Consider the following 71,008-nt stretch of genomic DNA (forward strand, 5'->3'; position numbering starts at 1 on the left):
AGGCCGCCGGGAGGAGGAGCGGGCACTGGAGAGGCTGACCTGAGGAAGTCTGGCAGCTGGAGAGGCCGAGGAGAGGCAGGAGCTGGGCCGGCGGAAGGCGACTGGGCGACGAGCACGGCCTGCAGGGGCCGCCGGGAGCAGGAGCGAGCCCTGGAGAGGCCGAGTCGAGGACAGCCTGGGTCTGCAGAGTCCGCCGGGAGGAGGAACTGGGCCTGGAGAGGCTGTCTGAAGGAAGTCTGGGGCATGGAGACGCCATTGGAGGGCAGGAGCCGGGCCCGGAGAGGCCACCGTGGGGCCCGGCTTCAGGACGTTTGGGGCCTACAAAGGCCGCGGAGAGGGAGCTGGGCCGGAGCCGAGTCCAAAGAGGTTGTCGTGAGGCCGGAGATCGGCCCGCGGCCGCAGCAGGAGCAGAACGAGCTGGGCCTGGACACGAGGCCGGGAGGCCGCAACTGGGCCTGGAGAGGCCGGACTGAGGAAGTTCGGGGCCTGGAGAGGCCGCCGAAAGGCAAAGGCTGGGCCTGGAGAGGCCGTTCCCCGTGACGAATGAGTTGGGCCTAATGAGGCCACGGGGAGTCGGGAGGAGAGCGTGGCGGAGCTGCCGAAAGGCAAGAGGAGCTCTGGCCTGGGGAGGCCGCAGTCAGGCGAGAGCTGGGCGTGGACAGTCCACTGTGAGGCAGAGGCTGGGCCCGTGCAGGCCTTCGCGAGGCAGGAGGCTGGGCCTGGCGAGGCCGACTGGAGGTCAAGTCCTGGGCCTGAGGAGGTCGCCCAGAGGCGTGATCGGGGCTGGGCCTCAAGAGGCCAGTGGCAGGCCGGAGGAGCTGGGCCTGGAGAGGCTGACCTGAGGAAGTCTGGCAGCTGGAGAGGGCGTGGAGAGGCAGGAGCTGGGCCGGCGGAGGCCGACTGGGCGACGAGTTGGGCCTGCAGGGGCCGCCGGGAGCGGGAGCGAGCCCTGGATAGGCCGAGTCGAGGCCAGCGTGGGCCTGCAGAGGCCGCCGGGAGGAGGAGCGGGCACTGGAGAGGCTGACCTGAGGAAGTCTGGCAGCTGGAGAGGCCGAGGAGAGGCAGGAGCTGGGCCGGCGGAAGGCGACTGGGCGACGAGCACGGCCTGCAGGGGCCGCCGGGAGCAGGAGCGAGCCCTGGAGAGGCCGAGTCGAGGACAGCCTGGGTCTGCAGAGTCCGCCGGGAGGAGGAGCTGGGCCTGGAGAGGCTGTCTGAAGGAAGTCTGGGGCATGGAGACGCCATTGGAGGGCAGGAGCCGGGCCCGGAGAGGCCACCGTGGGGCCCGGCTTCAGGACGTTTGGGGCCTACAAAGGCCGCGGAGAGGGAGCTGGGCCGGAGCCGAGTCCAAAGAGGTTGTCGTGAGGCCGGAGATCGGCCCGCGGCCGCAGCAGGAGCAGAACGAGCTGGGCCTGGACACGAGGTCGGGAGGCCGCAACTGGGCCTGGAGAGGCCGCCGAAAGGCAAAGGCTGGGCCTGGAGAGGCCGTTCCCCGTGACGAATGAGTTGGGCCTAATGAGGCCACGGGGAGTCGGGAGGAGAGCGTGGCGGAGCTGCCGAAAGGCAAGAGGAGCTCTGGCCTGGGGAGGCCGCAGTCAGGCGAGAGCTGGGCGTGGACAGTCCACTGTGAGGCAGAGGCTGGGCCCGTGCAGGCCTTCGCGAGGCAGGAGGCTGGGCCTGGCGAGGCCGACTGGAGGTCAAGTCCTGGGCCTGAGGAGGTCGCCCAGAGGCGTGATCGGGGCTGGGCCTCAAGAGGCCAGTGGCAGGCCGGAGGAGCTGGGCCTGGAGAGGCTGACCTGAGGAAGTCTGGCAGCTGGAGAGGGCGTGGAGAGGCAGGAGCTGGGCCGGCAGAGGCCGACTGGGCGACGAGTTGGGCCTGCAGGGGCCGCCGGGAGCAGGAGCGAGCCCTGGATAGGCCGAGTCGAGGCCAGCGTGGGCCTGCAGAGGCCGCCGGGAGGAGGATCTGGGCCTGGAGAGGCTGGCTGGAGGAAGTCTGGGGCATGGAGACGCCGGGGGAGGGCAGGAGCCGCGCCCGGAGAGGCCACCGTGGGGCCCGGCTTCAGGATGTTTGGGGCCTACAAAGGCCCCGGAGCGGGAGCTGGGCCGGAGGAACGTCCAAACAGGTTGTCGAGAGGCCGGAGCTGGGCCTGCGGCCGCAGCCGGGAAAATGAGGAACTGGGACGGGAGGGGAGGCCGGGAGGTCGCAACTGGGCCTGGAGAGGCCGGCCTGTAAAAATTCGGGGCCTGGAGAGGCCGCCAAAAGGCAAAGGCTGGGCCTGGAAAGGCCGTTCCCCGTGACGAATGAGCCGGGCCTAATGAGGCCACCGGGAGGCAGGAGCGGGGCCCGGCGGAGCTGCCGAAAGGCAGGAAGAGCTCTGGCCTCTGGAGGCCGCAGTCAGGCGAGAGCTGGACGTGGAGAGTCCACTGTGAGGGAGAGGCTGGGCCTGTGCAGGCCTTCGGAGGGCAGGAGGCAGGGCCTGGCGAGGCCGACTTTAGGTCAAGTCTTGGGCCTGAGGAGGCCGCCCAGAGGCGTGAGTGGGGCTGGGCCTCAAGAGGCCAGTGGCAGGCCGGAGGAGCTGGGCCTGGAGAGGCTGACCTGAGGAAGTCTGGCAGCTGGAGAGGCAGCGGAGAGGCAGGAGCTGGGCTGGCGGAGGCCAACTGATCGACGAGTTGGGCCTGCAGGGGACGTCGGGCGTAGGAGCGAGCCCTGGAGATGCCGACTCGAGGCCAGCGTGGGCCTGCAGAGGCCGACGGGAGGAGGAGCTGCGCTTGGAGAGGCTGGCTGGAGGAAGTCTGGGGCATGGAGACGCCATCAGAGAGCGGGAGCCGGGTCCGGAGAGGCCACCGTGGGGCCCGGCTTCAGGAAGTTTGGGACTACAAAGTCCGCGGAGCGGGAGCTGGGCCGGATCCGGGTGCAAAGAGGTTGTCGTGAGGCCGGAGCTGGGCGTGCGGCCGCAGCCAGGAACAGGAGGAGCTCGGCCTGGACGGGAGGCCGGGAGGCCCCAACTGGGCCTGGAGAGGCCGGCCTGAGGAATTTCGGGGCCTGGAGAGGCCGCCAAAAGGCAAAGGCTGGGCCTGGAAAGGCCGTTCGCCGTGACGAACGAGCCGGGCCTAATGAGGCCCCCGGGATGCAGGAGCGGGAGCCGGCGGAGCTGCCGAAAGGCAGGAGGAGCTCTGGCCTGGGGAGGCCGCAGTCAGGCGAGAGCTGGGCGTGGAGAGTCCGCTGTGATGCAGAGGCTGGGCCTGTGCAGGCCCTCGGGAGGCAGGAGGCTGGGCCTGGCGAGGCCGACTGGAGGTCAAGTCCAGGGCCGGAGGTGGCCTCCCAGAGGCGTGAGCCGGTTAGGTCTCAAGAGGCCAGTGGCAGGCAGGAGGAGCTGGGCCTGGAGAGGCTGACCTGATCAAGTCTGGCAGCTGGAGAGGCCGCGGAGAGGCAGGAGCTGGGCCGGAGGAGGCCGACTGGGCGACGAGTTGGGTCTGCAGGGGCCGCCGGGAGCAGGAGCAAGCCCTGGAGAGGCCGACTCGAGGCCAGCGTGGACCTGCAGAGGCCGACGGGAGGAGGAGCTGGGCCTGGAGAGGCTGGCTGGAGGAAGTCTGGGGCATGGAGACGCCGGGGGAGGGCAGGAGCCGGGCCCGGAGAGGCCACCGTGGGGCCCGGCTTCAGGACGTTTGGGGCCTACAAAGGCCCCGGAGCGGGAGCTGGGCCGGAGGAGAGTCCAAACAGGTTGTCGAGAGGCCGGAGCTGGGCCTGCGGCCGCAGCCGGGAAAAGGAGGAACTGGGCCGGGAGGGGAGGCCGGGAGGTCGCAACTGGGCCTGGAGAGGCCGGCCTGTAAAAATTCGGGGCCTGGGGAGGCCGCCAAAAGGCAAAGGCTGGGCCTGGAAAGGCCGTTCCCCGTGACGAATGAGCTGGGCCTAATGAGGCCACCGGGAGGCAGGAGCGGGGCCCGGCGGAGCTGCCGAAAGGCAGGAAGAGCTCTGGCCTCGGGAGGCCGCAGTCAGGCGAGAGCTGGGCGTGGAGAGTCTGCTGTGATGCAGAGGCTGGGCCTGTGCAGGCCCTCGGGAGGCAGGAGGCTGGGCCTGGCGAGGCCGACTGGAGATAAACTCCGGGGCCTGAGGAGGCCACCCAGAGGCGTGAGCAGGGCTGGGTCTCAAGAGGCCAGTGGCAGGCAGGAGGAACTGGGCCTGGAGAGGCTGACCTGAGAAAGTCTGGCAGCTGGAGAGGCCGCGGAGAGGCAGGAGCTGGGCCGGCGGAGGCGGACTGGGCGATGAGTTGGGCCTGCAGGGGCCGCCGGGAGCAGGAGCGATCCTTGGAGAGGCCGACTCGAGGCCAGCGTGCGCCTGCAGAGGCCGCTGGGAGGAGGAGCTGGGCCTGGAAAGGCCTACTGGAGCAAGTTCGGGGCCTGGAGAGGGTACAAAGCTGCAAAGGCCCACCCCGAAAGGCCGCCCTGGGCCATGGGCCTGGCGTCTTTTAGAGGCCACCAGGAGGTAGGAGCCGGGTTGGCAGAGGTCGCCGAAAGGCAGGGGCGTGGCCCGAGGGGGCCACGGCACGGCAAGAGGTGGTCCTGGAGGGCCCACTGTCAGGCAGAGACGGGGCCTTTAGAGGCCGCCTACAGGCAGGAGCTGGGCCTGGAGAGGCCGCGACAGGCACGAGCCGTGTGAGGGAGGACCTTGGCCTGGAGAAGCCAGTGGGAGGCAGGAGCTGACACCTGCGAGGCAAGCTGCCAGAAGCCTGACCTGGGCCTAAACAGGCCACCGCGGAGATAGGAGCTGAGCCTGTCAAGGCTGCTGGGAGCCAGGCAGGAATGTGACCCCGGGGAGGCTCCGTGAGGCGCGAGCTGGGCCTGGAGAAGCCCCGGGGAGGCAGGAACGGGGCCTGCAGAGGCTGTTTTCGGGCGACAGCTGGGTCCGTGCAGGCCAGCGGGAGGCAGGAGGTGGGCCCAAAGAGCTTCATGGGAGAAAGTTCTGGGCCTACAAAGGCTGACAACAGCTGGGCAGGAGCTGCGCCCAAAGAGGCTGTTGCTTTCAAGGCGGGAGTTGGGTCTGTGGAGGCCGCAGCAGGGAGGAGGAAGAGCTCGGCGTGGCAGCAACTCGGGAGGCCGAAACTGGGTCTGGAGCGGCCGGCCTGAGGAAGTTCTCGGCCTGAAGAGGCCGCCAGAAGGCAAAGAGTGGGCCTGTAAAGGCCGTTCCCGGAGAGGAATGAGCTGGGCCTAAAGTGGCCACTGGGAGGCAGGAGCGGCGCCTGTCGAAGCTGTCGAAAGGCAGGAGCAGCTCTGGACTGCGGAGGCCAAAAGAGCTTGATTGGAGACAGTATCTAGCCTACAGACGCTGGTAGAATATGTGCAAGAGCAGAGACAAAAGTTGTGTTTTGAGAGGCAGGAGTTGGGCCTGTATATGCAGCCGGGGGAAGACCTTGGCCTGTGGAGGTTGCCATGAGGCAGAGGCTGGGCCTGCAGAGGTCGTCGGGAGGCAGTAACTAGACCTGGACGGGCCAATTTCGGGATGGTTTCGGCCTGCAGAGGCCCCCATGTGGCTGGAGTTTGGCCTGGTGAGCTTGCGTTGAGGAAGTTTTGGGCCTATATAGGCCGTCAGGAGCTTGGCAAGAGGAACGTCCACAGAGGTTGTTGTCTGGTTGGAATTGAGCGTATAAACACAGCCGGGAAGATGACCTGGGCCAGGAGAGACCACCATGTGGCAGCAAATGGGTCTGGAGAGTCCGATTTGAGAACGTTCTGGGCTTCGGGAAGCCATCAACAGGGAAAAACTGGGCCTGTAAAATCCATTATGTAGAATGAACTGGTCTTAAAGAGGCCACTGGGAGGCAGGAGTTGGGCCTGGAGAGGCTGACTTGAGGCAGTTGTGCACCTGGAGAGTCTACTTAGAGGCAAGAGCCGGGCCTAGAGAGGCTGACGTGAGGTCAATTTTAGCCTGCAGAAGCCACCAGAAGACAGGAGTTGGTCCTGGAGAGGCCAAATTGAGGACAATTTGGCTGCTGGGAGGAAGAGCTGGGCCTGGAGAGACCGACTGGAGTAATTTGAGGGCATGGAGACGATGCACAAAAGCAAACACTTGGCCTGGAAAGTCTGCTGTGAGGCATTAGCTTGACCTACACAGCACTGGGAGGCAGGACCTGGGCCTGCAGAGGCTGACTTCAGGATGATTTGGGCCTGCAGAGGCCTTTGGGAGGAAGATCTTGGCCTGGACAGGCTGAATGGAGGAAGTTTTGGGCCTGGAGTATGCGTCAAAAAGCAAAAGTTAAGATAGAAAAGGCCACTGGGAGATGTGAGCTTGGCCTACAGAGGCCATTGTGAGGCAGGAGCTTCACCTGAGGAGGCCATGATCAGGTGGGCCTGGAAGGGCCACTGTGTGGTAGAGTTTGGGCCTGTGTAGGCTGATGTGAGGTAGGAGCTGGGTTGGGAGAGGGCAACTTTTAGAGAACTGGGGCCTGCAGAGGCTGCCAGGAGGCAAGAGCTATGCCTGGAGAGTCCACCTTTTGGCATGAGCTGGGCCTAAAGGGGCCATTGTGAGGCAGCAGCTGGACTTGTCAAGACTGCTGGGAGACAGGCAGATTTGTGGCCTTGGGAAGCTGCCGTGAGGCAAATGCTGTTTTTGGAGGATTCCGTGAGGCAGGGAGAAACTTGGCTTTTTATAGCTGCCATGAGGGAATAGTTTAATTGCTGAGGCTGCCGGGAGGCCGAAGGTGGGCCTGGAAAGCTTTACTTTAAGAAGTCTGTGGCCTACAGAGGCTGCCAGCAGCTCGGTAGGAGTTGGGCCAAAGGAAGTTGTTTTGAGGCAGGAAATGGGCCTGTAGATGCAGCCAGGAGAATGAACTCGTCCCAGAGATGCCGAGTTGAGGATATTCTGGGCCTGGACAGGCTGCAAAAGGCAAAAATCTGTGCCTGGAAAAGTCGCTATGGGGCATGAGCTTGGCCTAAAGAGGCCATTGCAAGGCAGGAGATGGCCCTGTAGAAGCTGCCGAAAGGCAGGATCTTCACCTGAGGATGCCACATTAAGACATGATCTGGGTCTGGAGGGTCCACTGTGAGGCAGAGGCTGGCCTGTAGAGTACAACAGTATACAGAAGGTGGGCCTAAAAAGACTGATTTGAGGAAGTTTTGGGCTTCAAGAGTCAGTCAGAAGGCAGGCACTGGGCCTGGATATGGCCTGACAGCCAGGAGTTGGGCCTAAACAGGCCAGTGTGAGGGAGCAGCTGTGCCTGTTGAGGCTGCTGGCAGGCAGTCAGAAACTTGGCCTGGGGCAGCTGCCATGAGGCAAGAGCTGGGCCTGGAGAGGCTGCCAAGATGCAGGAGCTAGGCCTGGAGAGGCCAGTGTGAGGCAAGAGACCAGCCTGTAGAGGCCGACCTGAGGAAGATTTTGGCCTGGAGAGACTGTCGGGGGCAGGAGCTGGGCCTTTCGAGCCTGCTGGGAGACAGGCAGGAACTTGGCCGAGGACGGACTCCGTTAAGCAAGAGCTGAGCCTGGAGAGGCCATGGTCACGCAGGAGCTGGACCTATTTAAGCTGCTGGGAGGAAGGTTGTGCTAGAGAACGTGATGTGAGAAAGCTTTGGGCCTATAAAGGCTGCCAGGAGCTGGGCAAGAGCTGAGCTGAAAGAGGTTGTTGTGACGTAGGAGATGGGCCTGGAGATGCAGCCGGGAGGAAGAGTTGAGCCTGGAGAGGCCCACTTGAGGAAGGCCTGGAGAGGCCCACTTGAGGAAGTTCTGGGCCTGGAGATGCTGCCAACAGGCAAAAGCTGAGCCAGAATGGCCGCTGTGAGGCATGACCTTGCTCTAGAGAGGTCATTGAGAGGCAGGAGCTGGGCCTGCAGAGGCTGCTGAAAGGCAGGAGCTTGGCCTAGGTGGCCAGGAAAGTCTCCTGTGAGGCAGAGGTTGAGCCTATAGAGGCTGACGGGAGGCAAGAATTGGGCCTGGGATGGCGGACCTGAGAAAGTTCTTGGTCTAGAGAAGCTGCCAGGATGCAGGAACTGGGCCTGGAGAGGCCTGGAGAGGCCACCAAGGCATGAGCCGTGCCTAAAGAGGCCAATGTTGGGCAAGAGCTGAGACTGGAGAGGCTGACTTGAGGAAGTTTCGGGCACGGACAGCCTGTTGGGGGGCAGGACCTGGGCCTCGACAGGCCACAGTGAGGCATGAGCTGGGCCTAACGAGGTTAGTGTGAGGCAGGATCTGGGCCTGTCGAGCTGGCCGGGAGGCAGGTAGGAGCTTGTTTGGGGAACATGTCCGTGAGGCAAAAGGTGGGCCTGGAGAGGCCATTGTTACGGAGGAGCTGGGCCTTTCCAGGCCATTGGGAGGCAGAGGGTGGGCCTGGAAAGCTTGACTTGAGGCACTTTTGGGCCTTCAAAGCCCACCAGGAACTGGGCAGGAGCTGAGCCAAAAGAGGTTGTTTTGAGGCAGGAGTTGGGCCTCCAGGCACAGCCAGAAGTAAAAGCGCAGCCTGTAGAGGTCACCTGGGGGCAGCAGTTGGGCCTGGAGAGGCCAACGAAACAGGAGCGGGGCCTTGAGAGGCCGACTTGTAGACATTTTGGGCCTGGATTTTGTGGCCTGGACTTGAGGACATTCGGGCCTCCTGCAAAGAGGCAGGAGCTGGGACTAAAGAGGCCATTGTAAGGCAGGAGCTGGGCCTGTACAGGCTGCCGGGAGTCAGAAGATGGGCCTCATGAGGCCACTGTAAAACAGGAGCTGGGTCTCGGAAGGTGGCCGTGAGGCAAAAGCTGGCCCTTGGGAGGGCAATGAGAGGCAGGAGCTGTGTCTGGTGAGGTCGACTTGAGAAAGTTCTGGACCTGGAGAGAAGACTGGGAGGCAGGAGCTGGCTCTAAAGAGGCCGTGGTAACGATGGAGCTGGGCCTGTGGAGGCTGTTGTGAGGCAGTAGCCTTATCTGTGGAGACTGCCGTGAGGTAGGGTACAGGCCTAAATAGACCATTGTGAGTCATGAGCTTGGTCTGTAGAGGCCGACTGGAGAAAGTTCGGGGCCTGGAGAGGCTGCAGAGGCTGCCAGGAGGCAAGACCTGGGCCAAAAGATCCAACCCTGTTACATTTATTAGGTACTTTATTTCCATTATTAAATTGTGATATATAGTAATTATAGAACTCACCATAATGTAGAATCAGTGGGCATGTTAAGCTTGTTTTCCTGCGACTAGATGGTCCCATCTGAGCGTGACGGGAGAAAGGGACGGATCATTAGGCATTAGATTCTCATAGGGACAGCAAAACCTAGATGCCTCACATGCACGGTTCACAACAGGGTGCGTGCTCCTATGAGAATCTAATGCTGCTGCTGACCTGAGAGAAGGTGGAGCTCAGGCTCCGGGAATGTGAGCAAAGGGGAGTGGCTGTAAATACAGATGAAGCTTCCCTCACTCGACACCACTCACCTCCTGTTGTGTGGCTCCTTACAGCTCCATGGCTCAGGGGTTGGGGACCCCTGCTCAAGTGCATCCACAAGGACCCTTCCCACACCAGTCTTCATAGCGGTCCTGTGCAGCAACCACTTAGCTCCCAAGGCATGTGCCTCAGTTGGCATTTCATCACAATCAACAGTAAGTGGTAGCTTGAGTCACTGTGAGGTCACTTAGCGGAAATCACCAGCATCCCATTTCCCATTGGCAAGGAGCTCAGCACTGTCCCTTGGAAAATCAAACCTATGCCCAAATCCCATCTGTGTGAGTTTATCTCCTGGGACCCTTCCGAGTATATTAGTCAGAGTCCAATCAGGAGACATAAACCACTCAAAAGTTTAAAGTGGTCAAATTTAATCCAGAGAATTATTCATTGTAACAGGGGAACAGCATAATGAGAGATTGGCTAGCACACAGTGAAGAGAACTCTAGAGAAATCAGGACTAGCCCAGGCCAGGCACGGTGGCTCATACCCAAAATTCCAGCAATTTGAGAAGCTAACACAGGAGGACTGCTTAAGGCCAGGAGCTAGAGACTGGTCTGGACAACACAGTGAGACCCTGTCTCTATTCAAAAAAAGAAAAAACTTAGCTGGGAGTGGTGGTGCACACTTGTAGTCTCAGCTACTCAGGAAGCTGAAGTTTGAGCCTGGGAGATCAAGGCTGCAGTGAGTCATGATTATGCCACTACAGTCAAGCCTGGGTGACAGAGCAAGACCCTGTCTCAAAGAACAAAACAACAACAACCGTTTACAGACAGAAAGGAAATAGAGCTAATAAGCTAAGGAAAGATGTAGAAATGTGACAAGTAAAGTAATATGAGGTCTTTTACCAATTTAAAATAAACAAAAAATGACATTAAATTATAAGACCCTGTGCTGGCAAAGATGCAGTGAAATGGGCACTTTCTTATACTATGAGGGGTGTTTAAATTGTATATAAGCCTTCCAGGGTAAAGCTTGACAATTTTTTAAAATAATAGAGACAGGGTCTCACCATACTGCCAAACTGCCTCCTCCAACTCTTGGCATCAAACAATCCTCCTGTCTTAGCCTCCCAAAGTGCTGAGATTATAGCTGGGAGACACCCAAAACCTTGTCAATTTACATCAAGGGTAATGAGAATGTCCATTCACCATGACTCACAGTAATCTTACTTCTGCAAATACCTTGGGGAGACAATTCAATCTAAACAAAGGTCATCTGCACAAACAGTGAAAATCTGGGAGTAACGGAAGACAGAGTGGTTAAGTGAAATAAGAAACAGTTATAAGAAATTAAACCATGGTATTAACAGGCAACTGGTAAAAGGTCAGTTGATGTTAGCTGCTACTTTTTTGTTGTTTTGAGACAGGGTCTCACTCTGTCACCCAGGCTGGAGTGCAGAGGCCTGATCATGACTCACTGCAGTCTCAGCCTCCCTGGGCTCAAGCAATCCTCCCACCTCAGCCTCCCAAGTAGCTGGGACTACAGGAACATGCCACCACACTAGGCTAATTCATGTATTTTTCTGTAGGGATGGTGACTCCCTTTGTTTCCAAGGCCTGTCTCAAACTCTTGGCCTCAAGCCATCCTCCTGCCTCAGCCTCCCAAAGTGTTGTGATTACTGGTGTAAGCCACCACACCTGGCCAGCTGCTACTTTTATCAATATTATTATTACTCCACTCAGTTAAAAATTCTTATTTTCAAGGCTATGTAACAGTATGTGTCCTACAGCATAACTGTAAAAACATATACAGTCGTCCCTCAGTATACAGACAGAATTAGTTCCAGCCCCCCATCTCTGCATATACCAAAATCCATGCTTACTCACGTTTCGCTGTCACCCCTCTGGAACCCACGTATAGGAAAATTCCAAATATTAGTTGGGCATAGTGGCAAGCACCTATAGTCTCAGCCACGTGGGAGGCTGAGACGGGAGGATTGCTTGAGCCTGGGAGGTTGAGGCTGCAGTCAACTGTGATAGTACTACTACACTCCAGACTGGACAACAGAACGAGACTCTGTCTCAGAAAAAAACAAAATAAAACAAAACAGGTTAGAAATTGTAATGAGGCCTGTTGGGCAAAATTCCATATAAGCAAAGTATAAATTAATAAAGCAAATGGCGATAAATTAGTATGACTGACTTTCTGGAGTTCCTGACAATAAAGGTAAGAAAAATGCAAAACACAGAGACAGAGGGTAAAAGAAATTAAGAAAGCATTCAACATGTTTAAGAGGAAGACACTGGCCATGTTTGTGCAGCAGCAGTATGTCACGATATGACATACCTTGGAGAGAAGTTAACAGATAAGGAAGTTCATAAAAATGATCAGAGAAGCAAAATACTGATAGTAATACTCCAGTAAACCACAAAATTTCCATAACTCATGTCAGCAAAGTGGGAATATTGTACAGTGTGTATTGACGTTCCTATACAACACTGTTTATTTGCCTTATGTTTGCAAGGAATGTATATACTAAAAGTTTTTGCTGTGAAAAGAATATGTGTAAGTCATTTGAACTTATTCTTCTGTTTTTCTATTTTTATCTTCCTGCCATCATCCTACAGCCTTACTTTAGAAATGTTTTATTTGTTTAGAAAATTGAAGAAGTGCTCATTGTGGCAGCTCATACTTCTAGGATGGGAGGCAGGGGTGAAAGGGTTACTTAAGGCCAGGAGTTTGACACCAGCCAGGCCAACAAAGTGAGACCCCATGTCCACAAAACAATTTAAAAATTAGCCAAGTGTCGTCATGTATACCTATAGTCCCAGCTACTCAGGAGGCTCAGACAGGAGGATCCTTAGCCCAGAAGTTCAAGACTGCAGTAAGTTGTGATAGTACTACTGTACTCCAGCCTGGGTGACAGGGTGAGACCTCATCTCCTAAAATAAAAAACAAAGAAAAAAAATAGTTCAAGTAGCAAGTTGTATGTGGCTTATTCTGAATATTTCTAAACTAGAAGTTCTCAATCTTTTGGGGTCTAGGATGTCTTTACATTTTTTAACTTTATTAAAGACCTCTAAGACTATTTCTTTATATAAACAATTATATTAAAACTAGAAAACACAAAATTTTAAAAATATTCATCACATATTAATAAAGTCATTACATGTTGATACAAGATTCTTAAAATATTTAACATTCTTTACATATTAATAATAAAACCATTACATGTTGATATAATACTCGCTCTTTCGCCCAGGCTGGAGTGAAGTGGCATAATCTCAGCTCACTGCAACCTCCGCCTCCCGGGCTCAAGCGATTCTCCTACCTCAGCCTCCCAAGTAGCCGGGATCACAGGCACCCACTACCATGCCCGGCTAATTATTGTATTTTGTCAGTAGAGACAGGGTTTAGCCATGTTGGCAAGGCTGGTCTTGAACTCTTGACCTCAGGTGATCCACCCGCCTGGGTCTCCTGAAGTGCTGGGATTACAGGCGTGAGCTACCGCGGCCACCCTGATTAACAAATGCTTAAAACACTGATTAGTCAGGCAACAACACAGGGCAGGGGTCTCCTCATTCCCAGCGACGCAAACCCTACTGCATGGCTCAGGGTTTGCAAGGGTTGTAGAGCTGAAAGGCTCTGACTTGAGATTTCATTATTGTATTTGTACTGTGATACAGGTTCTGCTCTGTCACCCAGACTAGAGTGCAGCTGTGCACTTACAGCTCACTGCAGCCTCAACCTCCTGGGTTCAAGCCATCTCCCTTCCTCAGCTCCCCAGCAGCTGGTACTACAGTTGAGTGCCACCATGCCTGGCTATTTTTTAAATTTTTTTGTAGAGTGAGGGTCTTGTTATGTTGCCCAAGCTGGCCTCAAACTCCTGACCTCAAGAGATCTGCCCACCTCAGCCTCCTGAGTAGCTGAAACTACAAGTACACATCACCATGCCTAGCTACATTTATTTAATTTTGAAAAATATTTTTGTAAAGAGCAGATCTTGCTGTGTTGCCCAGGCTGGTCTTGAACTCCTGCCCTTAAAAGATACTCCCATCTCTGCTTCCCAAACAGCTGGGACTACAGACATGAGCCACTGCAATGAACTTGAAGAGATTTCTTTAACCTAGCATCCTGTACTTGCTAGGATTGGGAAAGGCAGTAGTGTTTTTTTAAATTACTTAATAATTCAGTAAGAATCAAACTCAACCTTGACCTCTGCCTTCTCTCACATCCAGTCTGTTAGGAGATCCTGTTGACTGTCTTCAACACACACTACAGATCCCCACCCAGCAACTCCCTGGCCGCCTCCCCTACTTCTCCCCTCTGACCACCTCTCAACACCACCATGACCCTGGCCAGGACCAAAATCATCTCCTGCCTGGATGTTGCCATAACTTGGCCCCCATGCTTCTACCCAAATCTTCCCAGAGTCTTTCTGAACTCAGCAGCCAGAGAATGCTTTTAAACCGGAAGACAGATCATGTCGCCTCTCTGCTTAGAACCCTCCTGCAGTTCCCATCTGAGTCAGTGTCAAAGCCAAAGCCCCAGCAATAACCTCCCAGGGCTTACATGATCTGTACTGATCCCCACCCAGCAACTCCCTGGCCCCCTCCCGTAATTCTCTCCCTCTCTCCTTCTGCTCCACTGGCCTCCTTCCAGAGCCTCAGACACACCTCGGACACTTTATTCTGTTGTTTCTGCCTACAATCCTCTTCCCTCAGCACCTTGGCCAGCTCCTTCCCCTCCTTCAAGTCTTTGCTCAATTTTCACTTAGAAGGCTACCCCTGACCATAATATTTAACATTGCCATCTGTCCCCATGCCCACCATGCTCATTTCTTCTTTACTTTCTGCCTTCTTTTTTTCAAGATCTGTCAACAAGGTTGGAGTGCACTGACACAATCACAGCTCACTGCAACCTCAAATTTCCAGGCTCAAGCAATCTTCCCACCTCAGCCTCCCGAGTAGCTGGGACTACAGGTTCATGCCATCGTGCCTGGCTAATGTTTTTAGTATTTTATTTTATTTTATTTTGAGACAGTTTTACTCTTCTTGCCCAGGCTGGAGTGCAATGGTGGAATCCCGGCTCACTGCCACCTCCACCTCCCAGATTCATGTGATTCTCCTGCCTCAGCCTCCCAAGTAGCTGGGATTACAGGTGCGTGCCACCATGCCCAGCTAATTTGTGTATTTTTAGTAGAGACAGGGTTTCACAATGTGGCCAGGCTGCTCTCGAACTCCTGACCTCAGGTGATCTGCCCACTTCAGTCTCCCAAAGTGCTGGAATTACATGCGTGAGCCACCATGCCTAGCCAATGTTTTCATTTTTTGTAAAGACAGGGTCTTACTCTGTTGCCCAGGCTGGTCTTGAACTCCTGGCCTCAAGTAATCCTCCTGCCTAAATTCCTAAAGTGCTGGGATTACTGGCATAAGCCATCATGCCTGGCTTCATGTTCATTTCTTCTTGCTGCTGCAATGTAGTTTGCAGTTTTCTACATTCAGTGGCTTAAAACACCACAAATGTACCATCTTACAGTTCTGGGGGCCAGAAACACAAACTAGGTCTATTAAGGCTAAAGTCAAGGTGTCAGCAGGGCTGCATTCCTTCTGGAGACTCTAAAGTGTTCCCCTGGCTTTTTCAGCTTCTAGAAGCCACTGCCATTCCTTGGATCATGGCCCCTGACTTCATCTTCAAAGCCAGAAGTGAAGCATCTTCAAATCTCCCTCTCTTACCTCTGCTTCCATCACCACATCTACTGCTTCACTTCTGAATCTCCTACCCTCTTTCTTTTATAAAGACCCTGCGATTGCTGGGCATGGTGGCTACCACCCATAATCCCAACACTTTGGGAGGTCAAGGCAGGAGGAACACTTGAGGCCTGAAGTTTGAAACTAGCATGAACAACATAGTGAGACCCACCTCTAGAAAAAAATAAAAATAAATATTAGCCCGACATGGTGGTGTGTGCCTGTAGTCCCAGCTACTTGATAAGCTGAGGTGAGACAATCGATTTAGCCCAGGAGTTTGAGATCAGCCTGGGTGACATAAACTAAATCCCATCTCTACAAGGATGAGGTGGGAGCATCACTTGAGCCCAGGAATTTGTGGCCAGCCTGGGCAACACAACAAAACCCCATCTGGCCAACATGGCCAACCTGGCCAACATGGTGAAACTCTGACTACAAAAATGAGCTGGGCATGGGTGACATGCATGTGTAGTCCCAGCTACTTCGGAGGCTGAGGTGGGAGGATCGCTTGATCAGGAGGTCAAAGCTATAATAAACTATGATACATCATCGCACCCCAGCCTGGATGACACAGGGAGATTTTGTCTCAAAAAAAAAAAAGAAAAGAAATATAGCACACCAGCCTGGGCAACAAAATAAGACCGTTTCTCTCAGAAAAAAAGAAAATAAACTGTTTCTCTGAGTTCTGGAAACTGTTCTAGCAAATTATTAAACCCAAGAAGAGAGTTATGGGAACCCCTGATTTGTAACAGGTTGGTCAAAAGTACAGGTGACAACCTAGGACTTGCCACTGGCATCTGAAGTGAGGACAGTCTCGTGGGACTGAGCCCCTAACTTGTGGAGTCTGTGCTAAGTCCAGGTAGTATCAGAATAAAATCACGGGATACCCAGTTAATATGCAGAGCATTGGAGAATTTGGTGTAGAAACTCCATACATACATTCAGTCGGAAGTGTGTGAGTAGAGACAAACACGGGCTTTTCTGTCACCTGTATACCTGCTTAACTGCATAGGAGAGGCAATATGTGGTGCTCATGAACAAAGCAAGCATTAAAGTCAGACCAGACCCAACACTTGACTCAGCTTAATATCCAGGTGAGCTTGAGCAAATCACTCATTATTCCTATGTCGTCTTCACTTCATTCATAAAATGGGGATAACTGTGGCACCTACCTGTGATTCTGTGAGAATCACTGAAATACTCTGCTTGGTGTTATTGTGATCATTATCCCTATTCCAAACTATCTGACAAGGACAGTGATGGATGATAACATCAAAAAATTAGAAACTGTAGTCAGGTCTCTCAGGCAAAATTCCATACAAGCAGACTACTGTCTCTACAAAGCATTCCTGCCACACTTAATTCACCATTCCCTGAAAAAAAAGTGACATCTTCATTGTCCAGGTCTGTACAGTGCTGGTTTTCCTGACTGAGCAGCTCACTTCATCCCATCCCAGCCCATTCTTCATCCCTCCACCTCCCCACTTCCCTCCCCACTCTCATACAACTCTTCCTCATCTTTCAGGACTTGGCTTCAAGGGTCACCTTAATTGGAAGCTTCTCTCACTGTCCAAAAGAGCTTCCCACTGCACTTGATGCATGCACTATTATTTGATCATTTCTGAGTTACAGTCCAAGTCTTTTTGTACCTGAATAACATGTTGCTCAGTCAGTCTCTCTTCCTGGATTCAGAAGTCTTTCATGGTTGATCCAGCTGGAAGTGACAAAAAGACATTCTTTTGAAATAAAGGGATGACACAGATAGACGGAAGTTCTTAAACGTCTTAAATGGTATGTGTGTGAAAATTAAACAAAATTCAAAGACTTGTGGGGAACACTTAGGAGGGAAAGTTACTGGGAATGTCATAAAGGGTTAATTTGTATTTTATTTTACTTTTTGAGACATTATTTTTATTTTATTTTTTATTTTCTGTCACCTAGGCTGGAGTGCAGTGGTGCAATTAGGGCTTGCTGCAGCCTCGACCACCTGGGCTCAAGTAATCTCACTTAATTTTTATTTGGTTTAAGAAATAAGACTTGGTTGAGGGTGGTGGCTTATGCCTGTAAACTCAGCACTTTGGGAGGCTGAGAGGTATATTACTTGAGGCCAGGAATTTGAGATCAGCCTGAGCAATATATTAAGACTCTCTCTCTACCAAAAAACAGAGTGAATGTGTGGAAGACAATTTTTCCGCAGACTGGGAGTGGAGGGAATAATTTCAGGATGATTCAAATGCATTACATATACTGTGCCCTTTATTTCTATTATTACTACATTGTAATATATAATGAAATAATTCTACAACTCACTATAATGTAGACTCAGTGGGATCTCTGAGCTTAGTTTCCTGCAACGACACTGTCCATCTAGGGTGATGGGAGACAGCGTGATAGAACATCAGGCATTAGATTCTCATAAGGAGTGCACAACCTAGATTCCTCACATGCACGCTTCACAACAGGGTTCGTGCTTCTATGAGAATCGAATGCTGCTGCTCATCTGACAGGACATGGAGCTCAGGTGGTCATACAAGCGATAGGAGGGGCTAGAAATACAGATGAAGTTTCCCCTCACTTGCCTGCTGCTCACCTCCGGTTCTATGGCCCTGTGGTTGGAGACCACTGCTCAAGTGCATTCGAAAGGATCCATCCCATGCCATTCTTCAGAGTCATCTTTACTGCGGCAGTGGTCAACTGTAGCACCCCTAAGCTTGCAGGGCAAATGCTTCACCTGGCCTTTCACCACAATCAACAGTAAGTGGTAGCTTGAGTCATTGTGAGGTCACTTCCTGGAAATCACCAGCATCCTATATCCAATTAGGAAGCAGTTCAGCACTGCTCCTTGGATAACCAAGCCTATTCCCAAATCCTATCCATGTGGGTCTATCTCCTGGTACCCTTCCTAGCATCAATTCTGTATTTGTAGGAGTCCAATCAGGAGACTCAAACAACTCAAAAGTTTAAACTGGAATGAGCAAGGTGGATCACACCTGTAATCTCAGCACTTTCGGAGGCCAAGGTGGGTGGATTGCCTTGAGCTCAGGAGTTTGAGACCTGAGAAATATGGCGAAATCTGGGAAATATGGCGAAATCCCATCTCTACAAAATATGGCGAAATCCCATCTCTACAAAAAACACAAAAATTAGCTATGTGGTGGCACTTACCTGTAATCCCAGCAACGTGGGAGGCTGAGGCAGGAGAATTGCTTGAGCTTGGCAGGTGGAGGCTGCGATGAGCAGAGGTTGTTCCACTGCACTCCAGCCTGGGTGACAGCGTGAGACCTGGTATCAAAAAGAAAAAAATACATATATGTAAATTTAATATAAAAAGTATTAATTTTGGCCAGGTGAAATGGCTCATGCCTATAATCCCAGCACTTTGGGAGGCCAAGACAGGCGGATCACCTGAGGTCAGGAGTTCGAGACCAGCCTGACCAACGTGGAGAAACCCCCTCTCTACCAAAAGTACAAAATTAGCTGGGCATGGTGGCACATGGCTGTCATCCCAGTTACTCAGGAGGCTGAGGCAGGAGAATCACTTGAACCCGGCAGGCGGAGGTTGCGGTGAGTCGAGATAGCGCCATTGCACTCCAGCTTGGGCAACAAGAGTGAAACTCCATCTCAAAAGAAAAAAAGGTATTAATTTTAACAGAGGATCAGCATAATGAGGGACACACTAGCACAAAGTAAAGACATCTCTAGAGAATACAGAACTAGCAGAGGTCAGGCATTATGGCTCATGCCTGTAATCCCAACAATTTTGGAAGCCTAGGCAGCAGGATCGCTTGAGGCCAGGAGTTGGAGACCAGTCAGAGCAACATAGTGAGACGCTGTGTCTACCAAAAAAAAAGAACAATATTAGCCAGGTGTGGTGGTGGTGCACACCTGTAGTTCCAGCTACTTGGGAGTCTGGGGTAGGAGGATCCCTTGAGCCTAGGAAGTCTACACTACAGTGAGCCAAGATCATGCCACTGAACTCCAGCCTAGGTGACAGAGTAAGACCCTGTCTTAGAAAAAGAAAAGAAAGTGTTAATCCCCCTATGGGAATCTCCTCTTCTCCTGCCCTCTCAGGAAACTCACTTGTCAGTTCTTCCTCCCACTTTCCTGTATCTTTAACCTATCCCCCACTCTTAGCTCCTTCCCACCATCATTTAAATTACTCAAACTTCTGCTATTTTAAAAACCTCTTCCTAAACTCAGTAAGAGGTCTCCTGCACACCCACTGAGCCATCTGCTCCCCCTGGTGTCTTCGCTATAGCAGCCTGAGCCATGTCTCTAATCCATGAATCTCATCACGTTACTCCCCCATTTACATCACTTCTCCTTGCCTCTGGGATTAAGTCCAAACTCCTTAACAGCCCCTGCTCTGCCCTGCCTTGCAAGGCAGCCTCACTGCTTGCCCCTCTCCATTTCACCTGCTATGGAGTCCAACTGAGCCTCATCTTTCCCCTCTGGGAGTCTCTGAAGTGGGTGATACCCTCTGCTTATAATACGCTTCCCCTTAAACCTCTACTCTCTTCCTGGCTAGCTTCGGCTCCTCTGTCACTTGTCCACTTTGGCATCCCCTCCTCACAGAAGACTTCCTTGACTCCCCAGATTCTCAGAAGCATGGCAGGTGAGGTGCTCCTCCCATGAATGCATGGAGATTAGGGAGAGTGTGTTATTCATGCTTAATTCACCAGTGCTTAGCTCAGTACCTAGCATAAAACAGTTACTGTGGTAGCCAAAGTAATAACCCCCACCCCCACCAATTGTTCATGTCCTATGTTACACAGCACAATTACATAGGAAGGGGGAATTAAGAGTGCAGATAAAATTAATGTTGAAAATCAGCTGACCTTAAAACAAGATTATCCTGGAATATCTAGAAGAGCCCATGTAATTACAAGCATTCTTTAAAAGTGGAAGAGGGAGGCAGAAGGTTAAGAACCAGAGACAGTGGGCACAATGGCTCATGCCTGTAATACCAATACTTCGGGAGGCCAACGCAGGAAAATCCCGTGAGTGCAGGAGTTCAAGGTCAGCCCTGGCAACACAGTTGAGGCCCCATCTCTACAAAAAAATCAAAACAAAATTCACTGAGTGTCACGGTGCTCACCTGTGGTCCCAGCTACTGGGAAGGCTGATGTGGCAGGATTGCTTGAGTTTGAGGCTACAGTGAGCCGTGATTGGACCACTGAACTCCATCCTAAGTGACAAGGCAAGGTCCTGTTTCTAAAGAAAAAAACGACATTGGAATCAGGGTCCCCTCCATCGTAAAGTGCCTACAAGGCATCTCTCTCTGCAAACGAGTAAACATCATCTTCCAACTCCTCACAGAATGGAGGAGCAGGAAAACTCCCTCACCTCATTTCTGTGCCACTTGGAAGGTCTGGACAGCCCAATAACCAGCTCCTTGCTGATGATGCAATCAGGAAATGGCTCGAGTTGAGCTAAGGAGAATTTGGATCCTTCTTTTGGTTCTCAACAGGCAGGGTAGGTACCAGGCATGGTGGCTCATACCTGTAATCCTTGTACTGTGGGAGGCCAAGGTGAGATGATTGCTTGAGGCCAGGAGCTCAAGATCAGCCTGGGCAACATAGCAAGACCTCGGTGGCATGCACCTGTGGTCCCTATTACTTGGTAGGATGAGGTGGGAGGACGGATCACTTGATCCCAGGAGTTTCAGACAGAGCCAGACTATGTCTCAAAAAGTTAAAAAAAAAAAGAAAAAAAAGAAAGAGAGAGAGAGACTATAGGCAGGCACCTCCACATTTGGCTAATTTTTAAATATTCTGTAGAGACAAGGTCTTGCTAGGTTGCCCAGGCTGGTCTAAAACTCCTGGTGTCAGGCTGGGCATGGTGGCTGATGCTTGTAATCCCAGGACTTTGGGAGGCTGAGGCAGGCAAATCACCTGGTCTCCTTCAAGATCAGCCTGGCCAACATGGTGAAACTCCGACTCTACTAAAAATACGAAATTAGCCGGGCAGTAGTGGCGTGTACCTGTAGTCTCAGCTACTTGGGAGGCTGAGTCAGGAGAATCACTTGAACCTGGGAGGCGGAGGTTGCAGTGGGCCAAGATTGCACCACTGCACTCCACTCTTGCCACAGAGTGAGACTCTGTCTGAAAAAAAAAAAAGAAAACAAACTCCTGGCATCAACACATCTTCCTGTCTTAGCCTCCCAATGCCCTGGGATTATATTGTTTCCTATAATTGAAGACACTTGTTCTTATACTGCTTTAAGGTATAAAAGAAAAAACAAAACATAATGACAAATGTTGGTGAAGGCCAGGCATGGTGGCTCAGCCTGTAATTCCAGAACTTTGGGAGGCTGAGGTGGGTAGATCACTCAAGGCCAGGAGTATGAGACCAGCCTGGGCAACACGGTAAAATCCGATCACTCCAAAAAAATATAAAAATTAGCCAGGCATTGAGATCAGAGAATCACTTGTGCCTGGGAGGTCAAGGCTGCAGTGAACTGTGATGGTGGTGTCATTTGGCTGCAGCCTAAGAGACAGAGCAGCCCCTATCTAAAAAAAAAAAAAATGTCAGTGAAGATGTGGAGGAATTGGAACCCACATACATTACTGGTGGGAACATAAAATCGTGTAAACACTTTGGGTATTTCTTTTCCTGTCATTTCAATTGGATTTTTTTTTTTTTTTTAATCAAGACAGGGTTTCACTATCTTGCCCAGGCTGGTCTTGAATTCATGGGCACAATTCCTCCCATCGGCGCCTCCTGAGTAGCTGGGATTACAGGTGTGAGCCATCACACCCAACTGGTGTAGCCACTTAAGAAAACAGTCTGGCAGTTTCTCAAAATGTACAGTCAGCATATAATGCAACAACTTCACTCCTAGACATATATCCCAGAGAAATAAAAATATATATCCACACAAATATATATTGTACAACAATCTTCATAGCAGCATTATTCATAATGGCCAAAACATGAAGACAACCCAAATGTCCACCAACTGATGAACAGATAAACAAAATGCAGCGTATCTCTACCACGGAATATTACTCAGCAATAGGACGATGAAATATTGATACACACTATGACATAAAGGAACTTTGAAAACATTGTGCTAAGAGGGAAAAAAAGCCACAAAAGATCACACATTGTACAATTCTATTTGTCCAGATTAGGCAAATCTATAGCGACAAAAAAATGAATCAATGGTTGCCTAAGGCTGGGGGCCAAGGCAGGTGGGGGGAGTAGGAGGTAGTGGCTAAGGGGTATGGATTTCTCTATAGGGTAATAAAAGATTCTAAAAGTGACTGGTGATTGATGCACAGCTCTCTGAGTATTCTAAAACCTATTGAATTGCAGATTTCAATAAATAAAGTGAATGGCATGTGAATAATATTTTAATAAAGCTATTATTTAAAATAATAGCACAGGTAGTCATGCCTGCCTGTAATCACTTGAGGTCAGGAGTATTGAGCCTAGTCTGAGCAACCTGGCAAGATCTCATCTCTATGATAAAAAATGAAAAAATTAGCTGGGCATGGTGGCACACGCCTGTAGTCCCAGCTATTTAGGAGACTGAAGTGGGAGAACTGCTTGAGTCCAGGAGTTTGAGGCTACAGTGAACCATGACCATGTCATTGTACTGCAGCCTGAACAACAGAGCAAGACCTTTTCTCTAAAAAGGAAAGAAAACAAATGCAAGTTTGTATCACTTTGTGAGTGTAGCCAACTTGGAGGAGAAACAGACAAGAACAAAAGAGCACTGAATAAGGAGGGTGAGTGGCTGGTTAGGCTCGGTTGCTAGCTAAGTGGTTTCTAAAGAATTCATTAGTAAAGTTACAGCTCTGGGGACAGTTATGCAAAGAATGAATGCTAAATTCATTACAAATGCCCATGGTCTTTCTTTACATGCCTTCTAGTGAAAAATTCCTAAGTGCCTAAATAGCAAGTTTGCAACAATACCAGCTGTTTATTAAAGACTACGAAAAAGAAATGGAGGCCGGGCCTGGTGGCTCACGTCTGTAATCCCTGCACTTTGGGAGGCTGAGGCAGGCAGATCACCTGAGGTCAGGAGTCCAAGATGAGCCTGGCCAACATGGTGAAACTGTGTCTCTACTAAAAATACAAAAATTAGCTGGGTGTGGTGGCGGGCACCCAAAATCCCAGCTACTCAGGGGGCTGAGGCAGGAGAACTGCTTGAACCCAGAAGGCAAGGGTTACAGTGAGCTAAAATTGCACCACTGCACTCCAGCCTGGGCGACAAGAGCAAGACTCTATCTTAAACAAAAAAAAAGAAAAAAAGAAATGGCATCTTCTTCAAGAATGACATAGTTTTTCATGATAAAGCTCTAATTTTGCATTTGTTCAAGTATTGATTAGATTTACCCAATATGACACCAATCTTGGATAAAGTGCAAACAACACAATTTCATTTTCTCAATAATCAAAACTGACGAGGTAGTCTAATATCAATTCCAATCTTAGTAAACAATGATCAGATTTTAAAAATTATGGAATTATGGAATGATAGAGATGTTACAAGCTGTTCCAAGGAGAATTCCAAAACCCACACATATCTGAGACCATCAAGTATGATGAAATATATTTGATTACTATACTGAAAAATAAACTGATTATAAAGCCAACAACAATTGGGCAGGGGTCTCCTCATCTGCAGCCACACAAACCCGATCACGCAGCTATGTGGTTGCAAGGCCTACATAGCCTAGAAGGGACTGGTCTGACTTGGAATTTCATTTCATTTGTATTTGTATTTTGAGACAGGGTCCCACTGTGTCACCCAGGATGGAGTCCAGTGGTATAATCATAGCTCACTGCAGCCTTGACCAACTGGGCTCAAGAGATGCTCCTGCTTCAGCTGCCCCAATACCTGGAAACACAGGCAAGTACTACCATGTCAGACTTTTTAAAATTATTATTAATTTTTTGAGAGAGAGAAGTCTTAATATTTGGCCCAAGCTGGCCTCAAACTCCTAGCCTCAAGAGATCTGCCCACCTCAGCCTCCTGAGTAGGTATACACCACCATGCCCGGCTATATTTATTTTATTTTATTAAATTTCTTTCTTTTATTTTTGTAGAGAGGAGGTCTTACTATGTTGCCCAGGCTGCTCTCAAACTCATGGCCTTAAAACATACTCTCATCTCTGCCTCTCAAACTGTTGGAACTATACGTGTGAGCCACTGCCCCTGGCCTGACTTAGGATTTTTTTTATCTAGCATCCTTTACTTGGTAGGATTGGGAAAGGCAGTAGGGTTTTTTTTTTTTAATTACTTAATAATTCAATTAGAATCAAACTCAACCTTGACCCCTGCCTTCTCTCACAGCTCACATCCAGTCTGTCAGGAAATCCTATTGACTGACTTCAACATGCATCCAGGCTCTGACCATCTCTCACTACCACCGTGCACCAGGTCAGGACCACTATCATCTCTCACTGGGATGTTGCCACAGCTTGGCCCCCATGCTTCTACACAAATCTTCCCACAGTCTTTCTCAACTTGGCAGCCAGGGCGTGCTTTAAATCAGGAGACAGATCATGTCGCCTCTCTGCTCAGAACCCCTCGGTGGTTCCCATTTTAGTCAGAGTAAAAGCCAAAGCCCCAGGAATAGCGTCCCAGGGCTTACACGATCTGTACCGATCCCAGCCCAGCAACTCCCTGACCTCCTCGCCAACTTCGCTCCCTCTCTCTCTTTGCTCCACTGGCCTCCTTCCAGAGCCTCAGACACACCAGGAAGTTTCCTCCTAATGCCTTTATCCTGTTGATTCAGCCTACAGTGCTCTTCCCTCAGCACCTTGGCCAGCTCCATCATCTGCTTCAAACTTTTGCTCAATATTCACTTAGGAGGCCAACCCTGACCACTCTACTCAACATTGCCATTTGTCCCCATTCCCATCATGCTCATTTCTTTCTTTCTTTTTGAAACAAGGTCTTGCTCTATTGCCCAGGCTGGAGTACAGTGGTGCAATCATAGCTCACAGCAACCTCAACCTCCCAGGCTTAAACAATCCTCCTGCCTCAGCCTCCCTAGGAACTGAGACTACAGCTACATGCCACAATGCCTGGCTAATTTTTTTTTTTTTTTTTTTTGAGACAGAGTCTCAGTCGTCCAGGCTGAAGTGTAACAATGTGATCTCAGCTCGCTGCAAAGTCTGCCTTTCAGGTTCAAGTGATTCTCTGCCTCAGCTTCCCGAGTAGCTGGGATTACAGGTACCACACCTGGCTAATTTTTGTATTTTTAGTAGAGATGGGGTTTCACCATCTTGGCCAGGCTGGTCTTGAACTTCTGACCTCATGATCCAACCCCCTCAGACTCCTAAAAGTGCTGGGATCACAAATGTGAGCCACCGCGCCCAGCCTTTTTTAAAAAAAACTTTTTGAGACAGGAGGTCTCATTATGTTGTCCAGGCTGGTCTTAAACTCCTGGGCTCAAGCGATCCTCCTACCTCAGCCTCCCAAAGTGCTGGGATTACAGGCATGAGCAACTGTAACATAAAGCCCCAGCTTCATGTTCATTTTTTCTTGCTGCTACAACAAACTACCCTATATTTAGTGGCTTGAAACAGCACAAATCTACCACCTTACAGTTCTGGGGTACAGAAGCCCAACTAGGTCTATTAAGGCTGAAGTCAGGTGTCAGAGGGGCTGCATTCCTTCTGGAGGCTCGAGAGAATGTGCTCCCTTGCGTTTTCCAGCTTCTAGAAGCCACCCCCATTCCTTGACTCATCTTGAAGATGGCCCCTGACTCCATATTCAAGGCCAGAAGTGCAGCATCTTCAAATCTCCCTCTCTGACCTCTTCTTCCATCACCACATCTCCTTCTCTAATTCTGACTCTTCTACCTCCTCCCTTCTCTTATAAAGATCCTTGATTGGTGGGCATGGGGGCTCCCATCTGTAATCCCAACACTTTGGGAGGCCAAAGAGAAAGGAACGCTTGAGGCCAAGAGTTCGAGACCAGCCTGGGGAACACAGGAAGACTCCGCCTTTATAAAATTAAAATTAAAATCAGCTGGACATGGTGATGCATGCCTGTAGTTCCAGCTACTGGAGACGCTGAGGTGGAGGATTGCTTTAGCCTAGGAGGTCAAAGCTGCAGTGAGCTATGATCACATCACTGCACTCCAGCCTCAGTGGCAGAGCGAGACTCTGTCTCAAATATAAGAAAAGAAATATACATTTGGTCTCTGCCCCTGGTTCCTGGCGTAGAACTTCTAAAGCTCTTATAAAGTCCTTAGTGACGGAGGTAATAGGAGCATTTTCTGTTTTAATATTCAGTCTTAGTCCCAGTTTCCTGACACAAGAGCCTCTAAGGTCTTTCAGATCTGCAGCATGGTAAGCATGCATGTGGGATGCTGTTGAGCGGACAGAGTGGCTGTAAGCTCCCAGACTGCTTCAGGAGGAGGGCTGGCTGCCAGAGGAACCAACCACATTTTTTTTTTTTTTAAACGGAGTTTGGCTCTTGTAGTCCAGGCTGGAGTGCAATGGCACAATCTCAGCTCACTGCAACCTCCACCCCCCAGGTTCAAGCAATTCTCCTACCTCGGCCTCCTGAGTAGCTGGAATTATAGGGATGTGCCACAACGCCCAGCTAATTTTTGTATTTTTAGTAGAGATGGGGTTTCACCATGTTGGTCAGGCTGGTTTCAAAATCCTGACCTCAAGTGATCCGCACGCCTCGGCCTCCCAAAGTGCTAGGATTACAGGTATGAGCCACTGCGCCCAGCCCCAACCACATTTGTTGAGGCTTGGAACTTTCAGCCTCACCTGCCGAACTCCAGGAGGCAAAAGGGACTGGAGATTGACTTAGCTACCAATGGTCAATCAATCATGCCTCCATAAAAACCCAAACAACAGGGTTTGGAGAACTTCTGTGTCCACTGAACACAAGGAGGTGCTGGGAGGGTAGCGTGCCCAACAGAGGGCATGGAAGCTCTGTGCCTCTCCCCACTTACCTTGCCCTGTGTACCTCTTTCACTGGCTGTTCCTGAGATGGAGCCTTTACATTGAGCCAGTAACAGAAAATAAGCTGGCCAGATGAGGTGGCTCATGCCTGTAATCCTAGCACTTTGGGAGGCAGAGGTGGGGGGAAATCACTTGAGTCAAGGAATCTGAGACCAGCTTGGGCAACATAACAAGACCCCATCTATACAAAAAATAAAAGAAATCAGCCAGATGTGGTGGTGGGAACCCTGTAATTCCAGCTACTTGAGAGGCTGAGGCAGGAGAATCACTTGAGCCCTGGAGGTTGAGGCTTCAATGAGCTACGATTGCACCACTGCACGCCAGCCTGGACAACAGAGCGAGGCCCTGTCTTTTAAAAAAAGAAAAAAAGAAAGAAAGAAAAGGAAAAACCTGTTTTTCTAAGTTCTGTGAGTTGTTCTAGCAAATAACTAAACTGAAGAAGAGAGTCACGGGAAACTCTGATTTCTAACTGGTTGGTCGAAATACAGGTGACAATCTAGGACTTGCAATTGGCATCTGAAGTAAGGGTGGTCTTGTGGGACTGAGCCCCTAACCTGTGAGGTCTGCACTAATCCCAGGTAGTGTCAAAATGGAATTGTGGAATACGTAGTTGGCATCCAGAGAGTTGGAGAATTGCTGTAGAAACTCCACACATACATTTGGTTAGAAGTGTGTGAGTAGAGAAAAACATGAGTTCTCTCACCTGTCTACCTGCTTAACTGCATAGGAGAGACAATGCATGGTGCTCATGAACAAGGCAAGCACTAAAGTCAGACCAGACCTAACATTTGACTCAGTCTTAATATCCATGTGAGCTTGGGCAAATCGCTCATTAACCCTAAGCCTTCATCATTTCATGTATAAAATGGGGATAACTGTGGCACCGACCTGTTTTTGTGAGAATTAATGAAATACTATGCTTGATGTTATTGTGATCATCACACTGTTTGACAAGGACAGTGATGCATGATAACACAAAAACTTAGAAACTGTAATGAGGTCTCGGGCAAAATTCCATACAAGCAAATTACTGTCTCTACAAAGCATTCCTGCCACACTTAATTCACCATTCCCTGAACAAAATGTGCCATCTTCATTGTCCAGGTCTGTACAGTGCTGATTTCCCTGCCTGGGCTGCTCACTCCATCCCATCCCAGCCCATTCCTCATCCCTCCACGTCCCTCTTCCCTCCCCACTCTCATACAACTCTTCCTCATCTTTCAGGACCTGGCTTCAATGTCAACTTAACTGGAAGCTTCTCTCACCCTCCAGAAGAGCTTCCCATTGCACTTGATGCATGCACTATTATTTGATCATTTTTGAGTTATAGTCCAAGTCTTTTTGTACCTGAATAACATGTTGCCCAGTCAGCCTCTCTTCCTGGATTCAGAAGTCTTTCATGGTAGATCCAGCTGGAGTGACAAAAACACATTCTTAAAAAAAAAAAAAAAAAAAAGAAGAAAAGAAAAGAAAAAAGAGGGATGACACAGACAGACATCAGTACTTAAAAGTTTTAAATGGTATGTGAAAAACAAACAAAATGCAAGGGCTTCCAGCAGAAACATAGGAGGGAAAGTGTTACTGGGAAATAGAAGGTTACTTTTAATTTTATTTTTAGAAAAAGGGTCTTGCTCTATCGCCTAGGCTGGACTGCAGTGGTGCAATCACAGTTAACTGAAGCCTCAACCTCCAGGGCTCGAGCAATATTCCCATCTAATTTTTATTTTATTTAAGAAACAGTCTTGCTCTTACCAAAGCTAGAGTGCAGTGGTGTGATCATAGCTTACTGCAGCCTCAACCTTCTAGGCTCAAGTGATCCTCCAGTCTTAGCCTCCTCAGTAGCTGGGACTACAGGTGTACAGTGCAATGTGTAGCTCAATATTTTTTTAATTTTTAGTAGAGACAAAGTGTCCCTATGTTGACCAGGCTGGTGGTGATCTCCCACACTCAGGCAGTTCTCCCACCTCAACCTTCCAAAGTGTTGGGATTACAGGTGTGACCTGCCTGTAACACCACACAGGTGTGACCTCACACCTGGCTGAGGGGGTTAATTTTTAATTATATAAAGAACTCAAAGCAAATATTAGAAGGAGCCTAAATGCCTACAGCAGCTGATGAGTAAACTGTGATACATCTATATAACAAAATATTATGCAACCATGAAAAGGATTAAGATAGATCAATAGGTATTGGCACAAATGTCCACGAAATATGAAAATGTGAAGTGATGTTCAATCACCATGTATGTATCTTGAAGGATATGGCCCATTTTCTCAATAGCAATTATTTCCTGATATAAGATTATGGGTCTAAAGACTGTAGGAAATTTTTCACTTATTTATTTAAAAGTATTTACTATTTTTATAATTTAATAAAAGATTAAACAGATCATCGCATTAGTAAAAGACAAATTAATTCCATAAATAAATGGAAAAGACATGGACAGCCCAGGCATGGTGGCTCACACTTATAATACTAGTATTTTGGGAGGGGGTGGTGGGGGGATCGCTTGAGGCCAGGAGTCCCAGACCAGCCTAAGAAACAAAGCAAGACCTCGTCTCTACTAAAAATTTAAAAAAATTGGCCAGGCATAGTGGCATGTGCCCATAAACCCAAGTACTGAGGTGGAAGGATCACCTGAGACCAGGAGGTCAAGACTGCAGTGAGTTGAGACTGTGCCACTACACTCAAGCCTGCGAGGCAGAGCGAGACTTCATCTCAAAAAAAAAAAAAAAGAAAAAAAAAAAGGACAATAAAGAAATAAAGCTAAGAAGCTAACACAAGGAAAGATAAAATGTGTGACAAATAGGCCGGGTACATGGCTCACACCTGTAATCCAGCACTTTGGGAGGCCGAGGCGGGTAGATCACAAGGTCAGGAGTTTGAGACCAGCCTGATCAATATGGTGAAACCCCATCTCTACTAAAAATACAAAAATTAGCAAGGTGTGGTGGTGTGTGCCTGTAATCTCAGCTACTCAGGAGGCTGAGGCAGAATTGCTTGAACCTGGGAGGCAGAGGTTGCAGTGAACCAAGATCATACCACTGCACTAGAGCCTGGGCGACAGAGCGTGACTGTGTCTCAAAAAAAAAAAAAAAAAAAAAAAAGGTGACAAAGTAATATGAAGTCTTTTATTTATCACACAGAAAGTAACTTGTTAAATTATAATACCTGTGCCAGTGAAAGTGCACTGAAATGGCCATTTTCTTGTACTATCAGTGGTGTTTAAATTGTATATAAACCTTCCGGGATAAAGCTTGGAAATTTTTTTAAAATAATACAGACAGTGACTCATTATACTGCCTCCTCCAACTCCTGGCCTCAAGCAATCCTCCCACCTCAGCCTCCCAAAGTGCTGGAATTATAGGCTGACAGCTGCCATGCCTGAAAGCTTGGCAATTTACATCAAGGGTAATAAGAATGCTCATACCCTGTCACTCACAGTTATCTCACTTCCGGAAATATTATCTTTGGATAGAATTCAACCTAAACAAAAGGTGATATGCACAAACACAGTGAAAATCTGGGAGTAATTTTTTTCTCAATTTTTAAAAAATATGGAATGCTTCACAAATTTGCATGTCATTCTTTCACAGAGGCCATGCCAAACTCTCTATTGTTCCAACTTAAGTACATGTGCTACTGAAGCAAGCATGAGTAATTTAAGATAGAGTGGTTAAGTGAAATAAGGAAGAGATATGGGGAATTTAAAAAATCTATGGTACTTATAGGCACCTAGTAACAGCTCAGCAAATTATTATTTTTATGGTAATTTCACTCAATTAAAAATTGTCATTAAAAATTACCATTGTCATGGTACATAATGTATCCTACAGTGTAATTGTAAAAACAGATACAATTTGTCCCTTGGTATATGGGGGGATTAGTTCCAGCTACCCCATTTCTGTGTATACCAAAATCCATGCGTACTCAAGTTTTTTAAGTCAGTCCTGTGGAATCCAAATATTTAAAAAATGGAAAAATTAGTGAGGTGTGGTGACAAGCACCTGTAGTCCCAGCTACCTGTGAGGTTGAGGCAGGAGGACTGCTTGAACCCAGGAGGTTGAGGATGCAGTGAGCCATAATTGTACCACTGCAGTCCAGTCTGGGCAACAGAGTGAGACAGAAGGTTCACTTTTTAATAAGATTTTTCTATTCACTTGAAGATATGGTCAGGACTGTGGCATCGGAAAATTTTTCATAAAATAACTATCTAATCCAATTAATGCTGGAATTGGGGACAGAAAACGTTTTGGTGACTATTTATTCCTTCACTTGCTGTTATATAAACTATTGCCAGTAGGCATTTACCAACCAGAAGTGTCATCTCAGAGCTACTCACAATGAAAGGTGACGTCTGGGGCTCAGGTGTGTTGAGGTCCCCATGCCTTGGCTATGGGTGCTGAGTGGGACTTACTTGTCCATCCATTTTCTCTATTCCAGCACTGGGAAACTTGGGTTTATCCATCTTGATAAGATGTCATTGAAATTCCACTTGGCAAGAACCACAGATGGAAGAAAGGCCATGAAACCACAGGACAGTACTTGTTCTCAAAGGAATCTTTAGCTTAAGTGGCTCTGTAAAAAAGAAAGTATATTGTTGAAAAATCATTGCAGGTCAGGTGAGGTGGCTCATACCTATAATGCCAGCCACTGAGAGACAAAGGCAGGAGGATCCCGTGAGGCCAGGAGTTCAAGACCAGCCTGGGCAACACAGTGAAACCTCATCTCCACAAAAAATTAGGAAATGAGCTGGGTGTGGTAACACATTCCTATACTCCATGCTACTCTGGAGGCTGAAATAGGAGGATCGCTTGAGCCCAGGAAGTAGAAGCTGCAGTGAGCTCTGATCTCGCCACAGAACTCCAGCCTGGGTGACAGAGTGAGACCCTGTCTCAACACACACACACACCCCGTCATCTCGGTCTGCCCAGCCTTGACTAATCAAAAGGGTCTTCTGGTTACAGAAGAAGTATGCTCTTTTATAGGACAGGGAGAGACCAGCAAGCTTGTTCACAGCCTTTTCCTCATCCTCTGCTTAGTTTCCAAGAACCCTCACAGTGAAAACAGAGTCCCTGGGAAAACAACCTAAATCTTTAGGTTACCAGGGGAGAAATATGCCTCTTTTGTCAATTAATAAATGGAACACCTGCCTTAAAATCCAGGGAGTTCTGCTAGAATGAATCACTCCCTAAGACCTTGTCCTATGCAGGGAACACGAAAAACTGGAGTTTAACCAGGCGCAGTGGCTCACGCCTGTAATCTCAGCACTTTGGGAGGCCGAGGCGGATGGATCATCTGAGGTCAAACCTGGCCAACACGGTGAAACCCCGCCTCTACTAAAACTACAAAAATTAGCTTGGCGTGGTGGTGGACACATGTAATCCCAGCTACTCCAGAGGCTGAGGCAGGAAAATCGCTTGAACCCAGAAGGCGGAGGTTGCAATTACTTCTAGAAGAATTTCCATTAGCCCTTTGAAATCCTTCAACATTCATTAAGGTCAAAGAGTTATCACCTAATTTAATCTGATGGGTATGTGACCAGAGTCTTTCTAGGGAATAGAGACTCCCAAACTGTTCAGCTGGGAAGTGAGGAGATAATTTATTACTCAAAATCAAAGGGAAATGAAAAGAGGCCAACCTAGAGCGTCATTATTCTTTCTTGGCAGGGAATGGATTCCAGAGTCATTCCGTGACCTTTACGTTCTGTGACCTCCTTATTAGCATCTAGAAGCTTCCAGTGTAGGATGCAGCCAGCTAGGTTCTCTTCTAATGTAATAAAATCCGCTTCAGCAAAGCTTATGCAGAGCCATCTCCAGACTCCAGAAATAATAGGCTATAAATTACAGGATCTCCCATTTGATATAATGAAGTATAAGCACGCTCCTGAATGACTGCTCTACATATTACTCTGGGTGACTTGAAGTGAATTTGATACAAGTACCGGAGCGAGTGCAAAGCAGAGCTACATCTAGGATTAATGTGCTTGGGCCCAGCTCCTCACTACTCACCTATGAGTACAGTTCCAGAACCTAAGTAGAGGGTGGGGAAACAAGGCTCCTGGCTTTTTTCCCTAATGCCTGCCATCTCTTTGATTTCTTATTTCTTTGCAAAGAAACTAAACAAGCATGACTAAAAAAACTAAATGATTAAACCCTACACAGAGAATCTCCAAAGATTCACAAAATATCATTCAAGACTGTTAGAAAGACAACCTTGAGGATAACTTGATGTACCAGTGATCTACAATATTTGGGATCATTCCAAATTCCCGTCAAGGATCTGCCTATATCAACACAGGGACAAAGGACCAACCATTCAAATAGGCCCTGCTGCCAAAATGCCATCTCTTCATATTGTTCCATTTAACAAAACTGCAGCCTGTCATCTATCCTTAAGTCCCTTGGCCAATGGTGCAGAGCCAGAGTATGCTACTCCCTAGCAGGAAATCAACAGAATGACCTACTAAACACCATTCAGAAGATGCTAAGGCCCATGAATTGCAACAGGAAAGAAAAGACAGATAATTAGTCAGACAGGTACATGCTGGGCCAAAAATGCACTACAACCCCCACCCAATTCTGCCTAATCCTAGCTGGGCTGACACCAACCTGATGACTCAGGCCTGTAAGATCTCAAACTAAAACAGAAACTCCTGAACTGGGTTCTTGAGAACCCAGGAAGCAGCAGTAAACCATTAAAGAACAGATAAGGTCTGGAGGTGAGGGGGGAGTTTCAGATAAATGAAATGCTGGTAGAACACAGGGCCCAAAGGAGCAAAAGTTAACCTAAGCCCAGGTAGAACCTTGTTTACTAGAGTACTAGGTACGGGGTGTGGCAACTATTCTAACCAAAGAGGCTCCACTGGGGTTGGGTTAGCAATCCAAGGTATGGTATGCATAGGGCTGGTGGAATTCAGGGGGACTGAAACAAAAGCTTCAGAACCAGAAAGACTATATCTGGGGACAGAGCACAAAACTCTCAAGAGGTGAATCTTTGTAAGAGTGAGGCAGAACTATATAGCAGTTTCAGGAGACCTGCTGGTGCCCAGCGAGAGCTCCAAATGGGCTATATGCAGGGATGCAGGCTGTAGTCTCAGAAGAGGAGGTTCACAAAAGTCATTCAGTCCAAGACCCCAAACTGTGTTCTCTACTAAAAGGAATCAAGGCCCCCTAGAGAAATTGCTGACTCCATGTATGGTACAGTATATTGATCCTGGAACATCTTTTTTGCCAGAAAGCAACGAAGTCATCAAAGTCCAACAGGATCACATCAAAAAGACAGGAGAGTCAACTTGAAGAGATAATTAACCTCGATGAGACAATGTCAGCATCCAAAACAATAAAGACAACAATGGCCTGAAATACATCAAATGCAAACAATAATCTATGAGTTCATGATGGTATTCAGAAAAAAAAACTATTGGTCACTAGAGGGAAGGTTACTAGGTCACTAACTTACTACTCTGAAAAGTGACTTAAAATGAGAGGTAGCGTGGAGCTATTTATTCAGTTTTTCCCTTACAAACATAAATTTTTAGGGAGATTAAAGTAGATGAAACAAATCTGGAAAAATGGAGGTAACTGCTTAATCAGAGGGTTGGGTACATGGAGGTTCATTCTATTTCTTTTGTGTATGTTTGAACCCCCTACAAAAAAAGCACAAGACAGAATGTGAGCCAAGTAGCTTAGGGTTTAGGCAAGGCTTCTGCCTACAAGAGACACTAGGATATGAGGGGTAGTTTTAGCCCTGATGGGCTGAGCCAACTGGAGGTACATAGGGAGGTGCTAAATTGCAGAGGTATCATGTTGCCCAGCATTTGATCGAATCCTAGATGCTAGGACTGCTTGGTAGCATGCTTCCTAGGTGGTGGATCTGAGGCTACCTACAGAACTTCCTTTGTAGTCATAATTCGCTCAGAAACTACAAAAGGGTTGCTCTTGAAAATGGAGTCGGTCTTTGTCCATTTCATGCTGCTATAAAAGAATGCCACAGACTGCATAATTTATGAGAAGGAAAAAAGGAAGGAAGGAAGGAGGGAAGGAAGGAAGGAAGGAAGGAAGGAAGGGAGGGAGGCAGGGAGGGAGGGAGGGAGGGAGGGAGGGAAGGGAAAGGAAGGAAGGGAGGGAAGGAGGGAAAAAGGGAAGGCGGGAAGGAGGAAGGGGAGGAAGGGGAGGAAGGGAAGGAAGGAAAGGAAGGGAAGGGAAGGAAGAGAAGGAAGGGAAAGAGGGAAACAGGGAAGGAGGAAGGGAAGGAAGGAGGGAGGGGGAGAGAGAGGAAGGGAGGGGAAGGGAACAGAAGAACAAGGAAGGGAAGGGGAGGGAAGGGAAGGGAAGGGAAGGGAAGGGAAGCGAAGGGAATGGAAAGGAATGGAATGGAACGGAACAGAAAGGAAAGGAAAGGAAAAGGGGAAAGGAAGAAACTTTATTTCTTATAGTTTTGGATGCTATGAAATCCAAGGTTGAGGGGCCTGCATCTAGTAGGAATCTTCTTGCTGCATCATCCCACAACAGAAGGCAGAAGGACAAGAGAGTGCAAGACAGCAAGGGGGCAAAAGGGGCTGAACTCTCTTTTATAATAAGATCACTCTGTGATTACTTATCTTTTACCATAATAACAACATTAACTCATTCATGAGGGTTCTCTTATTAGGCCCCACATCCCAACCGCTGCATTGAGGATTGAGTTTCCAGCACATAAACTTTGGGGGACACACTTAAACCACAGCAGAGCACTTATGTAAATTCAACCAAGAGGTGCTGGGAAAATCAAAGGCATGAGAAAGACAGCAAAGGCTAGCAGAGAAATACGCGCAGGTTAGGGAAAAAAGTCACAAAGAATCCTGTAGTGCAGGCTACTTTATCAAAAGCACCTAAAAAAGATCTCATTAACTGCCCCAACTCACCTCCACCCACATCTAAAGGCCCACACACAGCGCCACCAAAGGCAGCACAATGAGAACAGCATTCTCCTCAACAGACGAGCTGTGAGTATCCATACACCTAACTCAACAGCTTCAGAACAGCCCTAAAACAGCTCCTCCCTAACCACCACTCAAGTAACCAGCTGGGAAAGTATTCAGAAAACCCAAATCCTGACACACCACTACCAAACAACTTAAACGGCAAAGAACAACCCATTTAAACAGCAATGCCAGTTGCCGGGAAAAAAAAGGAACAATGAGTAGAGGAAAAGCAGAACTCTTGCGGTCCACCAAGACCGAGTTTCTCAGCTTCAGCACTTTCAAATGCAGAATCCTCTGGGGCCTGTGGAGCTCCACGAGGCATGTTGTCCTCAAAGATAAATAAGCAGGCAAGCTGGCTAGAAAATTGCTAAGGGTATTATTCTTCAAAGAATCTTTATAGGGTCAAACAGGAATGTGTCTTACGGGCTATGTGTATTCCCCACAGATTCTGAGGATGATGTCAGTATCTCTTTCCAGATGTGTTGAACAATTTGCGGTCACTTGTATTCCTGCCACTGAGTACCAGTGCTTTGCTAATTTGAACTGATTCCAGCTCACACTGACCCCGGCTCCCTGGATCTGGTTACCATTAGCCAAGACTGTCATGCATACTGTACCCTTTCAAAGAGTCCTAAAAACAGCTCTTCGCCTACTCCTCCAAGACAAGTAAAAATGTCTGCCAAAGAAAAGGGGAAAAAAGATTGAGAGAGAGAAAACAATTAACATACTAACAAGAGAGCAAAAAGCGAAGGGGGAGGAGAAACTAGGAAAATCACACACGGGCTCACACCTATTTCCAAAGCTGGGCTAATATTCTTTTGCTTGTGTCTGAATAAGTCACCAATTTTAAACTGCTAGTGAAAAAAAAAGAAAAAGAGAATGAAAGAAGCAGGCCCAGGCCGGGCATGGTGCTAGGATTAAAGTGCCGTAATCCTAGCACTTTGGGAGGCCGAGGCAGGTGGATCACCCAAGGTCAGGAGTTCGAGACCAGCCTGGTCAACCTGGTGAAACACCATCTCTACTAAAAATACAAAAAATTAGCTGGGCATGGTGGCACATGCCTGTAAACCCAGCTACTCAGGAGGCCAAGCAGGAGAACAGCTTGAACCCAGAAGGCAGAGAATGTGATGACCTGAGATCACACCATTGCCCTCAAGCCAGGGCAGTGAGAGCAAAACTCGGTCTCAAAAGAAAAAAAAAGCCATAAAATAACTCAGATTTCATTAAATACAACCCTAGTGGTGAATGACTACTGGTCAACAATAAAAAAGATAGATTACTCAGAACAGAGATTAAGAGTCCAGTAAGAATCCAGGAATCTTACCCTTAAATAATGAAAGAAATCCTTTCCTTGGAAAGTAATATCCTCTCAGGCCAGGAACTCCACTAGTAGACAGCCTTCTTAAAGAAAACATTTCTGGCCGGGCATGGGTTCATGCCTCTAATCCCAGCACTTTGGGAGGCTGAGGCAGGAAGATCACCTGAGGTCAGGAGTTCAAGACCGGCCTGGCCAACATGGCGAAACCCCATCTCCACTAAAAATACAAAAATTAGCCTGGCATGGTGCTGGGCACCTGTAATCCCAGCAACTCGGGAGGCTAAGGCAGAAGAATCACTTGAACCCAGGAGGCAGAGGTTGGAGTGAGCCAAGGTCACGCCATTGCACTCCAGCCTGGGCGACAAGACTGAAAACTCTGTCTCAAAAAAAAAAAAAATTCCTTTGGGAAGAACTTCTACATAAAAATCTTCAACATGAGACTGGAAAAAACAGTATGGGATCATCCCCGGACCGTTGGCTTTTACAGTTGGAGCTGTAAGAACAAAAAGAAAAAAGGATGTCATTTAAACACAGTATGTAGATAAGAATAATTATTAAATCTGTATTGGTCTTTAACTTTTATACTTTGATCTTTAATTATGTTATTGTAATTGAGTCCAAAGAAAAATAGTATGAGTAAAATAAAAAGAACACCATAAATGCTAATATTCTGTTTATCAAAGTCTGCAGTGAAATATCCCATTAAATCCAAGTACAGTGACTCACACCCATAATCCCAGAACTTTGGGAGGCTGAGGCTGGTGAATCTCCTGAGGTCAGGAGTTTGAGGCCAGCCTGGTCAACATGGTGAAACCCCAATGCTACTACAAATACAAAAATTAGGCAGGCGCGGTGGCAGGGGCCTGTAATCCCAGCTACTCAGGAGGCTAAGGCACGGAGAATTGCCTGGACCCAGGAGGTGAGCTTGCCATGAGCTGAGATCATACCACTGCACTCCAGCATGGGCGACAGAACAAAACTCCATCTTAAAAAAAAAACACACTTTCTTAATCCAGTCTCACACACCGGGGCCTATCATAGGGAGGGGGGAGGCGGGAGGGATTGCATTGGGAGTTATACCTGATGTAAATGACGAGTTGATGGGTGCTGACGAGTTGATGGGTGCAGCACAGCAACACGGCACAAGTATACATATGTAACAAACCTGCACGTTATGCACATGTACCCTAGAACTTAAAGTATAATAATAATAAAAAATAAATAAATTAATTAAAAACACACACACACACACACACACACACACACACAAAACAGCTAGCACATGACATTTGCTATGGGGAGACTAGGGATATGATCTTGCTGCAATCCTTCCATTTTAATAATTGCAAACAGTGTGATTCCATTCTGTTTCGTCCCCACTCCACTCCAGAGCCAAAACAAGAAAATCAATTATATTTCTATTTCTTTAAAAACATATCTAACTAAATCATCTAATTAAAAGATAATATGCACGGCTCCATACTAGTAACAAAAACTTCTTATGTCCTGAGTATCATGGACATTTGATGAATGCTTGTTCAATTGACTGGTGTAGATTTCAATAATAACCTGTTTGATGCATTACGCCACATTAATCTTGCATCTCAAAAGTAGGACAAATATTGTTTTTTCAGTTTTGTCTACCCAAAATGTAGTATTTACACGTATTTAAAAATGGGTTAATAAAAAGAAAATGAGTTTGTTCTAGAGAGTATGAGAATTTTGAAAACATGAATTCTCCTGTCCTGGCACATAATTAATACTTAGAGGCATATTATTTCATGTGAAAGCTACCATTAAAAGAAATTAATATTAAACGTTACTTCACATAATCTTCTAACCTGACTAAAGACTGAAGACCTACCTCACAAAGCTGATTTATCAAGTTGTAAATCTTCACCTGTTGAATTCATAAGTTCATCTCTAAAAGATAAGAATACTTAATATTCACTAGGCAATATTCAGCAAAGTAATATCCACTAGTACATATTTAACATTTCATCACCAAGGGTGGGTGTGAAAAGAAAAGACAGACTGGACACAGTGGCTCACACCTGTAATCCCAGCACCTTGGGAGGCCGAGGTAGGCAGATCTTGAGGTCAGGAGTTCGAGACCAGCCTGACCAACATGGTCAAACCCCGTCTCTACTAAAAATACAAAAATTAGCCAAGTGTGGTGGCAAATGCCTGTAATCCTAGATACTCAGGAGGCTGAGGCAGGAGAATTGCCTGAACCCAGGAGGCAGAGATTGCAGGGAGCCAACATCATGCCACTGAACTCTAAGCCTAAGTGAAAGATCAAGTCTCCATCTCAGGAGGGGAAAAAAATAATTAATTAATTAATTAAGAAAAGACAAGACAATTGGGATGCTTGAGCACAACTAAATCTTCTTTTGAGGTTTCTATACATTAACCAAACAAAATAATAATTGCAAATGGTCTCATCAGGTACTTCGTGGAGGATGTGTCCTCACAAGTAAACTGGTAACTTTGCAACCCACAGGTCTTTGAAACATATTACAATAATCTTAAATGGGATCCTTTAATATCACATTGCATTCAAGACTATCTTTCTCTACACAGCTATAAAAATCATTTATTTCCACATAGGCTTTAAAATCTCAGGCTTGAAAACAAGACATGGATATTATTTTCTTTAGCAAAAGTAGCAGAAAACTGTGAAAGAAAATGTCATTTGCGTGCCAGTCAGGTGAGGGCAGTCTTCACATTTTAAAAGCTAACACTGGCATGACTTACTCAATGTTGGACCCACATAAATTAAAAAGTAGAAGATAAAAATACCTAAAATAGGTCAGGTGCAGTGGCTCAAGCCTGTAATCCCAGCACTTTGGGGGGCTGAGGCAGGCAGATCACCCGAGGTCGGGAGTTCGAGACCAGTCTGACAAACATAGACAAACCCCAACTCTACTAAAAATACAAAATTAGACAGGCATAGTGGCACATGCCTGTAATCCCAGCTCCTCGGGAGGCTGAGGCAGGAGAATCGCTTGAACCCAGGAGGCAGACATTGCATGGAATCGAGATCGCACCACTGCATTCCAGCCTGGGCAAGGACAGCAAAACTCTATCTCAAAAAAAAAAAAAAAAAAACCATAAAATAACTTAGACTTAATTAAATATAACCCTGGTGGTGAATAAATATTTGTCAACAATAAAAAAAATTTATTACTCAGAACAGAGAGGAGAGTCCAATAAGAATCCAAGAGTCTTACCTTTTAATAAAAAAATGAATCCATTCCTTTGACAGCAATATCCTCTCCAGGCCAGGAATTCCATTAGTAGAGAGTCCTCTTAAAAAAAATTTCTGGCAGGGCATAGTGGTTCACATCTGTAATTCCAGCACTTTGGGAGGCTGAGGCAGGAGGATCATCTGAGGTCAGGAGTTCAAGACCAGCCTGGCCAACATGCTGAAACCCCGCCTCTACTAAAAATACAAAAATCAGGCTGGCATGATGGTGGGCGCCTATAATCCCACCTACTCGGGAGGCTGAGGTAGGAGAATCACACGAACCCAAGAAGCAGAGGTTGCAGTGAGCCAAGATCACGCCATTGCACTCCAGCCTGAGCAAGAAGAATGAAAACCCCATCACCCACCACCAAAAAAAAGTTCCTTTGGAACAGCCTTCTACATAAAGATCTTCAACATGACACTGGAAAAAAGGGTATGGGATCATCACTGGACCTTTGGCTTTTACAGCTTGAGTTACAAGGACAAAAAGAAAAAGAGGTATCATTTAAACACAATATGTAGAAGAGAATAACTATTAAATCTGTATTGGTCTTTAACTTTTATACTTTTATCTTTATTTCTGTTAATATAATTGAGTCTAAAGAAAAATAGCAATAAAATAAAAATATTATTGTTCAAAACATTGAACAATAATACTCTGTTCAATGCATTACGCCAGATAAATCTTGCATCTCAAAAGTAGGACAAATACTATTCTTCCAGTTCTGTCTACCTGTAAATGCAATATTTACATGTATTCGTAATGGGTTAATAAAATGAGTTCATTGTTCTAGAGAGTATGAGAATTTTGACAACATGAATTCTCTTGTCCTGGCACATAATTAATGCTTAGAGGCATATTATTTCATGTGCAGGGTATCATTAAAAGAATTCAATGTTAAACCTTAAATAAAGACTGAAATAAAAACAACAGCAAAAATGCTAATATTCTGTTTATCAAAGTCTGCAGTGAAATATCCCATTAAAGCCGGTTGTAGTGACTCACACTCGTAATCCCAGCAGTTTGAGAGGCCAAGGCGGGTGAATCACCTGAGGTCAGGAGTTCGAGACCAGCCTGGCCAACAGTGAAACCCCATCTCTAGCAAAAACACAAAAAGTAGCCAGACATTGGGGAGGGCGCCTGTAATCCCAGCTACTCAGGAGGCTGAAGAAGGAGAATCGCTTGAACCCGGGAGGCGGAGGCTGCAGTGAGCCAAGATCACGGAATTGCACTCCACCCCAGGCAACAAGAGCTAAACTCTATCTCAAAACAAAACAAAACAAACAAAAAGCAGTAAGAGAAAACTGGAGCTAAGTCCTACTCATTGTATTTACTTTCCTAAAATAAAACAACATTATTAAAAAAATTATGGCCAAGCCCAGTGGCTCATGCCTGTAATCCCAGCGCTTTGTGAGGTCAATGTGAATAAATCACATGAGGTCAGGAGTTCAAGACCAGCCTGGCCAACATGGTGAAACCTCAACTCTACTGCGATTACAAAAATTAGGAAGGCATGGTGGCAGGTGCCTGTAATCCCAGCTACTTGGGAGGCTGAGGCAGGTAGAATTGCTTAAACCCAGAAGGTAGAGCTTGCCATGAGCTGAGATCACACTACTGCACTGCAAGGGCAACAAAACAAAACTCCATCTAAACAAAAAAAAAAAAGAACTGCTAGCAGGTGCAATTATTCACAACATGTAGAAATTATTCTTTTCTACATACTGTGTTTAAATGATATCCATTTTTCTAATTGTTCTTATAGCTCAACCTGTAAAAGCCAAAGGTCCAGGGAGATGGGATATGATCTCACTGGCTATCCTTCCATTTTAGTAAATCTAAACAGTGTCATTCCATTCTGTTTAGTCCCACTCCAGAGCCAAAACAAGAAAATCAATTATACTTCTATTTCTTTAAAAACATATCTAACTAAATCTAATTAAAAGATAATATGCATGGCTCCACACTCTAAAAGAAAACCTTCTGTCCTATGTATCATGGACATCTGACGAATGCTTGTTCAGTTGACCGGTGTAGACTTCAATAATAATCTGTTCAATGCATTACGCCAGATAAATCTTGCATCTCAAAAGTAGGACAAATACTGTTCTTCCAGTTCTGTCTACCCGTAAATGCAATATTTACATGTATTTGTAATGGGTTAACAAAAAGAAAATGAGTTCATTGTTCTAGAGAGTATGAGAATTTTGACAACATGAATTCTCTTGTCCTGGCACATAATTAATACTTAGAGGCATATTATTTCATGTGGAGGGTACCATTAAAAGAATTCAATGTTAAACCTTAAATAATTATTTCACATAATCTTCTAATCTGACTTAAGATTGAAGACCTACCTCCTGAAGCTGTTTAATCAAGTTGTAAATCTTCACCTGTTGAATTCATAAGTTCATTTCTGAAAGGTAAGAATACTTAATATTCACTAGGCAACATTAAGCAAAATAATATCCACTAGTACTTATTTAACATTTCATCACCAAGGGTGGTTGTGATAAGAAAAGACAGGCTGGACATGGCGGCTGATGCCTTTAATCCCAGCACTTTGGAAGGCTGAGGCAGGCAGATCACGAGGTCAGGAGTTCGAGGCCAGCCTGACCAACATGGTGAAATCCTGTCTCTACCAAAAATACAAACATTAACCATGCATGGTGGCAGGCACCTGTAAGCCCAGCTACTCAGGAGGCTGAGACAGGAGAATTGCCTGAACCCAGGAGGCAGATGTTGCAGAAACCACGATCACACCACTGCATTCCAGCCTGGGTGAAACAGCAAGATTCTGTCTCAATCAATCAATCAACAAAAATGTGAGGAGGAAGCATTTACTGTGCATGTATATGCCTGGTATTATATGAAGCACTTTAGTGTCTTATCAAATCTTCAGGATAGATCTTCAGTTCTCATGACCACAAAAGAGGACACTAAAGCTCAGACAGGAGAAGAGACATGGCCAGCCTGTGTCCCTAGAGCCTACGGTCTTACCACCAGGTGAGACCATTACACTGGTTCTAGGTATCACATGTTGTGAGATTTTTACTTTAAAATGAACCAAAAAAAACCAAACGCAAAAAAGGCATAAGCTATTAAAAAGTGGGAGAAACACTAAGAGAACCTTAAGCACATAACTAAAAATACTATGGAAATGTTACTGAATTCACTAGCAAATTTAATTCCAGATTTTCATTGAGGGGTAGGTTATATTACTCATGATGAAGAAAAAAATGTTCACTTTAAGTATATTAACATAAATACCATCAATATGATTTATCATGTTTAAACGTTCACTTAAAGCAATTCAGTTAAAATTCTGCATCTCATACAATTTTGTAGTTTGCTAGTAGGTTACAAGTAGTCATCCAAATAAAAACAGTAAAACACATGAGGTTTTCCACTGGTTATTGCTTTTTAGGTAAGCACTTTGGTTATTGCTCTTTTTAGGTAAGCGCTTGATATATACCGACAGAGGATAATAACAAATTGCTAATTTCTTTCATCATTATATAAAGGTGGCTTCAGGATAGAATAGTATAAGTGCAATGACGAATTTGAAATCTAATGTCAACTCAGTGATGCATCAAGACAAAAGTAGAGACAATAGGGGCACCTTGGTGAGTACTGAATTTTTATTTATTTCTTTATTTATTTATTTATTTATTTATTTATTTATTTGGAGATGGAGTTTTGCTCCTTTTGCCCAAGCTACAGTGCAACGGTGCAATCTCAGCTCACCACAACCTCTGCCTCACAGGTTAAAGCGAACCTCCTGCCTCAGCCTCCCGAGTAGCTGGGATTACAGACATGTGCCACCACGCCCATATAATTTTGTATTTTTAGTAGAGACGGGGTTTCTCCATGCTGGTCAGGCTGGTCTTGAACTCCCGACCTCAAGTATCTGCCTGTCTCGACCTCCCAAAGTGCTGGGATTACAGGCGTGAGTCACCACACCTGGATGAATACCAAATTTAATGAAGCAGACTAAGAGAAACAATTCATTTAAAAAAATAACATTTAGCCAGGCACGGTGGCTCACACCTGTAATCCCAGCACTTTGGGAGGCTGAGGCAGGTGGATCAGGAGGTCAGGAGTTCAAGACCAGCCTGGCCAAGATCATGATACTGTCTCTATTAAAAATACAAAAATCAGCCAGGCGTGGTGGCTGGCGCCTGTAATCCCAGCTGCTCAGGAGGCTGAGGCAGAGAACTGCTTGAACCCGGGAGGCAGAGGTTGCAGTGAGCAGAGATCACACCACTGCACTCCAGCCTGGGCAACAGAGTGAGGCTCTGTCTCAAAAAAAAATAATAATAATAATTCAATGAAATCCCTAAGATGAAGGGCTTTGCAATAAATATGTAAATAAATTCCCAATCTCCATTCTCAAAGTTTAAAAGAAATGCTAATAATTAAAGAAATACAACTTTTCCTTAGCTTTGCAGCAATTTAGAAACAGAGAATGTTTCCAATATTTAGATACTACAAAGCACCTGACAAGGAGAAACGTGTAAGGAGGTATGACTCACCGGCAGCCCTGGGCCTGTCCACGGTACGCCCATGATGAAGAGTAACTCCACTGTGTAAATGCTCATGAACACAGGATTACAGGACTTTTCCAGTTTAGACATACCATATTTTCTTTCAGACAATTCTTCAACTTGCTTATATAGATCAGCAATACGATTATTCCATTTCTCTGAAAACTGAGCAAAAGCTGATTCTCAATAATATGTCCCTATGTCAGAGCAGCACTAACATGTAACAACTTATTTCATATATTTTACATTCTAACAGTCCACATCATTTTACTGCTTTGAAAAAAATTTTTCCCTTTTTTGGTGGTTCTTAGAATTGGTTTAATGAGAGACTATTAGAGAAGTTGAAAAGCAGGAGGGCAGAAAAGTTCAATCAAATTAAACACAGTAACAGGGAGGCCACAAAGAAGAGGTCTCCAGGGGTCTTTTAGCAAACTTCCTAAAACATGTCTCAGCTGTGTGGAAATAAGTCTTTACAGCAGCTGGGTGTGGTGGTGCAGGCCTGTAATCCTAGCATTTCGGCAGCAGAGGCAGGGGGATGGCTTTGAGCTCAGGGTAACATAGCCAAAACCCCCCTCCCCACCCCCACCCATCTCTACCAAAAACACAAAAGAGCCAGGCATGGTGGTGGGTGCCTATAGTCCCATCTACTCAGGAGGCTGAGGCAGGAGAATCACTTGAACCCAGGAAGCAGACATTGCAGTGAGCCGAGACCATGCCACTGCCAGCCTCGACGACAGAGCAACACTCCACCTCAAAAAAGAAAAAACAAAAACAAAAACAAGGTTAAAAGGGACCCCAGACCTTAAAGGTACAAGTTTAAGAGGGACCCCTAAGCAAAAAATGTCAACCCTTTTCCTCTCAATCTTTGAAACACCAGGAGGGTGTAACAGTTTTGCAGCCTAGCTGTAGCAGGCTGATGCCCCCAAGATGCCCATATCCTAATCCCGGGAACTGGTGAACATGACCTTGTATGGCAAAAGGGGCTTTGCAGATATAATGAAGTTAAGGGTCTTTGGCTGGCTTGTACTGGCGGGGTTAATGTACTCACCCGGATCCTTATAAGAGCAGAGAAGGTGATGGAGAGGGTGGGAGGTGTAGTGACGAAAGCAGGAAACTCCAGTCATTCAGGACGTGCAGCACAAGCTGAGAAGTGCAGGCCGCCTCCAGGGCCAGGAGACAGATTCTCCCCCAGAGCCCCGGAAGGCAACAACCCTGCTCCCACCTTGCTTCAGTGGGACTTACTTTAGAATTCTGGTCTTCAGAACTGTAAGGGAATACATTTGTGTTGTTTTAAGTCACTAAGTGTGTGGTAATTTGTTGCAGCAGCCACGGGAAACTAGTATTGTAGTGAAGCCTCAAAACCCATATGAAGGGGCTGGGCTCAGTGGCTCATGTCTGTAATCCCAGCACTTTGGGAGGCCGAGGAGGGCAGATCACTTGAGGTCAGAAGTTTGAGACCAGCCCGGCCAACATGGCGAAATGCTGTCTCTACAAAAAATACAAAAGTTAGCCGGGCATGGTGGCACATACCTGTAATCTCAGCTACTAAGGAGGCTGAGATATGAGAATTGTTTGCATCCGGGGTTGGGGGGTGGAGATTGCAATGAGCTGAGATTGCACCACTGCACTCCCGCCCGGGTGACAGAGCGAGGCTCCATCTCGAAAACAAAAACAAAACAAACCAAAAAACCCACCTGAAGAAGGTTTCCAGTTCTGCCAGCAGTCCCCCACCCAACCCTCGGAAGCAGACATTCCATTGCTGCAGGCCATGGACAGGCAAAAGGAAGCGCCTCCTCATGGCAGAGGTCTACCCAGGAGAAACCCAAGGGAAGGCACTGCCGGGCCAGGCTGTCTGCCAAAGCCATATTATGGTGTTTTTTGTTTTTGTTTTTTCCGAGACACAGTTTCACTCTGTCTCCCAGACTGGAGTGCAGTGGCACAATCTCAGCTCACTTTGACCTCTGCCTCCCCAGTTTAAAGAATTCTCCTGCCTCAGCCTCCTGAGTAGCTGGGATTATAGGAACATAGCACGCCTAGCTCATTTTTGTATTTTTAGTAGAGATGGGGTTTTGCCATGCTGCCCAGGCTAGATTTGAACGCCTTACCTCAAGTGATCCACCTGTCTCAGCCTCCCAAACTGCTGGGATTACAGGAGTGAGCCACCGCACCGAGCACTCGCCAAGGCCTTTGATGGCAGGTTTTTTCCAGGGGATCAGTCCTGGTCTGGTCTGGCTCTGCCCACTCTCCCTCTCACCTAGCTGGAATCCCTAGCTCCTTCTCAGTAGAGGAGAGTGTGGAACCCAACCCCAGCTTGGTATGGTTCAGATCTGCGTTTCACCCATGGAACCTGGCTGCTACCAAGGTCCCGGAGAAAACCAGGGTCTCTCTGCAGGTATGATACAGGACGGGCATGTCCCCAGGACCCTGTGAGAGGGAAGCCCAATGTCCCACCAGATTGGCAGAGCTGGGAAAGAGAAAGTTTTATGATAGCCCTAAGGAAAAAAACAGGCAGCAGAGGAAGCAGGACAGCACTCACATGGAACCCATGTCACTGCCTGAGTGAGGTGAGGGAGGACTGCACCCCAGTGACATGAGGGGGAAGAGAGGCGTGGTTCCAGGGCAGCTTTCCCCCTCATTTCCTCCCATGTTACTCTGATCCCCTCCAGGTGAGCCTGCCCACTTTGTGCCCAGGAGCCTGTAGAAAAACACAGCACCAAATGGTTATGGCCCCAGGAGTGGGGCACAGCAGGGAGGAGACCTGGACAGAGGACAGGCAGGGGAGGAGGGAGTGGGCCTCAAACTCCTGGAGGGGGCCCTTCTCATGGGTCCTCCTTTTTGGCTTCTCCTTCTTTACCCTGGGCTGATCACCCAGGGAAGAACTGAAGCAAGGTTTCTCACCCTCAGGTCCAAGGGGTTCAACTACCAGGCCCTTAGGGAGGTGTGAGCCCCCTGAAAGGATGCAAGGTTTTTTTTTTGGAGATGGAGTTTCACTCTTGTCACCAACACTGGAGTGCAGTGGTGCAATGTCACCTCACTGCAACCTCCGCCTCCCGGGTTCAAGTGAATCTCCTGCCTCAGCCTCCAGAGTAGGCTGTAAGGTGTAAGGCCACCAGTAAGGTGGCTGCCACCACGCCTCATTTTTTGCATTTTTAGTAGAGATGGGGTTTCGCCATGTTGGGCACGCTGGTCTCGAACTCCCGACCTCAGGTGATCCGACTGGCTCGGCCTCCCAAAGTTCTGGGATTACAGGCGTGAGCCACTGCGCTTGGCCGCAATGCAAGGTTTTGCATGGAGAGCATGTACATGCCTTTCTGGAAAACAGTCCACAGCTTATTCTCAGCAGGCTCCACAGTTAAAAAAGGTTAGAACTCTTGCTACAGAGCTGTGGCAGTATGTAGGTGAGGGGCCTGCCAAGGGCATTCTGGGGACTACCTGGGCACCCCTGAGCCCACTGTCCCCTAGGCAGGCTGCACTGCTTGGTATTTGCAGAGCTGAGGGGGTGGGGCACGTGGGGACTGTGAAATTGCCCTGAGATGACCCACAGTCCTCAGCTAGGAAGGGAGGGGTGCATCTCCTGCAGCATCCTCCATCCCTAGACCATGGGGCCAGGAGAACTGATCCTTTCAGCAAGTCAAAAGCCTATTACTGACTTCTTCCCTGGCCATGTAGACCATGTAGTGAACCAGGGTAGTCATATCAAGTAAATGCCTTGGTCTCTGTCACCGAGGTGACCAGTAGGCATTCTCAGGTGCAATGAAGGTCCTGACACCAAGATATGCACCTGGCCACCTGAGGAAAGAGAAAGGACTATCCAAGGGGATGGGGCTGAGCTGGGTGTGGAGTGGTCCTTGTGGGTCTTGGTGAATGGGAGGGGGAGCAGCATGATCCAGACCTTGAGGCAGAAGGACAACCAGGAGACAGCCTGGAAAATGTGCTGGAGCCACAAGGGCTCAAGGCTGGCCAGAGAGGGAGGTGGGATAGGCTGGAAAGTCCTGAGGTCTGAAGATTGGCCCTGGCAGAAAGAAGCCAGGTAAGGTGGGGTGTTACCTGCACCCTGGGGGCCAAGTGCAGGCCATATCAGGCCAATTACCAGGCCCTTAGGGAGATGTGAGCCCCTTGAAATGGTGGAAGGTTTTTTTTTTTTTTTTTTGAGACGGAGTTTCGCTCTTGTCAAACAGGCTGCCACCTTTGCCCAGAGCAGGCACCAACATTTCTGGCTCTGGGTGTGACCTCAGAATGGGGAAAAGCCCCAACCCCCACCAGGACCACCTGCCGCCTAGACTACTTCATATGCTGAACCCAAGCCAGGGGCAGGAAGCTAGAATGACACCTAGGTTAATCCTGATAAAGTCCCTGGCTCCCCCCAGCTACGGGGCTGAAGGGGAATTACAGCCCAAACCCCAGATGCTGACTCTCTAACACTGATCCCTCAGTGCCCACAGGGAGATAGAATCAGCACACTTTCCAGATGGGGAAATGGGCTCCGAGAAGTGCAAGAGCCTTGCCCAACGCCCCAGACCAGGGCTCCAGACCCACAGGGTTTTGTCACTGTGTCCAGAGGGCAGCAGCTGCTCTGAGGTACCCACCTAAGCCTGGCAGCTTTCTCCAACTTCGGAAGCCCAGGAGCATGGCCCAGGTCCACAGATGCACCTGGCACGAGGTGCGCCCAGAGGGACAAAGGCAGATGAGTTTCGTCTCCTCCACTGGATTTTGAGACAAGGGTCTGCTTGAGAAGGCAGTGGATAGTGAGCAACTTGGGGCGGTTTCCCTCTGGATGGATCTGCAGTGCCTGGATGGAACCTGGCTCAGACTGAGCTCAGTTCTGCAGGTCCCTGAGGCATGGAGAGTTCACAGCTACCAAGTGTATGAGTCTGGATTCAAAGCCAACAAACAGCATGACTCGAAAGTCCCTGCCCTACCTGGACCACTCACCTCTTGGGAGTCACCCTTGCAGGCTCATCAGATGCCCAGGCCAGCAGCACAGCCGGCCATGACCAAGGAAACTTGGGGAGCCTCAGAGTACCCCCAGGTATTCCAAACTAAACCTGGCACCCCTGCCTCTCACCATCCTTCTTCTTGCTTTAACCTCACCCCCGCCTCTCACCATCCTTCTTCTTGCTTTAACCTCACCCCCTACACAGAGCCTGGGCCACCTAACGTGGCATCAAACAGATGCCTCAATAAATCAGAGTCTAATTTTCGTGGAGAAAAAAAAAAAAAAAACAGATATACATACAAATTCAAAATATATCCTAAAGTACATATAAATTCAATATCTATCCAATCATTATGACTATGACAGTAGAATATTAAAATACTATTTTCAAAATGTATATAAGCTTAATGTTCTGTTTATTCAAACTATTCAAAATACAAATCATCAACATAATTTGCCACTAACATCTCATTCAGTCCCTTCACAGGACACATGATCCACTGGGAGTTAATAAATTAGCAGCTGGCAGGCAGTGACACATAGCAAAAATGAAAACCAAGGGATGAAATAGTTCTGAAATAAAAAGGGTTTTAAAGCTAAGAGAAATCATTGAATTACTAAGTCATTAGCACTAATTTTGAGCCAACTAACTAATTAATATGAGATGACACAGTGTCCTATGTTTTGGCAAATACAAACTATGTTTAAACAATGTCTGTAATGTGACTTTCAAAATGCTCCTGGCTTTACAAAGATGTGATTAAAATGTAGTAATACATGCTAAAACATTTCCCCCTGCAGAGAATGTTGTAACTTTCATCAGTCACATTGAGAGTCCAGAAGATGAAGGAAAAGGTAGTGGATTTCACTGAGAACTTACCAGAGTTGAACTCCCTCACTTTCTGTTGCCCAACATTGGCAGGTTACAGGACTGGTGGCTGTGGTGTCTCAATGGTCTTTGGTCCCTTAGAAGGTGGAGAATCATCATCATCTTGAAAAAGAACATATGCTCATTACTGAAGGAACCATCTTAGGTTACAGCCACCTCCGGGTCAATTCCCAACATTCAAAATCTGAGGAGGGCTTTAAAGCTATTTTGAGTATTAATAATTATTTCTGTATTGCGAACTTCAGCATACCTTTTTCTAGTTATATTTGAAATGTTATTCTTTTGGGATGTGCGCAAGTGAATACTGCTTTTTCTTCTGTCTTGCTTCATTACTTTTTAGTTTGCTTCATTTGAATCATCATAAGTCTTCCCTTCTCCTCAAATAGCTTTCAACTTGCTGCCAAGAACAATAATCTATTTTAAGGCTTTTGAGAAAAAACTTTCAATGAAGAGAGCCACCTAAAGTTATACAAATATAGAAGAAACGGGGTAAAATAAAGCTTAGATTGGAAAAAAAATATTTAAGATTGTACAAAATTCAAGCACACATAAACAAGGGAAGCTGGGTAATTGTACATTCAAATACTTTTAACAAGTGCAAAATGTGGAGGCTTAAAGAAATAGGGCTGGCCAGGCATGGTGGTTCATGCCTTAATTCCAACACTTTGGGAGGCTAAGGCAGGCTGATTACCTGAGGTCAGGAATTCGAGACCAGCCTTGCCAACGTGGTGAAACCCCATCTCTACCAAAAATACAAAAATTAGGCCAGGAGCGGTGGCTCACACCTGTGATCCCAGCACTTTGAGAGGCCAAGGCGGGTACATCACCTGAGGTCAGGAGTTTGAGACCAGCCTGACCAACATAGAGAAACCTTGTCTCTACTAAAAATACATTAGCTGGGCATGGTGACGCATGCCTGTAAACCCAGATACTTGGGAGGCTGAGGCAGGAGAATCGCTTGAACCCGAAAGGCAAAGCTTGCGGTGAGCCAAGATTGCACCATTGCACTCCAGCCTGGGCAACAAGAGTGAAACTCCGTCTCAAAAAAAAAAAAAAAAGAAAACAAAAATTAGCCAAGAGTGGTGGCACATGTAATCCCAGCTACTTGGGAGGCTGAGGCAGGAGAATTGCTTGAACCTGGGAGGCTGAAGTTGCGGTGAGCTGCGATCGCACCACTACACTTCAGCCTGGGTAACAGAGTAAAACCCTGTCTCAAAAAAAAAAAAAAAGAGAGAGAAAGAGAGAAAGAAAGCAAGAAAGCAAGCAAGCTACATTATTTATGAAACAGATACTGTTGACTCGGTCACAAGAAAGCCTGTGTATAAATGAGCAGTGAGATATTCAAGCACAGCACACACACACTACTCAGGACAGCTGTCCTGAGTTCCATGCTTACTTCTTTCTGGATACACCAGCAACTCAATCTGCTATGATCCTGCAACACATCTCTTGTTAAAATTAAGAGACATCTGGGCCAGGCACAGTGGCTCATGCCTGTAATCCCAACACTTTGGGAGGCCGAGGCAGGTAGATCACCTGAGGTCAGGAGTTCGAGACCAGCCTGGCCAACATGGTGAACCGCTGTCTCTATCAAAAATACGAAAATTAGCCTGGCCTGGTGGCACGTGCCTGTAATCCCAGCTACTCGGGATCCTGAGGGAGAAAAATCGGTTGAACCTGGGAGGTGGAGGTAGCAGTGAGCCAAGATCGTGCCACTGCACTCCAGCCTGGGTGACAGAGCAAGACTCTCTCCAAAAAAAAAAAAAAAAAGAAAGAAAGAAAAAAAATAAATTAGACATCTGGATCAAATCAGCTGCCTCTGTCATCGTCTAGTCCCGCAAAGTGTCAGGTAATGTCCTATGAAGATCGCTGCTCACATATCTATAAAATACTGAAAATATCATTTTAAAAAATCTTTTTTTTTTTTATTTTGAGACGGGACTTTTGCTCTTGTTGCCCAGGCTGGAGTGCAACGGTACGATCTCGGCTCACTGCAACCTCCACTTCCTGGGTTCAAGCAATTTTCCTGTATCAGCTTCCTGAGTAGCTGGGATAGCAGGCATGCACCATCATGCCCGGCTAATTTTGTAGTTTTAGTAGAGACAGGGTTTCTCCATGTTGGTCAGGCTGGTCTTGAACTCCCGACCTCAGGTGATCCACCCACCTTGGCCTCCCAAAGTGCTGGGATTACAAGCTTGAGCCACTGCACCTGGCCAAGAAACCCTTATTAAAAAACAGGCCAGGTGTGGTGGCTCACGCCTATAATCCCAGTACTTTGGGAAGCAGAGGCAGGTGGATCACTTGACATCAGTAGTTTGAGACAAGCCTGGGCAACATGATGTAACCCCATCTCTACTAAGAATATATATATACATACATACACACACACACACATATATATATATATAAAAATTAGCTGGGGGTGGTGGTGGGCACCTGTAATCCCAGCTTCTCAGGAGGCTGAGGCAGGAGAATCGCTTGACCCTGGGAGGTGGAGGTTGCAGTGAGCGGAGATCTTGCCACTGCACTCCAGCCTGGGAGACAACAGCAAAACTCTATCTCAAAAAAAAAAACCAAAAACAGACCCTATTTCAAAACAAAAACAAAAGCAAAACAAAACACAAATGTGGTATGGAAATAAAAATAATTACCGTGTTAAACACAGCTTCGTAGAAAATAAAAGACCACTCAAATACAATAAGCTGTCTTTTTAGACGGGTATAATTGTTATTCTTATTTTACAGCTTAAGAAACAGGCTCAGAGAATGTTATTTGATTGGACCGTGTTGCATCTCTGGACAGTGCAGCTGAGATCAGACTTCGTGTGTAACTCCACTAGCCTACCAGGGTGCCTCTCATAAAGGTAAGAAATGTAAATTTGGCCTAATATACAAAGTTGCCATGGCAGCACTGGGTCAGTTCTACATACACTACTTCTATGTTCATCAAGGGAAACCTTACAGGAAAGTGAAAATGTTTCTAGAAGGTGATTGGACACCAGCACATTTGCTTGTTGCCTTTGGGCTCTTCTTCTAAGGCCAACAGTGACCTGAAATTATTGACTGACTATTCCAGTCAACTGGAGAAAATGGTACCAAGGTCGCCAACATCAGACAAATTCACTTGAGGATCTATCTATGTACTCTGAAAGACAAAACTGCTTGTGAAGGATACTGTATTTCAGAAAAACAGAATCATATCAACAACTAATAACACTGTAAAACGCTGATGTGTTGAATGCTACTTTAGAAAAACATGTTCAAATCTAGGGAAAAAATTGAAAACTACGTATCTAGCTAGCTAGTTAACTATCTAGAGACATGCTTTCATTCTATTGCTCAGAATGCAGAGCAGTGGGATGATCAGAGCTCCTGGCCTCAAGTGGTCCTCCTGCCTCAGCCTCCTAAGTAGCCTGGGCCACAGGTGGACACAGTTACAGCTGGGTTTTTTGCTTTGTAGAGACAGGGTTTCACTACATTGCTCAGGCTGGTGTCATACTTTGGAGTCTCACTGTGTTGCCTAGGCTGGGGTGCAGTGGTGCAATCTCGGCTCACTGTAATCTCCGCCTTCTGGGTTCAAGGAGTAGCGGGGACTACAGGCATGTGCCACCACACCCGGCTAATTTTTGTAGAGACTGAGTTTCACCATGGCCAGGTTGGTCTGGAACTCCTGACCTCAGGTGATCCACCCACCTCGGCCTCCCAAAGTGCTGGGATTACAGGCTTGAGCCACCCAGCTTGGCCGAGCACTTTCCTGTTATTAAACAGCCTAATCCAGGCGGGGCATAGTCCCTCACGCCTGTAATCCTGACGACTCTGATGGCCAAGGTGAGAAGACCGCTTGAACCCAGGAGCTCGAAACTGGCCTGGGCAACATACCGAGACCCCCATCTCTACAAAAATTACAAAAATTAGGCCACGTGAGCACCGCGCCTGGCCAATTTTTGTATCTTCTGTAGAGATGGGGTTTCTTCATGTTGCCCAGGCTGGTCTAGAACTCCTGAGCCCAAGCCATCCATCCTCCCGCCTCGGCCTCCCGAAGTACTGGGATGGCAGTTTTATTTGGCAGTCCCTCCCTGTTGCACATTTAGGGTTTTTTTTTACTTTTTTAGACAGGGTTTACCTCAGTCTCGCAGGCTGGAATGCTGTGGTGGGGCCATAGCTCATTGGTGCACCGAACCTTGGGGTTCAAGTAGCTGGGGAGCTGAGGTAGGACTACTGAGACAGGGTCGCGCCACGTTGCTAGACTGCTCTAAGCCTGAAGGGATCCTCCCGCCTTGGTCGCGCCTGGACATCTTTTTGTATTTTTGACCGACATAAACACTGCGCTGGGTCTGAGTTTGTCAACTACCCTTCTCCAGCCAGCAACACACAGGACCTGGAGGGGAGGTCGCGGTTACCAGGCTCCACTTTCAGGAGAAAACTGCTCAGCTACCGACACTACCACCTCTGTGACGCCGCCGAACGCCCCCGCCTGTGACGTCGCCCCAAGGCCCACCCTTATGACGTCACCGGAGGCGCGCGCTTGTGACGTCGCAGAGGCCCGCTCCTCACTCGGAGCCAATCGGAACTCGCGGCAAGGCTGCAGGTCTTCCAGGAGCGCTCATGCGCGGACGGCTGCCCGCAGGCGGACGGGGGGATGTAACCGGCAGCTGAGCTGGCCTTTTTGTGTCCACAAGCTTCGGCGCGGCTGCGGCCTCCCATAAGCTACCGGGAGGAGCTTTACGACTTCCCCGCCTGCAGGGCCGGTGTAGCAAGGGCCAGACGCGTCACGAGCAGGCGCTGCGCCCCAACCGGCCGGCTCCTGGCGGGCCGGTTGCGGAGAAGCTCCTCAATGGCCAGCGGCAGCTGCAGTCCCGGCCGTGCACTCGCCTCACCTGATCCCGGGTACGTGCATCCCACAACACCTCCCCCAGCCAGGGCCCGAGGACCCCCGGGAGCGTCCCCAGCCACCTGGCGCGGCTCATCCTGGGCAGGGTAGGCCCCCTCTGAGGTTGCCCCGCATTAGGGAGCTGCACCGCCGAGCTCAACCTCTCACGGGCCGTTGTAATCGCATTAAGCCTTTGAAACTTTGTAGCGGTGTAAAAGGGGTTAGAAAACGAAGAAAACATCTTTTTAAAAATATAAGCGATCGGTCGGGCGCGGTGGCCCACACCTGTAATCCCAGCATTTTGGGAGGTCGAGGCGGATGGATCACGAGGTCAGGAGTTCAAGACCAGCCTGGCCAGCATGGTGAAACCCGGTCTCTACTAAAAATACAAAAATTAGCCGGGCGTGGTGGCGGGCGCCTATAATCGCAGTTACTCGGGAGGCTGAGGCAGAGAATTGTTTGAACCGGGAGGCGTAGGTTGAAGTGTGCCGAGATCGCACCACTGCACTCCATCATGGGCGACAGACCGAGACTTTGTCTAAACAAATGTGTATGTGTGTGCGTGTGTGTATGTATATGTGTGTGTATGCTTGTATGCGAGTATGCGATCGAGCCCGGGAGGTTGAGATTACAGTGAGCCGAGATTATATAAACGATCAAGCAGAGGAGGTTGAGGTTACAGTCAGACGAGATTGCGCCATTGCACTCCAGCCTGTGTGACAGAGGGATACTCTGTCTCTAAAAACTTACATGCAAGTGAGAACTTTTCTTCCAGCGCTCATGCTCAGACTGAAGAAAGTAATTGGGCCGGGCCCAGTGGCTCACGCCGGTAATCCCATACTTTGGGAGGCCGAGGCGGTGGATCGCTTGAGCTCAGGGGTTCCAGACTAGCTTAGGCAACATGGTGAAACCCTGTCTCTACAAAAATACAAAAAATTAGCTGGGCATGGTGGCACGCGCTTGTAGTCTCTGCTGCTTGCAGGGCTAAGGTGGGAGGATCCCTTGAGCCCAGGAGGTCGAGGCTGCACCTCCTGGCCTCAGGCAATCCTTTTCAGCCTCCCAAAGTGCTGGGATTACACTGTATTTTAATGCTTTTTTTGAAAATGGAAACTTTTACAGGGAATTCACTTCCTTCAAGCTAGTGATAAGGAAATGATGCTATTCTGTTTTGTTTTCTGTTTGTGTGTGTGTGTATGTGTGTGTTTTTTCGAGACAGGGTCTTGCCCTGTGCCCAGGCTGGAGTGAGGTGGTGAAATCATGGCTCACTGCAGCCTTGACCTCCGGGCTCAAGGAATCCCTCCCCGTCAGCCTCCCCAGTGGCTAGGACTACAGGTGCATGCTACCATGCTTGGCTAATTTTTTTTTTGAAATGGAGTCTTATTGTGTCTCCCAGGCTGGAGTGCAGTGGTGCAGTCTCGGCTTACTGCAGGTATGTCTCAAAGCCCTGACTTCAGATGGTCCTCCCACCTGGGCATCCCAAAGTGCTGGGATTACAACTGTGATCACCGTGCCCAGCGATTTTGCTCATTTTAGATACTATAACTTTTTAAGTTTTTTTTTCCCCTGAGATGGAGTCTTGCTTTGTTGCCAGGCTGGAGTGCAGTGGCATGATCTCGGGACACTGCAACCTCTGCCTTCTGGGTTCAAGCGATTCTCCTACCTCAGCCTCCTGAGTAGTTGGGACTACAGGTGTGCACAACCACATCCAGGAGCTCAAGGCTGCAGTGAGCCATGATAATGCCACTGCAGTCCATCCTGAGCAACAGAATGAGACCCTGACTCCACAAATAAATAAATCAACATCATGTGATCTGTACCAGGATACAGGCAGGTGCTATTATCCCCACTTTTCATCCTCAACTCTGAGTTGAGTCATCCATCAACTCTGATGACCTTTACGTTCACTCCCCTTAAGCCATCCACAGGAACAGCTACTTCACATAGAAAAGTCAATCTCAGAGGGTTGAGTAATTTGCCCAATTACTGTAAAAGGTAGAGCTTCAGTTATCACCCAGGTACATCTGATGCGAGTATTCCCTCTCCACCCCTCTGTGTGGCTTTTAATTTTTTTTGAGATGGAGTTTCACTCTTGTTGCCCAGGCTGGAGTGCAATGGCGCAATCTCGGCTCACTGCAACCTCCACTTCCTGGGTTCAAGTGATTCTCCTGCCTCAGCCTCCCGAGTAGCTGGGACTACAGGTGCATGCCACCACACCTGGCTAATTTTTATATTTTTAGTAGAGACGGTGTTTTACCATGTTGGCCAGGCTGGTCTCGAACTCCTGACCTCAAGTGATCCACCTGCCTCTGCCTCCCAAAGTGCTGGGATTACAGGCATGAGCCATCACACCTGGCCCCAGTACATGTATTTTGAATGAGTGAATGAATGGACACTCAAAAAAATGTTAGCTATTAGCATCTTTGCACAAACAATAGGCCCACAGCAAATATCTTTTCCCAAATAAAAAGGAAGTCCTCACCACAGAGATTAATTACTTCACCACTCCAGAAAAAAAGACAAAAACTTTTAAAAGAGTGTTTTGTGGACCGAGCACGGTGGCTCACACCTGTAATCCCAGCACTTTGGGAGGCCAAGGCGGGTGGATCACCTGAGGTCAGGAAGCCTGATCAACTTGGAGAAACCCCCATCTCTACTAAAAATACAAAATTAGCCAGGCATCGTGGCGCATGCCTGTAATCCCAGCTACTCGGAAGGCTGAGGCAGGAGAATCGCTTGAACCCAGTACGTGGAGTTTGCGGTGAGCCAAGATCGCACCATTGCACTTCAGCCTGGGCAACAAGAGTGAAACTCCGTCTAAAAAAAAAGAAGTGTTTTGTGGTGGAGCACGGTGGCCCATGCCTGTAATCCCAATGCTTTGGAAGGCCAATGTGGGAGGATAAATTGAGGTTAGGAGTTACAAACCAGCCTGGGCAACATAGCAAGACCCCTTCTCTACACAAAATAAAAATTCAAAATTAGCCAGGCGTGGTGGCACACAGTGTTGCCTTAGCTATTCAGAAGGCCAAGACACAAGGATTGCTTTAGCCCAGGAATTCAAGTCTACAGTGAGCTATGATCGCGCCACTGCACTCTAGCCTGGGAGACAAAGAAAGACCCTGTCTGAAAAAATCATGAATGAAATCTTGCTTTGCCCTCTGTTCTCTGAAATCCTTCTGCTTTCCTGAGGATGTCAGCATCGACATGGATGAGCATGCAATTCGCCTGATTCACCATCCCACGTCTTCCTCAGCTCTGATGACCTTTGCTTCCACTCCCCTTAAGCCACCACAGGTACGGCTCTGGTGATCCTTTTGGAGGGCTACATTTCTGAAACCTTAAACTCTGACGTTCTTTTTACTTGCCCTTTGTGGCCAATTCTATTTTCCAAGGTGACTGCAACAAGTTCTCGCAGGCTGGAGTGCAATGGTGTGATCTTGCCTCACTACAACCTCTGTCTCCAGGATTCAAGTGATTCTCCTGCTTCAGCCTCCCAAGTAGCTAGGATTACAGGCATGTGCCACCACGCCCGGCTAATTTTTGTATTTTTAGTAGAGACAGGGGTTCGCCATGTTGGCCACGCTGCTCTCCAACTCCTGACCTCATGATCTGCCCACCTAGGCCTCCCAAAGTGCTGGGATTACAGGTGTGAGCCACCACACCCATCGGTATAATTTTGAAAATACTTATCCATGTTGTAGCATGTGTCAGTAATTCATTTTACTGAGTAGTGTTCCATTGTAGGGATATACCACAATTTGTTTAGCTATTTATCTGTTGATGAACATTTGGGTTTTTTCTAGTGTTGGGTAGTCACAAATAAAGCTGCTATGAATATGTTTTCATTTCTCTTGGATAAAACTCAAAGATTGGCATTGCTGGGTCTTTTTTTTTTTTTTTTGAGATGGAGTTTCACTCTTGTTGCCTAGGCTGGAGTGCAATGGCTCAATCTCGGCCCGCTGCAACCTCCACCTTCCAGATTCAAGCAGTTCTCCTGCCTTAGTCTCTCTAGTAGCTGGGATTACAGGCATGTGCCACCAAGCCCAGCTCATTTTGTATTTTTAGTAGAGATGTGGTGTCACCATGTTGGTCAGGCTGGTTTCTAACTCCTAAACTCAGGTGATCTGCCTGCCTCAGTCTCCCAAAGTGCTGGATTATAGGCATGAGCCACCGCGCCCGGCCTTGCTGGGTGTTATGGTAAGTATATGTTTAACTTTACAAGAAACCGTGGGCCTAGTGTGGTGGCTCGCACCTGTTATCTCAACATTTTGGGAGGCCGAGGTGGGCAGATCACCTGAGGTTAGGAGTTTGAGACCAGCCCAGCCAACATGGCGAAACACTGTCTCGACTAAAAGTACAAAAATTATCCAGGTGTGGTGGCTCACACTTCTGATCCCAGCTATTCGGGAGGCTGAGGCATGAGAATTGCTTGAATCCGGGAGGCAGAGATTGCAGTGAGCTAAGATCGTACCACTGCACTCCGGCCTGGGTGACAGAGCAAGACTCCATCTCAAAATAAAAGATAAAATAAAATATAGTATAATTACATGGGCTGGGAACCCCAGCCCTTGTTACGGAGCCTCTTTGACTCTCCTCTGATTCAGAACCTTTTCAGAATCTACTGTGTACTCTTTCAATGCCTGGGGGCCTGAACAAATTTATCCCTACTACCAAAGCAAGTAAGCTTGGTTCTCACAACTATGCGTGACCTTCACAACCTCTGTACTGGCTTTTATTTTTTTTTCTTACACAGGTGAAGGTAAGAGGTCAGTGCTAACAAAAGGTGAAGGAAGCAAGGTGATCTTAGAAGCCTCTTGAAAGATACAGAGATTGAGAAGTTGGGAAAGCGTTTGTTTGAGCAAGGAACTTTTTTCCTCTTATCTAAAATCAGGCGTTCGAAGGCTGGCCCTGCAGGAAAACTTGCTTTTGTGCTTTGGAACTATTGGCAAGAAGGCCTTGTCAGTGGTGGCTTTTTTTTTTTTTTTTTTTTTTTTTTAAATCAGTTGGTCCTTTGCTTGCCCCAGATGAAGTAGCTGGGGCCAGCCAGGCAGAAGTTCTGTTCTGAGCTGCAGAAGGCAGTGGTCTGGATGGGGCCTGGAAGCCGCTGTGTCTGAGAATCTGAGAATAGACCTTCACACCGGCATGTCTTCTACCCCTGGCCCTGCCCTCTCCCTCCCTGTTAGAGCCAAATATGAAGAATCCAGAGTCCATTCTCCGGCAATGATTTTTCTGTGTGTGGAATTCTGATGTACACAATTTACTTTGAAGCAACTGAACTTAGTAGATTTTTTTCCCCTATAGCCACGAGAATGTTAAATACGCTTGTATTGTGAGTCACTCCTGGTGGAGACAATGAAAAGAGGAGGAAATTGGCCAGGCGTGGTGGCTCACACCTGTCATTCCTGCACTTTGGCAGGTGAATCACTTGAGGTCAGGAGTCTGAGACCAGCCTGGCCAACATGGTGAAACCCCATCTCTACTAAAAATACAAAAGAATTAGCCAGGCACAGTGGAAAGCACCTGTAATCCCAGCTACTCGGGAGGTAGGAGAATTGCTTGCACTTAGGAGGCGGAGGTTGCAGTGAGCCGAGATCACATCACTACACTCCAGCCTGGGCGACAGAGTGGGACCCTATCTCAAAACAAATAAAAAATAAAAAGGAGGAAATCAGAAGTGCACAGGGAGGTACAGCATTTTGCAGAGCAGGATGGGAAGAGCTAAAAGCAGCTGTGGTCGAGTTTGCTCAGCTGCTTAATCAAGCAGGGAGGGAGTTGATACTCTTGTAACCCAACGGGTGAAGGCCATCTCCCCTGGCCTGACCATTTCATGCTCAGCGTTAAAAGTCCTAAAATCCAGCTCGCTCTCCTTGCGAGGGGGTGGAAAAAGAATCAGCTTTCCAAGTAAATTCAATGTAAAGTGTGTCTCTAATATTCTATTTTGGCCAGCACGGTGGTTCACGTTTATAATCCCAGCACTTGGAGAGACTGAGGTGGGAGGATCATTTGAGGCCAGGAATTCAAGACGAGCCTGGGTAACATAGTGAGACCTCATCTCTACAAAAATAATAACATGGCTGGGTGTGGTGGTGCATGCCTGTAGTCTCAGCTACTCAGGAGGCTGAGGCGGGAGGATCCCTTCAGCCCAGGAGGTTGAGGCTGTAGGGAGCTATGATTGCACTATTGGCACTCCAGTGTGGACGACGGAAAAAGAGACCTTTTCTCTAAAAAAATAAAAGCCAAAAATACTTGTTTCTTTCAGGAGGCAGGTGTCAACAATTCTGAGCTGTAAATCACGCCTAGTGGTCAGTTGGGGATGTGTAAATCAGTTCTAACTTTTAGTGGAGGAAATGTACATTTCCTTTCAAATTCAAGGCTGATGGTCTTGCTTTTTTTTTGAGACAGGGTCTCGCTCTGTCACCCAGGCTGGAGTGCTGTGGCCTGATCTTGACTCACTGCACCCTTGAACTCCTGGGCTCAAGCCATCCTACCACCTCAGGCTCTTGAGTATCTGTGACCAAAGGCGTGCACCACCATGCCCCACCAATTTTTTTTTTTTTTTTTTTTCTTAAGAGAAAGAATCTCGCTATGTTCCCCAGGCTGGTCTCAAACTCCTGGGCTTGAGCGATCCTGCTGTCTCAGCCTCCCAACGTGCTGGAATTACAAGTGTGAGCCACTGCACCTGGCCAATCTCATTGAAGCTAATGCTAGTGTCAGCAGTTGGAAAGAGGTTCAAGTACCTAGTTTGTCTTTTTTTTTTTTTTTTTTTTTTGAGATGGAGCCTTGCTCTTGTTGCCTAGGCTGGAAGGAATGCACTGCTGCGATCTCGGCTCACTGCAACCTCCGCCTCCCGGGTTCAAGTGATTTTCCTGCCTCAGGCTCCTGAGTAGCTGGGATTGCAGGCCCCCGACTAATTTTTGTACGTTTAATAGAGCCCGGGTTTTGTCATGTTGGCCACACTGGTCTGAAACTCCTCACCTCAGTTGATCCACCGGCCTCAACCTCCCAGAGTGCTAGGATTACAGGTGTGAGCCACCACGCCCTGCCAAAGTACCTGGTTTTTCAAATATGGCCAGTAATTATTTGTCTGATCATCTCAACAACATTGGAAGCCTCTGAAGATGGCGCCTATGCATTCCTCTCTCGGGTCTTATGTCAGGGTCCCTGGGGACTGGCTTTGAGGTTCTGGTGCCCGTCAGTCGTTTTCAGGAGCATTGCCCATTCTTAGTTATGTTGTGTTGCCTCATGCAGCTTCTTTTTTTTTTCTTTTCTTTTTTTCTTTTTTTTGAGATGGAGTTTCCCTCTTATTGCCTAGGCTGGAGTGCAATGGCATGATCTCAGCTCACCAAAAACTCTAATTCCTGGGTTCAAGCAATTCTCCTGCTTCAGCCTCCCGAGTAGCTGGGATTACAGGCATGCGCTACCACGCCCAGCTAATTTGGTATTTTTAGTAGAGATGGGGTTTCTGTATGTTGGTCAGGCTGGTCTTGAACTCCCGACCTCAGGTGATCCGCCCACCTTGACCTCCAAAAGAGCTGAGATTACAGGTGTGAGCCACCACGCCGGGCCTTCTCATGCACCTTCTTAAAAAGTGTTTTATCTTGTCCCACTTACCTCATTTTAGCTCCTCTTACACCATTTGTCTGGTTTCTGGCTTCCTCTTCACTCACCTATGGTTCATTCTCCATACTTAGTGGAATTACACTATGGTAAGTGCTGCTTCTCTGCTGATAGACATGCTGACTTCAAGACCTTATTAGCTTGATTCCTGCTGGACCAAAGCCAAATGAGTGGTTTCTTTTTAGTTTTTCTTATGTTTTATCTATTTTTTAAAGAGACAGGGTTTCACCACGTTTGCCAGGCTGGTCTTGAACTCCTAGCCTTAAGCAATCCACCTGTCTTAGCCTCCCAAAGAGCTGGGATTAGAGGCATGAGCCACCACGCCGGCCCTTGTTGAGTTCTTTTTTTTTTTTTTTTCTGAGACAGAGTCTCGCTCTTTCACCCAGGCTGGATTGCAGTGCAGTGGCGTTGTCTCGGCTCACTGCAACCTCCTTCTCCCAGATTCAGGCGATTCTCCTGCCTCAGCCTCCAAAGTAGCTGGAATTACGGGTGCCTGCCACCACGCCTGGCTAATTTTTATATTTTTAGTAGAGATGGGGTTTCACCATGTTGGCCAGGCTGGTCTTGAACTCCTGACCTCAAGTGATCCTCCTGCCTCGGCCTCCCAAACTGCTGGGATTACAAGCTTGAGCCACTGCACCCAGCCCTTTGTTGAGTTCTTAATAACTGCTTAGGTTCAACTCTATTTAATTCATAAAGTATTTAGCTCATGAAACATTTAACTAACACCTACTGGGTGCTGGGTGCAGAGATAGAAGATAATTCTTTTAGTCAAGGGGTCTGCCCTGGAAGAGCCTACATTCTCACAAAACCGGAGTGATTTATGGATTTTCTGGGTTGATGGGGTGGAAATAATGTGGTATAGGGGAGGTCACTTGATCTGCACCATGAAGAAATAGGCCTTTCCTCATGACATGGGGTATATGGTGATTCCAGGCAGAGGAGCAGCATTTGAAAGAGTGTAGAGGAATAAAAACCTGACATAGGCCAGGTGTGGTGGCTCATGTGTGTAATGCCAGCACTTTTGGGAGGCTGAGGTGGGCAGATCACCTGAGGTCAGGAGTTCGAGACCAGCCTGACCAACATGGTGAAACCCCATCTCTACTAAAAATACAAAAATTAGCTTGGCGTGGTGGCTCAGGTACTCAGGAGGCTGAGGCAGGAGAATCGCTTGAACCCAAGAGGCGGAGGTTGCAGTGAGCCAAGATCACACCACTGCACTCCAGCCTGGGCGACAGAGCAAGACTCTGTCTCAAAAAAAAGAAAAAAGCCCACATATGACATGCCTAAGAATCAAGTCCGACCAGGCGCAGTAGCTCACTCCGGTAATCCCAGCACTTTGGGAGGCTGAGGCGGATGGATCACCTGAGGTCAGGAGTTGCAGACCAGCCTGGCTAACACAGTAAAACCCCATGTCTACTAAAAATACAAAAATTAGGAGGACGTGACGGCACACACTTACAGTCCCAGCTACTGAGGATGCTGAGGGAGGAGAATTGCTTAAACCCAGGAAGGGAAGGTTGCAGTGAGCCAAGATGGCACCACTGCTCTACACTCCAGCCTAGGTGACAGAGCAAGACTCCATCTCAGAAAAGAAAAAAAGAAACAAGTTCTTAGTATTCCTTGAGCCATAAATTGTACATGTGACCAGACACAGTTGCTCACGCCTGTAGTCCCAGCACTTTGGGACGCCAAGGAGCATGGACCATTTTAGCCCAAAAGTTCAAGACCAGCCTGGACAGTATGGCAAAACACCATCTCTACTAAAAATACAAAAATAAGTTGCGCATCGTGATGCATGCCTGTAGTCCCAGCTGCTCAGGAGGCTGAAGTGGGAGGATCGCTTGAGCCAAGGAGGCAGAGGTTGCAGTGAGCTGAGATTGTACCACTGCACTCCAGCCTTGATGACAGAGTGAGGCCCTAACTCAGAAAAAAATGTGAGTGTGTGTGTGTGTGTAAAAATGTGTGTGCATATATGTGTATTTGTGGGGAATGAGGTTGGTAAAATACATAGGCATAGGAGCCAGATCATGAAGGGCATAAATTGTGTAATAAAGACATTGTGTTAATTGGCTGGGTGCGGTGGCTGTGGTGGGATGCGATGACTCACACCTGTAATCCCAGCACTCTGAGAGGCCGAGGAGGTTGGATCAGCTGAGCTTAGGAGTTCGAAACCAGCCTGGTGAACTTGTTGAAACCCCATCTCTACTAAAAATACAAAAATTAGCTGAGCGTGGTGGCGGGCACCTGTAATCCCAGCTATTCGGGAGGCTGAGGCAGGAGAATTGCTTAAACCTAGGAGGCAGAGGTTGCAGTGAGTCAATATTACCCCACTGCACTCCAGCCTGGGTGACACAGCAAGACTCCTTCTCAAAAAAACAAAAAAAAAACACAAAAAGTATTACTAGACACTGAAATTTGCATTTCATTTTTATTTATTATTGGTATTACTTTTGAGACAGGATCTCACTCTGTCATCCAGGCTGCAGTGCAGTGTCATGGTTGTAGCTCACTGCAGCCTCAAACTCGTGTGCTCAAGCAATCCTTCTACCTCACCCTTCTGAGTAGCTAGGTCTATAGGTGTGTGTCACCACACCTGGCTAATTTAAAAATACTTTTGTAGAGATGGGATCTTGCTATGTTGCCCAGATTGGTGTTGAACTCCTGGCTTCAAGTAAACCTCCAACTTCAGCCTCCCAAAGTGCTAGGATTATGGGCATGAGCCACTGCAGCCAGCCTGAAATTTGAATTTCATTAATTTTTACATGTCAAAAAATACAATTCTTCTATTGATTTTTTTTTTTCCAACTGTTTAAAATGTAAAAATCAGCCGGGCATGGTGGCTCACACCTGTAGTCCCAGCTACTCTAGAGGCCAAGATGGAAGGATCACTTGAGCCCAGGAGTTTGAGGCTGCAGTGAGCTATGATGGCACCACTGCACTCCAGCCTGGGTGACAGAGTGGAATTTGTCACCAAAAAAAAAAAAAAAAAAATTCATTTTCAATCCCTGTCCTCTGCAGCTTGTGCAGCAGTATGCCTCGCAGAGTTTCTTCCTGTAACTTCACCATTTTCCTTCTCCTTCCCAGGCTCAAGTCAAGACATAAAGGTGGTGGTCCTGCAGGCTCTGTCCTTGGCGCTCTTCTCTTCTCCCTCTCTCTATTCTCCATGGACTTTATTTTTATTACTTTTTATTTTCTTGAGACAGGGTCTCGCTCTGTCACCCATACTGGAGTGCAGAGGCATGATCTCGACTCACTGCAGTCTCTGCCTCCCAGGTTCAAGCAACTCTTCTGCCTCAGCCTCCCAAGTAGCTGGGACTGCAGGTGCATGCCACCCTGTCTGGCTAATGTTTGTATTTTTAGTAGAGTTGGGGTTTTGCCATGTTGGCCAGGCTGGTCTTCAACTCCTGGCCTCAATTGATCCTCCCGCCTCAGCCTCCCAGAGTGCTGGGATTACAGGCATGAACCACTGCACCCAACCTCTCCCTGGACTTTAATCAGACCATGTCTTCAACTAGCACCTCTACATTGGCAATGTTGTGTATGTTAAGCTGTTATATTTAGCTCTGACCTTTCTTCTGAGGCTTAAAGCCTTTCCCAGTATCTGGAAGTTAAAGTCTAAACTCCTTAGCCTGGCCCTAGGACCCGCTTAGTCTGAACTCCTGATGCACTGCCAGGCCCCTGGGCCAAGCCACGGGATAGCTTCCAGCAGGTCATCTGCTTCCTCCTCCTTGTCTTTGCTCATGCTCCTCCCTCTGCCATCACAAGCCTCTCTCCTTGTCTCTGCCTCCCTTCCTCTCCTCCCAGCACATGCCAAATCAATGCCCTGCCCTTTGACAACCCACTCAGAGGGCCACTTACCTGTCAGATTCAGCTCAAATACCTTTCCCTCCTTTTCTTTTCTATTTTCTTTTCTTTTTTTTCTTTAGAATCAGGGTCTGGCTCTGTCATCCAGGCTAGAGTACAAGGGCGAAATCTTGGCTCACTGCAGCCTCCACGTCCCGGGTTCAAGTGATTCTCCTGCCTCAGCCTCCTGAGTAGCTGGGATTACAGGCATGCACCACCATGTCCAGCTAATTTTTTGTATTATTATTTTTAGTAGAGACTCAGTATGTCTATGTTGCCCAGGCTGGTCTCGAACTCCTGGCCTCAAGCAATTCTCCTGCTTTAGCCTCCCAAAGTGCTAGGATTACAGGTATGAGCCACCATGCCCAGGCTGAAGCCCTGTTTCATAGATAAGGCTAAACATTTTCCTGTGTGCCCATAGAGCCTTATGCACTTCTCCACTTTATTGCTTGCTTTCTTGCTGCAATTAGATCAAAAATAATTGAATACTGGTTCAACATCAAATATATATATATATTTGAGGCAGAGTCTTGGTCTGTCGCCCAGGCTGGGGTGAAGTGACACGATCTCAGCTCACTGTAGCCTCTGCCTCCTATGTTCCAGCAATTCTCCTGCCTCAGCCTCCCAAGCAGCTGGGATTATAGGCGTGCACCACCATGCTTGGCTAATTTTTGCACTTTTTTAGTAGAGATGGGGTTTCACCATGTTTGCCAGGCTGGTCTCAAACTCCTGTCTTCAGGTGATCTGCCCACCTCAGCTTCCCAAAGTTTTAGAATTATAGGCATGAGTCACTGCACCCGACCTGTTAATGTTATTTTCAAACAAACCTTCAAAAGTTTATTCCAAGGCCTTGCTCTCATAGCAGCAAAGCCTGTCTGTTGCACAGTGGGTCTCTTGGTAGCATCTTCCTGTTGGTGGATGTGGATATTGTGCAGACCTGGGGCAGTAAGGCATGTTAACCTCGAGGACATTGGACCTGGCTGGCCTGACTGTTGGGTCTCCCTCCTAGGACACGGTGAGCCATGGGCAGGATGGTGCCTTTCAAAGCTGCTCTGACGGAGCGCTTAGACCTAATCCAGCCCTCCAGGGAGCAGGTGCAGAGACTCATAGCAGAACACCTTCCACACCTGACTCCCAGCATAAGGTAAGAGGAGCCCTTGCTGCAGGTCTATTTCAGGACCAGTGTTGGGGGGCACATCCTTCTGACAGCATCTAACTATTGCTGTAGACCGTGCTCTGGGTGGTTTATTTATTTTTATTTTTTAATTTTATTATTATTTTAAAAAATGTATTTATTTTATTTTTTCGAGATGGAGTCTCTCTATGTCACCCACGCTGGAGTGCAGTGGCATGATCTTGGCTCACTGAAAGCTCCCCGTCCCGGGTTCAAGTGATTCTCCTGCCTCAGCCTCCCGAGTAGCTGGGACTACAGGCGCCCGCCACCCGCCCAGCTAATTTTTTGTATTTTCAGTAGAGACAGGGTTTCACCGTGTTAGCCAGGATGGTCTCGATCTCCTGACCTCATGATGTGCCCGCCTCGGGCCTCCCAAAATGCTGGGACTACAGATGTGAGCCACCGCACCTGGCCTCAACATCAAATATACTTAAATGTTGGTACCAGCCAGGTACGGTGGCTCATGCCTGTAATCCCAATACTTTGGGAGGCCGAGGCAGGTGGATTACCTGAGGTCAGGAGTTCAAGACCAGCCTGGTCAACATGGTGAAAACCCATCTCTACCAAAAATTACAAAAAAAAATTAGCTGGGTGTGGTGGCACATGCCTGTAATCCCAGCTACTCAGGAGACTGAGGCATAAGAATCACTTGAACCTGGGAGGTAGAGGTTGCAGTAAGCCAAGATTATGCCACTGCCCTCCAGCCTGGGCAGCAGAGTAAGACTCCATCAAAAGAAAAAAAAGATGGGTGTAGTGTGGGGGGTAAAAAAAAAAAAAAAAAAGGAAAAAGAAATGAATGAATCTGTGAGTACACTCTTATTTGGCCTGCACTGACTTTGACACAAGTTACATTGGCTCAGTAGACAAGGTGGGATCTTTTCATAATTTTATTTGATGTCTTTAAATACATTTATCTTTTTTCTTGGAGGAAAATTCTTCTAAGGATAGTCTCCCACTCAGAGCTAAGGAAGCTGTTCTACTCAGCACATGCAATGTGTTTTGATGTTGACAGAACGGTCATCAGAGAAGAAGGAATCGATGAGCTAGCCAAAATGTGTGGCGCTGAGGATGCGGTGTCAGAAATGTAGGGATAGCATTTATTCACTTTATGAAATGATAAAGACTTTTGGATGAAGTGCTAGACCCTGGCTATATGGAACATGAGCACTAGGCTTTTTCTTTCATCCCTTAGAGCTGAATTTGATATATTCATTCATTTATAGAAATATTTATGGCAAACAAATATGGATAAGACATGTTTTTAGCTTGATCAGGGGAATGACGACCGTCACTAACTAAAGAAGATGGCCTGGGGGGCGGGGTCCAAGTGTCCGGCAGCTTTGTGTCATAGTTGAAAGTGTGGCCTTAGTGGTTCCCTGGAAAGGTTCAGAGTCTCTTGGTGGATCCTGGGTCAGAGCCCCTCCCTCCCTCCTGCCCTGCAGCTTGGGCACCTCCCCCTGCAGTTGCAGTCCCCCAGTCATGCACCATGTCATTTTCCAGCTGGTGTGCAGTGGCTCAATCTCAGCTCACTGCCACCTCTGCCACCCGGGTTCAAGCAATTATCCTGCCTCAGCCTCCCAAGTAGCTGGGATTACAGGCACCACCACCACGCCAGGTAAACTTTTCTATTTTTAGTAGAGACGGAGTTTCACCACGTTGGCCAGGCTGGTCTCAAACTCCTGACCTCAGGTCATCCACCCGCCCCAGCCTCCCAAACTGCTGGGGTTACAGGCATGGGCCATCGCACCCAGCCTCTTTTCCTCTCCTATCTGACTCACTAGATGGGATCTGTTAGGTAAATCAGAAACCAAAGAGGAGTAGCATTCAACACTCCGTTGCCCAATGAGCAAATCTATTATCAAGCCCAGTGCACTCTACCTCCTGAATAGCTCCTTACTTGTAACACTTTTGCATCTCCACCAGTAACTTCTAACTGGACTGCCCACATCCAGTGCTATGTATGTTCTCTACACCCAGCTAAATAAAATATTCATTCCAAAATGTAGAGCAAGTAGGTCATTGTCATGCTTCTGTTGTTTAAAGCTTCTTAATGCTTATAGGACAAAGAAAAATCATGCTTGTGTGGCCCTACCCTGTATACATCTCCAGCTTCCTGGCACCTGCTCCCCCTTGCTCTTTAGGCTTCAGACACAGTGGCTTCTTTCAGACCCTGCGCCCCTCCTTTCTGAGGTTACTGACTAGCATGGAATTCCCTGCCCTCCTTAATGCCTGCCTGATTGCTGTGCATCTTTGACTTGGCAGCTTACGACTCAGTACCTCAGGGAGGCCTTGGCTGAGCTCCCTGATTAGGTCAAATTTTCTTCTTCTATAGGCTCTTAGAGTCCTATAATTCTCTTTTTCTATCACTTCTCATATTTGTCTGTGAGGGTGATTTGTTTAATGTCAGTTTTCTGCTACTAGAGTGTAGGCTTCATGAGGATAGGGATTCGGTTAGAATTCTTCCACTATTTCTAGTAGAAGGAACAAGGCCTAACACATAGTAAATACTGAGGAAGGCCAGGTGTGGTGGCTTATGCCTATAATCCCAGCACTTTGGGAGACTGAGGCAGGCAG

At 47.7% G+C, this 71,008-nt stretch overlaps 1 protein-coding gene, 1 long non-coding RNA gene and 1 pseudogene across 3 annotated transcripts; all 3 read right to left on the minus strand.

Moving 5' to 3' along the window:
• Window positions 1-4,928: 4,928 nt before the first annotated feature.
• On the minus strand, window positions 4,929-9,223 carry LOC140709540 (uncharacterized). Its single transcript, XM_073008631.1, has 3 exons — window positions 8,651-9,223; window positions 8,455-8,573; window positions 4,929-8,342 (listed from the first exon to the last, which is right to left on the minus strand). Exons 1-3 carry the CDS (start codon window positions 9,101-9,103, stop codon window positions 8,021-8,023), a joined length of 894 nt encoding a protein of 297 aa, XP_072864732.1. The 5' UTR covers window positions 9,104-9,223; the 3' UTR covers window positions 4,929-8,020.
• A 9,149-nt stretch (window positions 9,224-18,372) lies between these two features.
• LOC140709603 (uncharacterized) lies at window positions 18,373-55,395 on the minus strand. 2 transcript variants are annotated; one of them, XR_012090095.1, is made up of 15 exons: window positions 55,054-55,395; window positions 51,182-51,328; window positions 50,923-51,033; window positions 49,693-49,938; window positions 46,155-46,370; window positions 45,095-45,271; window positions 42,917-42,975; window positions 40,545-40,893; window positions 39,176-39,234; window positions 38,392-38,504; window positions 37,318-37,804; window positions 31,446-31,606; window positions 28,376-28,440; window positions 20,050-20,296; window positions 18,373-18,918 (listed from the first exon to the last, which is right to left on the minus strand). It is a non-coding gene; the product is annotated as an uncharacterized lncRNA (long non-coding RNA). The 2 variants fall into 2 exon arrangements; XR_012090096.1 differs by lacking the exons at window positions 49,693-49,938; window positions 50,923-51,033; window positions 51,182-51,328; window positions 55,054-55,395 and adding an exon at window positions 47,643-48,474 and having other exon boundaries at window positions 18,376-20,296.
• LOC119626028 (U6 spliceosomal RNA) lies at window positions 30,580-30,679 on the minus strand (annotated as a pseudogene).
• Window positions 55,396-71,008: the final 15,613 nt, after the last annotated feature.

This window comes from Chlorocebus sabaeus, chromosome 21, assembly GCF_047675955.1.
Source record: "Chlorocebus sabaeus isolate Y175 chromosome 21, mChlSab1.0.hap1, whole genome shotgun sequence".
NCBI classification, from domain to species: domain Eukaryota; kingdom Metazoa; phylum Chordata; class Mammalia; order Primates; family Cercopithecidae; genus Chlorocebus; species Chlorocebus sabaeus.

Bases quoted from the DNA above. Each gene is read 5' to 3' on its own strand.
- LOC140709540 (XM_073008631.1), bottom strand. From the start codon at position 9,103: ATGGTGAGTTCTATAATTACTATATATCACAATTTAATAATGGAAATA. The intron at 8,574-8,650 runs TGACTCCCGGCA...GCCTCTTTGCAG, and splicing joins GCCTCATGAGGCCCATCTTC to GAGGCCCGAATGTCCTCAAG. The intron at 8,343-8,454 runs GTGACCTCTACA...TGGGCTTTGAAG, and splicing joins GGCCCAACTGCTGCCCCCAG to GCCCAAAAGTGCCTCAAGTC.